The sequence below is a fragment of the Manihot esculenta genome, chromosome 6 (genome assembly GCF_001659605.2).
Source record: "Manihot esculenta cultivar AM560-2 chromosome 6, M.esculenta_v8, whole genome shotgun sequence".
Lineage (NCBI taxonomy): Eukaryota > Viridiplantae > Streptophyta > Magnoliopsida > Malpighiales > Euphorbiaceae > Manihot > Manihot esculenta.
The window spans coordinates 6,813,027-6,885,115 of NC_035166.2; the positions used below are offsets into that span (position 1 = coordinate 6,813,027).

The 72,089-nt window shown below is 34.2% G+C and overlaps 1 protein-coding gene across 1 annotated transcript; it reads right to left on the bottom strand.

The window, feature by feature from the left end:
- Positions 1–44,354: 44,354 nt before the first annotated feature.
- Positions 44,355–58,656, bottom strand: LOC110617991 (diacylglycerol kinase 3). The gene is made up of 12 exons (XM_021760983.2): positions 58,141–58,656; positions 57,543–57,665; positions 57,248–57,385; positions 57,076–57,161; positions 54,362–54,449; positions 53,846–53,921; positions 53,641–53,723; positions 52,965–53,035; positions 48,663–48,740; positions 48,265–48,352; positions 47,990–48,106; positions 44,355–44,822 (listed from the first exon to the last, which is right to left on the bottom strand). Exons 1-12 carry the CDS (start codon positions 58,483–58,485, stop codon positions 44,664–44,666), a joined length of 1,452 nt encoding a protein of 483 aa, XP_021616675.1. The 5' UTR covers positions 58,486–58,656; the 3' UTR covers positions 44,355–44,663.
- Between the last annotated feature and the right edge of the window lie 13,433 nt (positions 58,657–72,089).

Here is a 72,089-nt window from a genome sequence, read left to right on the forward strand (position 1 = left end):
AGATTGCAATTTCTCTCCATCTTCGGTTCATCCGTCCCTTTCCTTTTCCTTTAAATTTCTGTTTTAATTCAGCCATGAGTGGCTGAATTCCCCTATTCTAGTTGAGGATTGGTTGAAACTAAGGTTGTTTTATGGATTATGAGATCTGAACATAAACTAATTGTCTTTGATTAGTTCAATATTCATGCAATTGTGTGTTTGAATCTATGATTACTTTGTTGTTTTGATCAAATTGGCCACTTGATTCTTGATTGCAAGGTAATTGATTGTTAGTTGGGATAATTTTTAGTCCGTAATTGCTGAAATTATTCTAACATAAGAACACTTAGTGTAAAAACTAAGGAATTGTGTGATCTAGCAACATCTCATGCGTTTGAGTAGCTAGGATTGGATCTCTCTATTTCTTCATGCAATTGACAATTGTTTTGATGCCTAAGGCCCAAGGACGTTCCTTGGCAATTTATTAATTAGTAATTGATTAGAGGACGTTCCCTAATTGATTTATTCATAAGGAGAGGCATGGTGGTGAGAAGCGTTTTCCATCTCCATAACTAATCTATTGAATCAATCAAGAGAACATAAGTTTCAATGATCAATCCAAACAACCAAAGTGGATCCATCTCTTCAACTAGACCTTTCTCATATTAAATTTCTCTTCTATTTTATTATTACTTACTCATTTAATTATTGTCCGTAGTTTGTTAATCAAATCAATCTCAAACCCCCCCTTTTTACTTTTACTGCACTTTACTTTTGATCCGCTTTCAGTTACTTGCTTTCAGTTTCTCATTCAATTAATTCTCTTGGTCTTGTTGAGGAAAATAGATAAGTTTACAATTCTTTGTGGATTCGATCCTTTACCACTATCTGCAGTTGTAAAATTGTTGATAACCGGAAAGGTTATTTTTGACCGGCTTCGACAACCGCGAGTCATGGACCTTCACCCCGGGAACCTGCTGAAGAAGAGGCTGTCCCTCTCCCTCTGCGTCTACCACTGCTCTGCGTCGTGGCTGGAGCTACTGGCTGAGCCACACTGCCTGAAGCTGTCTGCTGGGACGGTGCCATAAAGGCTACTCTAGGACACTACCGTGCTATGTGTCCTTCCTGCCCACATCTGTAACATGCTGATGTCCCAAACCGACAGACTCCCTTGTGCGGTTTACCGCACCTGAAGCATTCGGAGCCATCCGAACCAGAACTCGAACCACCACCTAATCCTAGACCCGACTTCAACCGGTTCCAGAACTTATTCTTCTTCGGCTTTTTAGAGCCTCTGCCCCACTTTTTGCTACCCGAAGCTGCTGTACTCAAAGAAGAGAGGTCGAACTTCCCTGAACCTGGGGTCTTTGAACCCGAGAGCTGTGCCACTTGCTATTTCACTGTTCCTTGAATGATGGCACTAGCCTCCATCTTTCTGGCCGCATCCACTATGGTGTGGAAACTCTCTCTCTTTGCTGCTAGGATCAGGGAGGAATACCTAGGATGGAGCCTCATGGTATACCTCTTAGCTTTCTTTTGATCTGTATCATATGCCTGACCCACATACTGCAGCAACTCCAGAAATTTATCTGTGTATTCATCAATACTCATGTCCTCTGTTTGTCTCAGCTGCTCGAACTCTACAACCTTCAGCTCTCTTAAACTGTCTGGAAAAGTCCATCCGGCAAACTCATTGGCAAACTGCTCCCAGGATAAGCTATCCAGCCTTGGGTCCACATAGTTTTCAAACCACTCCCGTGCTTTCTTACATTTCAATGTGAACCCCGCCATTTGAATGGCTCTACTGTCACTGGCTCCTAGCTCATCCATTATCATTTTCACCGTTTTGAGATACTCAAACGGATCATCACCTGTCTTGAACTTGGGAGCATCCAGCTTCAGGTAATCTGTCATCTTTACTTTGCTCCCCATAGATGAGCTAGGTTTGGGTGTTTGGATATCAGAGACTATAGATTCTGCTGGTGGAGGAGGAGGTGTAGCATTCCCTGGGTTAGGGTTTGCTGGATTTGGATAGAAGGGTGAGGGTGGAAACATAGGGTATTGTGGATAAGGTGGGTAAAAGGGAGGATAGGGCATGAAGGTAGGATATGGATTATAACTGGAGTAATCTGATGTACCCCCCATCGGATACCCTGGGCCCTGTGGAAAGGGTTGGTACGGGGGTAGGTGAGCATAACCCGAGGCCAGAGCGCCTCCTTGTGATTCTCTCATACCCTCTTTTGACATACTCATGCCCAGACTACCATCTCTTCTCTGTTCGTCCTCCTCTACCTTCCTCACATCAGCTGACATTCTACCCAGATCTGTTCTCCTCCTGTTTACATCAAAAGACCTTCTAAGGTCCCTTGATATCCCTTCTCTGTTGGACCTACTAGACATTGCCCTTGGCAAAGCAGGGGGAAGGGCATCTATGCCCTCATTCTCAGGTGTGACTTCAGTCAATCGTGCAGATCGACGAGTGCCTCGCATTCTGTTTTCTGAAAAGCAACATATACACATAAACATTAGCATCATATGGTTCATGTGAAAACACATGAACCCGCATCACATACATCACATATCATTAATGCACATGCATATAATCATGGAATTTCACATCATCATCAAGACAGGACTCTACATCCTATCCTAGTGGACATGATTTTTCCTATTGTGCTTGCCCTTCTATGACATCTATGAGCCGGACACTCTCTAGGTCCGACCATATGAACCTAGGGCTCTGATACCACTCTGTAACGATCCAAAAATTGGACCGCTACCGGCGCTAGGATTCAGATCGACTTAAGGTCGCCGGAACCCGTAGCAAGCCTACTATGCATCCTGTGTACCTGATAAAATCCCATACATGATCATACATTTTCATAAAAACTTAAACTTTTTATATACCAAGCTTGACCTGTGCATGCATCATAACTGTAAACATAAAAACCCCATACTGGAGCCCTCATCAAATGCTCCAGTTGGGTCAACATCTCATACATCAAGCTTGGTTCAACATAACTTATCATTATAACATTTACGTAAAGATCATGTACAAAAGGGATTTACAACATAGACTAGGGCCAAGCACAATTCTAATCCATTGATATTACATGTCCACTACTAGCCTATTACATGACATAGCCATTACCCTTGCTGACTTCCTGCTATCTCTGACCCTGCAAACCTGGGGTTAGGGGAAAGGGGTGAGCTACAAAAGCCTAGTGAGCATAACAATAAAAATAATTTAATAAACATATGCTTTCATGGAATGCATCACAACACAAACAATTCACATCACGGATGGACTGACCAAAAAATCCCTCTACTCTGTGCCCGGCCCTCGGTGGAGCTCCTCAAGACTTCTATTACGTAACATAAGCTGTGTGCCAGGGGCATAGTGCAGGCCACACCTGGTCTTTCCTGTACTCTGTGCCAGGGGCGTAGAATGGCAGCCCTGGTCTTTCATTACATAACATAACATCTAGAGGGCTAATGGGTCGTCCTGTTATCCATCCACATCAACAACCAATTATGCAATGCGACATATTCGTGAGATCTAATGCAACCAACCTATTACATATACATGATGCATGAACATGCTTAAAACATTTGATTTCTCGAAATAAAAAATTAGTTTAGTTCTACTCAGCTCTGGCTGACTCTGAACTAACTCTGAACTAACTCTGAAGCAGCTATCTCACTGCTGATCACCTCAATTCCTCAGGTCCGATCCTACACAGGTGGACTCAAATGAGGGAACAAACATACTCTAACATGACTCTAAACAACTCCCCAAAAACCCCCCAAAACATCATAAAACATGCATAGAAAACAGGCAAAGGAAGGCTGGGCAGGGGACTTTCGGCGGTAGGTTCGGCAGCCGAAAGTCCCTACAGAGCCGAAGGTCAGGCACTTTCGGGGGCAGGGTTCGGCGGCTAAAAGTCCTCCACAGATCCGAAAGTCAAGCACTTTCGGGGGCAAGTTCGGCGGCCAAAACTCCCCTCCAGAGCCGAAAGTCCAAACTTTCGGGGGCGAGTTTAGGCGGCCAAAACTGTATCCCGAAGGGCAGAACCCGATTCCGCCTCATTCATCCAGCCACCCAAAACTTTCCAACATGCATCCAACTATTCTAAAACATGCATAATCACATTTTCAAGCATATAGGGGCATAAAACTAGCCTAAACCCCAACAAACATCAACATAGCATTACATTTATTATTAAACTAACATAAACCCTAACATTTTAGATATAACCAAAACATGCATCTATACCCCTTAACCCTTCATAAAACTTACTTAAAACATAAAAGAAGGTGAGGATCTACGCTTACCTCTTGAAGATCGAGAGGAGAGGTGATCCAAACTTAGAGATTGGGAGAAATTGAGCTCCGGGGATCTCCAAGCTTCAAAACTTTGACCTTAGCTTAAAATCTTCAAAACAAGGTAAAAACTTATGAAAAACCATGAGAGACTTGAAGGAAAAGCACAAGATCGATAAGGGGTGGCGGAGACTCACCTTACCCGGAAATGGAGAGAGAAAACTCACCCATTTTCGGACAGAGAGCCCTTTATAGGTGGTTGGCCAGACCACCTTCAGGGGCTAAAAGTGCCTTCGCATCCACCCCATGTTCGGCGGCAGAACATGAGGTTCGGCGGCCGAACCTGGGTTTTTCCCTCAAGCTCTTTTCTTTCAAAACTCAATTTCTTTCTTCATAAAACCATAAAAACATATAAAAATATTTTTGAAAACCTTTATTTTACCCTTCTAGAAGGCTCCGACATCCGAGAATTCCGAATTCCAATGGAGATTCCGCCGGAAGGTAGAAATTTCGATGCCGGGGTCTAGCTGGGTATTACAATTAAGTTTTGGTATCATCAAAATCAAGTTCTTTTAAGACTGATGGGATCAACAATAATTACCACATGGGTGCTTATGGGATAAAACACATGTATGATTGGTTTTAGTGCAAGTGGGAGATTCTTAGTAATGTGCCCTACAACTAATCAGTTATTTGTAGTTGGATATTATTTTTAATGTATTTTTAAGTATTTAATACATTTTAATAAAAGGTATTTATTTATCTTTAATATAAAGGTAAAGTCCATGAGACTACATTACTATAAAAAAAAATATAATATGGTTATAATTGTGAGATTCTTATTGTATTTCAGTAATATCTCTAAATGTTCCTGGTCAATATTCTTATCGCTATTGAATAATGATTAAAAATGTTGAGACTGGTACATATAATGTTCTTTTCTTTTAGAGGAAGCAATTGATCCCATTGGTTGAGATATGTGAGATATCTAGAACTAATATGTAGATACTTATTTTATAAATAAGTACACCGAATTGATCCGCCTAAGAAATCCATATGGAAAATTACCAATGTCTATAGATTACTCAAGTAATGGTTATGTAAATGATCGTTTGACTTGAAATCAGTAAATTATCTTATATAAGGACCTCTATGTTTTTATTCATCTTACATATTACTCAGTTCATGAGTAATAAATAGTGATGAATTAGATATAGTAGAAATTGTATGAAGGTGTTTATGTGATTGAGATGTGATTCATCACCTTAGGTTTCTTAGGGAATATCTCATTTGTTCTCTACTAGTATTAATCATGAAATCCTTACGTAAGGTGGACTGAAATTAACAAATAAAATTTAAAATTTCATTCAATAGGTCAATGACTAATAAATGAGAACTAATATGATTTAACAGAGCAGACAAGCTTTATGTATTAAATGTTAAATCAGAACATTTTTTATGATAGGATATTAATTATACCGAGAAACCATGCACTCAAAGGTTAAGTTAAACAACTTTTGGCATTCCAGATATTTGGGTAGTCTTGATTGTTAGACAATACTCTTGATATTCAAATTAATTATTTAATAATTAAATTTATTGCCAATATATTTACAACCTAATGAGTCACACATGTAAAAAATAGTATGAAAAAATAAAATGAGAAGTTAAATAAAGTAGGACTTGATTGCATATAAATTTTATGATATTATGATAAAATTATAATTTGAAAAGATTACAATTCTGACCTAATTAATTAAGTAGGGACTTAACTAAAATTATCTAAAATTTATATGGCTTGTTTATTAATGTTCTAAACTATAATTAGCTAAATAAATAAATAAATATTATTATATTGAAACCCTAGGTTTAAGTATAAAAGAGCCTTTTATGAGAGCCACTTGACACACTTTTGAGAGCTTTCAGAATTTATAGAAAGAGAGAGAGTTAGTACTTAAAATCTTTTCTCTTTATCAACCTTTAAAATTATTCTAAGGTTTTTCGATTGCTATTCTATGTAGATATCATTAGAGACTGTATAATTAGACGATTTGAGGTTTGTAACAATCCAACTGAAATAAATAATCTCATGTTTTAGTGAAAAAATTAAAAAATATTTATTTTCTCCACTTTTACTATTTTATTCATTTAGATGGAAACCATGTTGGTGAGAAAAATTTTATTTTTTCTATTCTTTTCGTTATGTCTTTATGGCATTTGTATTGGATAGTACTTTTACTCATTTTCTCAACTGCTGGAGGATGGATCTTCCACCAAATAATAAATGGACTATTTTTTTCAATTTAAATATGTTGAATTAAATGAAAATTTTAGTCATTTTGAAAAATATTGTTTACAAAGTATAATTCGTTTGTATGCTCTAGGACATACTGCTAATAAGATGCATGCTGCATTTTCAGTTTGAAACTTGGAAATTTTAACATGTTTTCTTGGTATTCATGCTCATCAAATTGATTTTGGATTATTGTTGTCACAAGACAAATATATTGAGGACATTTTGCAAAGCAATGCAGAAATCTAATTCTTGTTGCTAATTGCTACATATCCATCTCTTTCCAAACATTTTGTACCTTGTTAAAAAATGTGGATACTCATTAAAGCTTGGTTGGTGCTTTGCAGTATATTACAACCACCCAACTTGACATGATCTATTCCCATACTATAGATTATTGGCAAGCACTTGAATGACTATTGAGGCACCACAGATCGTCACTTTTCTTTACAGATTGTTCAACTATGATCTTTCAACATTTCACAAATTATGATTAGGGAGGTTGTCTTGATAACTGACATCCTGCAAGTGGTTATGGTTTTACTTGGTTCGCAATTTGATTTCCTTGAGCTTAAAAGAGTAGCTATCAATTATCTTTTTATCTACTGAGAGTGACTATAAAGTCATTACTAAAGGCACAGCTGAATTATTGTTACTTGAACTTAACTGGCTTTCCTAGCAAGGTCATCCTTTAATGTGATGTTGTGGGAGCCATCTATCTCATTCAACATTCAATTTTTCATGCTCACACTAAAGATTTGTTAGCGAGAAAGTTCAAAATGGTTCTTAGATATTCATTTTCTTTTCACTGTGGACTAGTTTGCGAAAATCTTCACTAAGCCATTACATGCTAATTGTTTCTGGGTTTTTTTTATCAAACTTGGCTTGTAATTCAACAATCATTGGCTTGCAAATAGGGGTATAAATGAACCAAATCATTCGTGAGCTACTCGAAATTCGATTTCAATAAAAGCTCGACCGAACGCGACTCGATTTTTAAACGAGTCAAGCTCGAACTTAATTTTTAAACTCGTTTGGTAAACGAGTCAAGCTTGAGCTCCATAGTATTTAGCTCGTTAAAACTCATGAACTCGACTCGTTTTTAAGTTCATAAGCAAGCTCGCGAATAGGCTCGTGAACAGTATCGTTAAGTAAGATGATATTATTATCATAAAAGAAATAAACTCAAATTCTGCATATATTTTTATAAGTCAAACCTAAATTTTCTAAAATTCAGCTTTATATAATTTAGTTACACTCTTAAACTTGCATGTATTCAGATCATTAAGATTTAAAAATTCATCTTTATAAGTTTACGATCTAATTTATAGATATACTTATTTAACTAAAATTATTTTAGTTTTAAACTAAAACTCATTATACATGTAAATAAATTGAACTATTTATGAACCATTCAAGACTAAACTCGATAAAAGCTTGACTCGTCTAAACTTGTTTGCTAAACGAGCCAAGTTTGAATTTCTTAATACTCGGCTTGAGTTTAAAATAAGTAAAGTTCGAAAGCTCGAGTGCGAAAAAATTTTAACGAATCAAGTTTGAGTCTTCAAAACTCGATTCGATTCGGTTCATTTATACCCCTACTTGCAAAGAGAGTTAAAAGGATTATCTTACAGATATAAAATTAGGATAAATGGTAGCTGCAGCTTTTTTTAAATGATTGTCTAACATTTTTCATTCTATTTATTGAAATGTATTTATTATATTAATTATTTTTTTTAAATTAATTATTAATTATTATACTTTTCAACCAATACGATAAAAAGTGTTAAATAATTATTTTTTAAAGTATCTGTTGCTAGTATTTCTCTAAAATTAAATAACTAATTTTATACTACCTTTGTACTTATCATTATATTTTCTTGATCCGATATAAAAAAGTCATTATATTTTCTTGTTAGTTTCCTGTATTTATCTATATCTATCGTTTGTGCTGTATATTTATACAACACGGGTCAAAGAATATAAAGAAGACATTCTATTCAATAAATATTTATGACAACCTTGATGAGGAATCCTTTTTCTGCTTGAATTTGATAGGAAATCCTTCTCTTGCCGAAAAAAGTTATTGAGGTAGGAATAAATTTAAATCTCTTATATAAATTTTAAAAATGCTTGTTTACTTTTAATAATATATGATGCTTACTATATATTATTCTATGCTTTCTCAATTATTAATTGACGATTTACAAAATTTATAATAATATATACTAAATTCACTACTTTAATAACCCTTCTCTTCTCTTTTATTTATATTCAAGAAATTTCTGATAAAAAAATTAATTATTATTTTTAAATTTTAAAGTGCAGAAAACGAAGATATTTCAAAATTCAATTTCTTTAATTAATTATTTAAAAATTTATTACTTTCAATTTAGAGTAAACTGCAATTTAGTCCATCTGGTTTAGTGAAATACAACCTTTCGTCCCTCTGCTTTAAAAAAACCTTCAATTTAATCTTTCACATTTAAAAAAACTGCAAAATAGTTCCTACCATCAAATTTTCAGTTAACCTTTCATTTATTTTAATAAAAATGACTAAACTATCATTTTCTCATCATCCTTCTCCTTCTTTTCCCGATCCTCCTCCTCCTCCTCCTCCTCCTCCTCCTCCTCCTCCTCCTTCTTCTTCTTCTTCTTTTTCTCCTTCTCCTTCTCCTTCTTTTCCCGATCCGTTCTCCTCCTTCTCCTTCTCCTCCTCCTCCTCCCGATCCTCTTCTGCCTTTTCTCCTCATCCTGCTCCTCGTCCTCCTCCTCGTCCTCCTCCTCCTCCTTCTTCTTCTTCTTCTTCTTCTCCTTATTTTCCCGATCCTTTCTCCTCCTCCTCCTCCTCCTTCTGTGTTGGGATGGAGTGAATACTGTTTGGTTGAGTTTTTTTACTTAAAGGGTAGTTTAGTCATTTTCATTAAAATAAACGGAAGGTTAACTGAAAATTTGACGATAAGGACTATTTTACAGTTTTTTTAAATGTGAAGGATTAAATTGAAGGTTTTTTAAAACAGAGAGATGAAAGGTTGTATTTCACTAAACCAAAGGGACTAAATTGCAGTTTACCCTTTAATTTATAATAAGAAATAGAGAGGTATCTTTTTACTTATACCCATAATTATTCTCTCATTCCATTAAACTTCTATTAAATGAAAATATATAATTCATGAAATACAATCTTAATTCAAAAGGCAAAGATAGGACAATAAAGACCATCTTGGACCTAGGTCATTGAGGCTTACTGTCTTAGATTTATTAGGGCCACAATAGTCAAAATGCAGAAAAAACAAATATTGAAATAAAAAAAAGGAAAGATATTTAAAGCATTGTTGATGGTATTTTTCATCAAATTAATAATGAAATAAAGATTTGGCTTTTAACCTGAAACACCTGAACCCATCAAGAGAGGAAAATATTATGATCTTGTGGTCCTTAAAAATGATAAATGAAAATCTCTCCATGTGCATTGCCCCTATATTGTGCGGCAAAGCTTTAAAGCATTTGGTCCTTTCTAGCTTCTCTATCACTTGCAGACAGTGAGGGAGCCAAAGGGCCATGGCTCCTTTGAAAAATTTTAAAATTTTCAAATTATGCAGGGGTATTTAGATAATTTTACATATAAATAAAAAAATTATTATTAAATTCCTGTATATTTAAAATGTTTATTTATTAATTTTTATTTCAAAATTACTCAATTAAATAATTTTATAATTTATAAAATTAAATTCTTTAATCTTTTTATCAAATAAATTTTTATCCATTTTAAATACTATTTAGTTCATTTAATTTTAATTATTTATTTTATTTTGTTTCTCTCATTCTCTATATTCTTTAATTCAAAAAATTTATTTTTTATTTTTAAAATATGAACTTTAATACGTAATTTTTTAAAAAATTATTCATTCATTGCATAATTTAATTTTAGATGCTATTTTTATTATTAAAAAATAACTATCTCACTTAATTAGTTTTTAATCTATTTGTATAATTAAAATTATACCTTAAACTATCTATATTTGAAAAAATAAATTTTAAATTTTGATAAATAAAAGTATTTTTTGAATAATGTTTTATTAATTAATAAGTTTTATGGATTATTTAAATTTAAAAATAATATAATTTTAAAAAATATAAATTTAATAGTAATAGGTTACATAATTTAAATTTAAAAATGCTCAAATATAAATCAAGTATTATTTTTATAAATAATAAGTTAGATTATTTAAATTTAGAAAAAATGAAATGGAAATATTTTTTCTTAGGTTAATGGGTTAGATAATTTAATTTAAAAAATAAATTTTATAATAAATATTATATTAAATTGGTATGTTATTTTAACAATATTATTTTTTTACAGTTTGCCTGTCATTGATAATAAAAAGAATTTTTTATAATAAATATTATTAAAAGTCTATTTTATAATAGAATAAGAGATGAGTTATTAATTGAATGATTGTTAACTTATATTAAAAGATATATTTATAAATATTAAAAATAAAGTTATTATTAATTTATTTTAATCAATAAAAAATAGATAAATTATAATTTAATTATAATATTTTATTAATTTTTTATAAATTCTTGAATATATATTTATTTTATGTGTTTTATTTTACGTATTTTATTTTTATTCACCATTCATTAAAATTGGCTTGAATAAAATTTCTGAATCCGCCACTGCTTATGGACCCTCGAAGGCTCAAGCATTAGGGCAAAGGAGAAGGCACCCTCAACATCTTCACCCTTCAATAAAAACTTCATTTTCCATTATATGATCTATTTTTTTTCGGTAAATTATAAAATAATCTTAAAATATATAAAACAAAATTAGAGATATCTAATTTTAATTTTAGTAGAGTTCGATTAAATTTTTGTAGAGTTAAATATCAAAAAGTCATAAATAGTTTGATTTATTTCCATTATATTAATATATTGTTTTACATTCAAATAATTATATAATATAAAATTAAAACTTAAATATGAAATTTGAATATATTTAATATTAGACTTAATTAATAAATTTAAATTTAAGACATATAATTGTTACAGGGTGAAAAGAAAATAAGTCTGTAAAAAAAATTATGTTAAATTTAGAATTACTCCACCTTTTAAACAAGTTAAGTTCAAGTTTAATGTTTAGATTCATTTAATAAACAAACTGAGCTCGACTTTCGTAGTATTCGGCTCATTTCTAAATTCATAAATGAACTTTCAAACTACAGCCTCATTGAGTAGACTCGTAAATACTCTTATTAAGTAGGCTAAATTTAATGTCTAGAAGAACTAAGCTCAAGCTCAAACCTACATAAATTTCCATGAATCAAGTCTGAATATTGCAAATTTTAACTCTGCTCAGTTTGATTAGGCTCTTAGAGCTTGTAGATATTTGGTCCATTAAAATTTAAAAGTTCATTTTATATCCAATAATAAATTTCTCAGCCAGTCTACTTCCTTACCTACTACACTAAGAGCTATGAACTCACAATCCATAGTAGAATGTGTTACACATGTCTGTTTCTTTGATGTCCAATAAACAACACCACCTCCTAAAATCAAACCTATCTCGAGGTAGATTTATTCTTATCAACACTAGTCATCCAACTAGTATCAGTATAACATGTTAAGACAACATGGAATTATAAAACAATTTGTAGTTCATAGTTTTCCTTAAGTAACCAAGTACTCTTGCAATTGCTTTCCAATATTCTATACTAGGATTATTAGTATACCTTGACAATTTACACACTGCAAAAATAATATCAGGTTTAGTACAATATATAACATACATTAAACTGCCTATAGCACTTGCATATTCAAATTGAACTATTGTCTTACCGATTTTTATAGTTACTTTACATGAAACATCATATGGAGTATTTGCTTTTTTTGTATTCAAGTGTTTGAATTTATTTAGTACTTTATCAATATAACGAGACTGACAAAGAGCAAAACCCCCACTATATTTCCGCACTTTGATATCTAACATCGTATCTACCTTATTTAGATCTTTCATCTTGAACTGTGAGGCAAGATACTTTTTTGTATCAATCACACCTAGCATGTTCGTTTCAATAATTAACATATCATTTACATAAAGACATATAATCACTCTAAAATCATCTATAAATTTAGAATAAATACATTTATCTACACTATTATATTGAAAACCATATTTTAAAATTATAGAATCAAATTTTTCATGTCATTGTTTAAGTACTTGTTTTAATCCATACAAAAATTTAACTAATTTCCAAACTTTATTTTCATTTTCTGGTAGAACAAAATCTTCAGGTTGTTTCATATAGACTTTCTCATCCAAGTCATCATTCAAGAATGCAGTTTTAACATTCATTTGATGGACATATAAGTTATATATCGATGCTAAAGCCAAAAAAAATGCTAATGGATGTGATTCTAACTGCTGATGCATAAGTATCAAAATAATATATTTCTTCCTTTTGTTTAAAACCTTTTGTTATTAGTCTTGCTTTGAAAGTTTGGATTGAACCATCTGTATTATATTTTCTTCTGAAAAATCCATTTGCAGCTAATTAGTTTGGAATAGGTGGTAAATTTGCTAGAAGCCAAATATTATTATACATTAGTGAATCCATTTCATCATTAATAGCCTCCTTCCAAAAAGAAGCATCCATTAACTGCATTGCTTCTTCAAATGTTTTAGGATCATCCTCTACATTTAATAAAATAGAAATTTTATTAAGTATATCAGTTTTATTGCATTCAACTAAAAAAATAATAGACTGTGAGGATATAAAATCCGAACGTTCTTTAGAATTCTAGCACGTTGACTTCTCCTAACTTCACTAGGAGGATCATTATTATTTTGAGTAGTGCTTGAATTTGATTCCAAAATAGTTATTGGTTCAATAATAGAATTATTTCATTTATAGATTCTTGATTGAAATCTGAATTATTATGGAATTTATTTTCAATAAATTTGACATTTTTTGATTCTATAATCACATTAGACCTAAATCCAATATTCTGTAAGTTTTAGAATTTTCTGCATATCTAACAAAAACTTCTTTCAAGACTCTAAGACCCACTTTCACTTTCTTTGAATTAGGAACTTTATAATATACTAAGCAACCCCAAATTCTAAGATAATTTAGGTTTGGTTTTCTATTCTTCCATTTCTCATATGGAGAAATTTTATATTTTCTTGAAGGAATTCTTATTAAAGATAAAGACTAACTATAACAGTTTTATCTATTTGTAACTTGAGTTATAGCTGTATACTTATCTTGTATTTAGTTAGTGATAAGGGTTAGAGTTGTGATAAGGTTTAGAGTCATGATAAGGTTAGAGTTGTGATAAGATTTAGAGTTATGATAAGGTTTATAGTTGGTTGAGATAATATTTGTTATTCATATAATCTGTATCAAACTCAACCACTGGTATATACTATATAAATGTATTCTATACAGAAATACAAATACATAGAATTCTCAATATCATAAATCTTCTATATGGTATCAGAGCCGCAATCTGCTCTCACGAGTTTTCTGATCCAATTTTCTTTTAATTAATGGCTTCGTCATCCAATACCGTCATTCAATTAAATGCTCCAACGCATTTTCCAATTAAACTTACTCCGGAGAATTTTCCTGTTTGGAGAAAACAGATCCAATCAACCTTAATTGGTCTTGATTTACTTGATTTTATTGATGGTTCACGGGTTGCACCATCACAATTTCTTTCTGAAAAAGACAAAACAGCCAACCCAGCTTTCGCCTTATGGTTTCGACAAGATCAAATTTTGATCAGTGCTCTTTTAGAAAGTTGTTCCGATACTATTCAACCCTTGATTTCTTCAGCCAATACTGCCAAAGAAGCATGGGATCGGCTTCACCAGAGTTTTGCTAATGTTTCTCGTTCTAGAATTCTGTCCTTAAAAACTAAATTAGCACAGAACTCTAAGGGAACCAAACCGATTGCTATTTTTCTCAATGAGATGAGGGCTATTGCAGATGAGCTTGCTCTTACCCAGAATCCGGTGAGTGATGATGACTTAATTGTTTATATTATCACGCGATTGGGAGATGATTATAGTCCCATAGTTGCTGCGTTAAAAGTTCGTGAAACCCCAATAACCTTTTCTGATCTCTTTGAAAAACTTACTGATCATGAACGATCCCTACAAGAAAAAGATTCCACAACTGTTTCAGCTACGTCACAAGTGATTGCTACTGTCAATTACACTCAACGTTCTGGAGGGCGTTCACACAATCAGAATGGCAATTATAATCGATCTCCACAAAACTCCAATTATTCTGGAAATCGACGTGGTGGTCGTGGTTCTTACTCTGGTGGTCGAGGTCGAGGTTCTTATCGACCTGATGTGGTATGTCAATTTTGTGAATATACTGGGCATACTACTGCTGAATGTCGCAAATTGGCTCGCTTTCTTAAGGAGAATAATATGTCTTTGAAGACTGATACCTCGCATTCTTCAGCACCGATACCTGCAGTTAATGTTACTTCTTCTATGGCTGCTTCTTCTCCACAACAATGGTTGTTTGATAGCGGAGCTTCTCATCATGTTGTGTCGAATCCAGCTTCTTTGCAAAGCTATTCTGACTATGGAGGTCCTGAGGAAGTACAACTTGGTGATGGTAAAACGCTTGCTGTATCACATACTGGTTTTGTGCAAATTCCTACTTACTCTAAGAATTTATCATTGCCTAATGTGTTATGCGTGCCTAATCTGCGCAAGAATTTGGTCTCAATTGCTAAGTTGTGTCGCACTAATCATGTTTCTGTGGAATTTTTTCCATCTTATTTTGTTGTGAAGGATCTGTACACGGGGGCGTCTCTACTACGGGGAGAGAACATTAATGATATCTACTGTGCAAGTTTTTCCAGAGTTAATTCTCAACGTTCTCAGCTGAATGTTACTACTCGGTGTCTGTCTTTGCTTTCTGAATGGCATCACAAGCTTGGTCATCCCAACAATAAAGTCCTTTTGTTAGTACTTCGAAATATTGGTCTTCAGTCTATGTCTAAATATGTTTCTAGTTTTCATTGTACTTCCTGCTCTATGAGCAAGAGTCATAAATTACCGTTTTCTGAGAATTCTCTTGTTAGTAATAAGCCTTTGCAACTTGTTTATTCCGATGTTTGGGGTCCTACACAAAAATCTATTGATGGCAATGCATATTACGTTACATTTATTGATCACTATTCTAAGTATGTTTGGCTATATCCCATGAAGTAGAAATCTGATACTCATGATTTGTTTATCCACTTTCAGAAATTGGTTGAAAATTATTTTCACACTAGAATTGTTTCTGTGTTCACTGATAATGGTGGGGAGTATCAAAAGCTTAAGAATCATTTTTTGTCTTGTGGTATTTCACATTATACAACACCTCCACATACGCCAGAGCATAATGGTACTGCTGAACGTCGTCATCGCTCAATAGTTGAAACAGGTCTTGCTATGTTACAATTTTTGTCTTTACCTTCTAATTATTGGTCTCATGCTTTTCAGGCTGCTGTTTATTTGCTCAATCGGTTGCCTTCGTCCGCTATTCATTTCAAACACCTTTCTCTAGATTGTTTGGTATGCCTCATAGTTTTAAGAGATTGAAATCTTTTGGTTGCCTTTGTTTTCCATGGCTAAGGCCATATAATAATTCTAAACTTCAGTGTCGTTCATTGCCTTGTATTTTTCTTGGATATTCTCCAACTCAATCTGCATACAAATGTTACGATCCAAAGGCTAATCGTTTGTATTTGTCTCGTCATGTTCAATTTGTTGAGCATATTTTTCCATCTGAAACTTGCACTAGTTCTCATCAATTTACAGATTATTTTCGAGATGCTTCTTGTACAGGTTCGGCACAACAACCAAATCCATCACCTGTTGCACCAACTGCAGTTGCTTCGGTTCCATTGGCAATTTCTATTCCAAGTGATTCTGATTTGTTGGTTTCAAGTACTGGTTCCGAATCTATTACAGCATTATCAGCAGAATCTGATCAATCTACCATGCCATTAATTAGTACTGAGACTCAACAAGTTGACCCTTTGATGACTGAATCTTCTACTACTGATTTAGATTTGCCACTACCTATTGTTTCACAAGACTCAGTTCCAGCTCCTATACAACGGCAGCAGCGACAAAGGAAGCCTAACTCAAAGTATTTTAATTCTTCTTTTGTTAATCTTACAACTAAATATCCTTTACCGGATACACTCGAGCCAAGAACAGTGAAACAAGCTCTGGCCAGTTCACTTTGGCGGCAGGCGATGGATTCAGAGTACAATGCTCTTTTGAAAAATAAAACCTGGGAGCTGGTTCCGAGAGACAAACATCATCTTATTAGTTGCAAATGGGTGTTTCGGATTAAGCGTAAATCGGATGGTACTATTGATAAGTACAAGGCACGTTTGGTTGCCAAAGGATTTCTTCAGGAACCTGGGCGTGATTATTTTGAGACATTTAGTCCGGTTACAAAACCGGTTACAATTCGGGTAGTTCTTACTCTTGCAATTTCTAAAGGATGGCAGTTAAGGCAATTGGATGTAAATAATGCCTTTTTATATGGCACACTTTATGAAGATGTCTACATGCAGCAACCTCCAGGATATGTGCAACCTGAGTTTCCTGATTATGTTTGCAAACTGAAGAAGTCTCTTTATGGTTTGAAACAGGCTCCACGAGCTTAGTATCTTGAACTTACTTCTTTTTTGCTCAAACTTGGTTTTCGCAAATCAAATGCTGATGCGTCCTTGTTTATTTTTTCCTCCAATGGGATTATTGCATATTTTCTAGTATATGTTGACGATATTGTACTTACAGGTAATAACAATCATTTTCTGCATACCTGTGTACAGAAGCTATCTGCTCAGTTCTCTGTCAAAGATTTGGGAATATTAAATCATTTTTTGGGGGTTGAAGTGATTTCTACAGCTGCAGGATTATTTCTTTCGCAACATCGACATATTGCTGATTTGTTAGACCGATTTGATATGACTGGAGCTAAAGAGGTGAATACTCTTATGTCTACAGGAGACAAACTCATCTTAAATGATGGTTCTAGTTCGACTGATTCCACCGTATATCGCCAAATTGTTGGATCTCTTCAATATTTGGCAATTACGCGTCCTGATGTTTCTTTTGCAGTGAATCGGCTGTCACAATTTATGCATGCACCGACGCAAACTCATCTTCAAGCACTGAAACGTGTTTTCCGATATCTTAAAGGAACCATACATTATGGCTTATTTCTCAATCGAAATTCCACTCATACTCTGTCTGCCTTCTCTGATTCTGATTGGGGTGGTGTCCTTGATAATGGGCGGTCTACAACAGCTTATGTTCTATATCTTGGTTCTAATATTATATCCTGAAAATCTAGTCGCCAAAAGACCGTCTCCCGATCTTCTACAGAGGTTGAGTACAAAGCCTTAGCCAATGCTGCAGCAGAGGTATTTTGGGTTCAAAGTTTATTACAAGATTTGGGAGTACCAATATCACAACCACCAGTCCTTCATTGTGATAATCTTGGTGCGACTTACTTCTGCGCCAATCCAATCTATCATACTAGGATGAAGCATCTTGCACTGGATTACCATTTTGTTCGCGAGAAAATTAATGCTGGACAATTAAGGGTTCTTCACATAAGTTCAAAAGATCAAGTTGCTGATGTGCTTACAAAGGCTTTGGGAAGAACTCAGTTTTGTTACTTTAGAACCAAGATTGGAGTCTCCGATGGCGCCTCAATCTTGCGGGGGCGTATTAAAGATAAAGACTAACTATAACAGTTTTATCTATTTGTAACTTGAGTTATAGCTGTATACTTATCTTGTATTTAGTTAGTGATAAGGGTTAGAGTTGTGATAAGGTTTAGAGTCATGATAAGGTTAGAGTTGTGATAAGATTTAGAGTTATGATAAGATTTATAGTTGGTTGAGATAATATTTGTTATTCATATAATCTGTATCAAACTCAACCACTGGTATATATTATATAAATGTATTCTATACAGAAATACAAATACATAGAATTCTCAATATCATAAATCTTCTATAATTCTATCATGGATATGACAAGCTATAAGCAAAGCCTCACCCCACATATTCCTTGGTAATTTAGAATTTACTAGCATAATATTAAGCATATCAACTAAAGTTCAATTTTTCCTTTCTGCCAATCCATTCTATTGAGGTGTATATGGAGCACCACTTTGAAGAATAATTCCATTTTCTTTACAAAAGTTAGAAAATTCTAAAGAAAAATATTCACCACCTTTATCATTTCTTAAAGTTTTAATTTTCTTTCCCTTTTGATTTTCAACTTCAAATTTATAATTCTTAAATATATGAAAAGCTTGATATTTATTTTTCATTAAATACACATAAGTATATCTTAATGCATCATCTATAAATGTGATAAAATATCGATTTTCTTTTCTGGTTAATATGCCATTTAACTCACAAATGTCATATTGCATTCTAAGATTTTTGTATTTCTTTCAATTTTCAGAAAATGTTTCTTTATCATTTTTGCTTGAATACAACTTCACATGTCCTTTTATCATCTTGTCTATAAGAAATTAATCCATATTTAGACATATATTTCAAAGATCTAAGCTAACATGTGCTAATTTATCATGCCATAATAATAAAGGTAACTCAATAATATAAACAAAGATTCAGTCTTATTATTCATAGTAGATAGTTTGAACATTCCATTACAGGCATATCCCTTGCCCACAAACAGTCCATTTTGGACAAAATTTTCTTATCAGACTCTAAGATAACCTTAAATGTTTCTTACTCAATGTAACGACCCGAAAATCGGACCGCTACCGGCGCTAGGATCCGGGTCGACTTAAGGCCGCCGGGACCCGTAGCAAGCCTGTCATATAACCTGTAAACCTGTATAATCCCATACATGATCAACAACATGCATAAAAATTTAAACTTTTCTTTCATTTCTCGTACACCAACTCAACCTGGACATACATGTACATAGTCATGATCATAATCATGATCCCTCTGTGGGATCTCATCAATGCCCCAACGGGTGATACCACATAAGATGAGTTGGTTTAAACATAAACATTATAAAACATTTCTATAGATCATGTATCAAGGGATTACAATACTCATAGGGTCAAGCACATCTATAACCTCAATATGCCTCATTACATAACATACTGTAATCTCTTACATTACATCATAGTACAATTGTCATGTCCACAATCTAACTATTACATCAGCATACTTCAATAAACTCTGGCTAACCTTCTGATCTACCCTGTACCTGCACATCTGGGGTTAGGGGAGAGGGGTGAGCTACAAAGCCCAGTGAGCAGAATAGTATAAAACATTATATTAAAATTTTATGCTTTCATGGAATGCAACACATCACAACAAATCACATCTCGGATGGTATTGTCACCTATAGTCCTCTACATAGGTCCAACTGTGCCGGGACGTAGAATGGGTCAACCGGTCTTTCCCTTATCATAACATATCATATGGACCAACTGTGCCAGGGACGTAGAATGGGTACAACCTGGACTTTCTCTTACATCGTGCCAGGGACGTAGAATGGGTACAACCTGGACTTCCATACCATAACATGCCGTAACATCAATCATATCATAGGAGGACTAAAGGATCATCCAATAACCAATCCACATCAACATTAACATCATAATGCAATGCAACATATTCGTGAATACTAATGCAAGCAACCTATTATATCTCATGGCATTCATGATGCATGGATCATGCTCAAAATTCATATTTTCATTTATTTAAAACTTAAGGTTTATTCCACTCACCTCTGGCTAGCTCTGACAAACTCTGTAGCAGCTGGCTCACTGCTGGGGTCCTCGGTTCCTCGGGTCCGAACCTACACAGGTGGACTCCAATGAGGGACCAAACATACATAATCATAACTCTAATATATTCCCCAAAAACCCCCTAAAACATCATGAAACAATCACATAACAACATGCAAGAAATGGCCGGGCAGGGCACTTTCGGCGGCAGGTTCGGCGGCCGAAAGTCCCTCCAGAGCCGAAAGTCAGGCAGGTTCGGCGGCACCTTCGGCGGCCGAAACTCCCAGACAGAGACGAAACTCATGCATGTTCGGCGGCACCTTCGGCGGCCGAAAGTCCCAGACAGAGACGAAAGTCTCCCTTCGGGGGCAACTTCGGCAGCCGAAAGGCCTGCCTCACCAGCCATGTTCGGCGGCCGAAAGTGCCTTCGGCTGCCGAACCTGGTTTCTGCCGAAGGGCAGAAACTTGGCTCCCAAATGCATTTTCGCCTCCAAACTCACCAATCATGCATATATCTCAGTTAAAACATGCATACAAGTTCCTAGGGGCCTCAAAACATCAAATACCCCAACTACAACACTTCAAACACACAAAAACAACATACATTGTCCAAGACATCAAGGTTAACCCATAACTCCACATATAACCTAACATGCATTTCTACCCATCGATCTAGCATAAAACTTATTGAAAACACATAAGGAGCTTAAGATCGGCTCTTACCTCTTGAAGATCGAGAGGGAGACGACCTAAACTTGGAGATCCAAGAAGATGAGCTCCTGAGTTCCCAAAGCTCCAAAACTTGTTTCAAAAGTTCAAAACCTTCAATGCAAGCTTAAAACTCAAGAAAAATGGTGGGGATTTGGAGGAAGAACACTAGGTTTGCAAAGGGAAAGTCGGAAGCTTGCTGTGGCCGAAAATGGGAGAAAGCTCGCCCATTTCGGCTAAGTGCCCCTTATATAGTGGCTGGCCAGGCCACGTTCGGGGGCCGAAAGTGCCTCCGCATCCATGCAAATGTTCGGCGGCCGAACTTGACTTTCGGCGGCCGAACCTGAACTTCCCTAACTCATGCTTTCGGGGGCCTAACGTGCCTCCAAAATGCATGCATGTTCGGCGGCCGTACTTGACTTTCGGCGGCCGAACCTGGGTTTTCCTCCAATGCTATTTTCATGCAAAAACTCATTTAGTTTCATACTTTAAAACATTAAAATACATGAAAACATTTTATAAAACATGCCTCTACCCTTCTAGAGGTCTCCGACATCCGAGATTCCACCGGACGGTAGGAATTCCGATACCGGAGTCTAGCCGGGTATTACATTCTCCCCCCCTTAAGAACATTCGTCCCCGAATGTTCCTCACTAGCACATGCATAGCAAACAACACAACATATATATATACACATAAACACATAGGGATCTAACCTTAAAAGAGATGAGGGTATTGCTGGAGCATAGACTCCCGTGTCTCCCAAGTGCATTCTTCCAAGTTGTGGTGGTTCCATAGGACTTTCACCATCGGGATTTCCTTGTATCTTAACTTTCTGATCTGGGTGTCTACGATCCGCACTGGCTGTTCAACATAGGTGAGATCCTCTTGGACCTCCACATCAGGCTCACTAAGAACCTTGCTCGGATCTGACACAAACTTCCTCAACATTGAAACATGGAAAACCGGATGGATTCTCGCCATTGAAGCAGGTAAATCCAGCTTGTACGACACATTCCCAATCTTTTGCAAGATTTCAAAGGGTCCGATGTATCGTGGGGCTAGTTTACCTTTCTTCCCGAAGCGAACCACTCCCTTCATTGGAGACACCTTGAGTAATACCAGATCCCCCTCCTGAAACTCTAACTGTCTTCTGCGGACGTCTGCATAGCTCTTCTGTCTGCTTGCAGCAGTCTTGATCCTTTCTCTAATTATGGGTACTACCCTGCTGGTAATCTCTACTAGCTCAGGCCCTGCCAAGGCCGTTTCTCCAACTTCCTCCCAGCAAACAGGTGACCTGCACTTCCTCCCATATAAAGCTTCATATGGAGCCATCCCGATGCTAGCATGATGGCTGTTATTGTAGGCAAACTCCACCAAAGGTAGATGCTGCCTCCAAGAACCGCCAAAGTCCAGCACACACATTCTGAGCATATCTTCTATGGTCTGGATGGTCCTTTCTGACTGTCCATCAGTCTGGGGGTGGAAGGCAGTACTGAAATCCAACCTAGTACCCATGGCATTCTGCAGACTCCGCCAAAACCTGGAGGTGAACTGGGGCCCTCTATCTGACACTATCGAAACAGGAACCCCATGCAACCTGACGATCTCATCCACATATACCTGCGCTAACTTGTCCACAGAGTAGCCACTCCTGACAGGGATGAAGTGAGCAGATTTGGTGAGTCTGTCCACAATCACCCATATGGAGTCCAATCTGTTGGACGTCGCCGGTAACCCCACTACGAAGTCCATAGCTATATTCTCCCATTTCCATTCTGGAATAGGTAGCGGGTTAAGCATTCCAGCCGGCTTTTGATGTTCCAGCTTCACCCTCTGACATACTTCGCAGGCGGACACAAACTGTGCCACTTCTTTCTTCATCGCTGGCCACCAATAAACTTTCTTCAAATCTTGATACATTTTGGTGGCTCCGGGGTGAATGCTGTATCTTGCATTATGAGCCTCTCTCATAATGTCTCCTTTTAGCCCAATGTCATCTGGTACACATAGTCTGCTCCCAAAGCGGAGGATCCCCTTACTGTCGAATCTGAACTCACTATCATTGCCTGACTGAACAGTCCTGGCAATCTTCACTAACTCCGGGTCCTCATGCTGTTTCTGAGCCACCTGCTCTAGAAACACGGGTGTTACTCTCATCTGGGCCACCAAGGCACCTGTACCAGATAACTCCATCTGTAGACCTTCCTCAATAAGCTTATAGAACTCCTTCACCACTGGCCTCCTCTCTGCCGATATGTGGGATAAACTACCGAGTGATTTCCGGCTTAAGGCGTCTGCCACAACATTCGCCTTACCCGGATGGTACTGAATCTTGCAATCATAGTCACTCAGCAGCTCCACCCATCTCCTCTGTCTCAAATTCAAATCCCTCTGACTCAAGATGTACTGCAGGCTCTTATGATCTGTAAAGATCTCACATTTCACCCCATAGAGGTAATGCCTCCACATCTTGAGTGCAAAGATTACTGCTGCCATCTCAAGGTCGTGTGTGGGGTAATTCAACTCATGCTTCTTCAGCTGCCTAGAAGCATAAGCAATCACCTTCTCATTCTGCATCAGTACACAACCCAGTCCCACACGGGACGCATCACAAAAGACTGTAAAGTCCTCTCCACTAGATGGCAGAGCTAACACTGGTGCTGAAGTCAACTTCTTCTTAAGCTCTTCGAAACTCTCCTCGCACTGGTCGGTCCACAGAAACTTCTGACTCTTCCTGGTTAGTCTGGTTAGAGGAGCTGCTATCTTTGAGAAGTCCTGAACGAACCTCCTGTAGTAACCTGCCAAACCCAAGAAACTTCTAACCTCTGTCACTGAAGTGGGTCTAGGCCAGTTAGCCACAGTTTCTGTCTTCTTGGGGTCTACCTCATTACCATTCTCTGACACTACATGCCCCAAGAACGAAATGCTCCTCAGCCAGAACTCACATTTAGAGAACTTGGCATACAAGCCATGTTCCCTCAAAGTCTGCAAGACCAACCGCAGATGATGGGCATGCTCCTCTGCATTCCTGGAATACTCTAAGATATCATCTATAAAGACAATAACAAAGTGATCCAGGTATTGACTGAATACTCTGTTCATGAGATCCATGAATGCTGCAGGGGCGTTGGTTAACCCGAACGGCATTACAAGGAACTCAAAATGCCCATATCTGGTCCTGAAGGCTGTCTTCGGCACATCCTCATCCCTTATCCTTAGCTGATGGTACCCCGATCTTAGATCTATTTTGGAGAAACAACCTGCTCCGGCTAGCTGGTCGAATAGATCATCGATCCTTGGCAATGGGTACCTATTCTTGGTTGTGACTTTGTTCAACTGCCTGTAGTCGATACAAAGTCTAAGGGATCCATCCTTCTTCCTTACAAACAAGACCGGAGCACCCCAAGGTGAGGTACTCTGTCGGATGAAACCCTTTTCTACCAGTTCTTGCAACTGCTCTTTCAACTCCTTCAACTCGGCTGGAGCCATCCTGTAGGGAGGGATAGAGATCGGTCTAGTTCCAGGCACCAACTCTATCTCGAACTCTATCTCCCTAGCAGGTGGTAAACCTGGAAGCTCATCAGGAAAGACATCCTGAAACTCTCTGACAACTGGCACCGAGGCCGGCTCCCTGACCTGACTGTCTAGCTCTCTCACATGAGCTAAGTACCCCTGACATCCCTTCCTAAGCAACCTACGAGCCTGAAGAGCTGATATCAGACCTCTAGGTGTGCCCCTCTTGTCTCCTCTGAAGATGACCTCTGACCCGTCCTGATCTCTAAACCTGACTACCTTGTCCCTGCAATCCAAGGTAGCACCATGGGTAGATAGCCAATCCATCCCTAGAATGACGTCAAAGTCTGTCAAATCTAGAACCACAAGGTCGGCGGAGAGGCATCTTCCCTCAACAAAAACTGGACTGTACTGGCAGACTGACACTGCCACTGACGGGTCACACTTGGGTCCACTGACCCATAGGGGACACTCTAACCCAGAGACTATCAGACCCAACCTCTCAACGGCTCTCGGAGCAATAAATGAATGAGATGCACCTGGGTCCATTAATGCATACACATCAGAACACCCAATGACGAGATTACCTGACACCACGGTGTTGGATGTGTTAGCCTCCTGCTGAGTCATGGTGAAGATCCTGGCTGGAGCTGATGGACCTTCACCTCGGGAACCAGAAGAAGAGGCTGCTCCTCTCCCTCTACCTCTGCCACTGCCCTGAGTTGTGGCTGGAACTGCTGGCTGTGCCACACTACCAGAAGTTGTCTGCTGGGGCTGGCCCATAAAAGGCGCTCTAGGACAATCCCGAGCCATGTGTCCCTCCTGTCCACATCTGAAACATGTGTTAGTCCCAGCTCGACACACTCCCCTGTGCGGTCTTCCACATCTCTGACATTCTGTACCATCTGAGCCTGAGCTCGAGCCACCGCCGAATCCCAAACCGGATTTCAACTTGTTCCAAAACTTATTCTTCTTCGACTTCCTGGTGGTGTTATCCCACCTCTTCTTGCCTGAACTCTGAGAAGAGAACCCTGGTCCTCCTCTGCCTGGGGTCTTAACCCCTGAAGACTGGGTCACTGACTGCTTCACTGACCCCTCAACTATAGCACTTGCCTCCATTCTTCGAGCCATATCCACCACAGTGTGGAAACTTTCCCTCTCAGCTGACTGAACCAACGAGGAGTACCTGGAATGCAGCTTCATAACATATTTCTTAGTTTTCTTCGTATCTGAATCTAGAGCTTGCCCTGAAAAAGGCAATAGCTCCAAGAATTTATCTGTGAACTCCTCTACACTCATGTGCTCTGACTGCCTCAGTTGCTCAAACTCAATCATTTTCAGTTCTCTAGAACTGTCTGGAAAAGCCCATCCAGCGAACTCATTCGCAAATTCTTCCCACGTCATACCGTCTAGTCTCGGGTCCACATAACACTTGAACCATTCCCGTGCCTTCTTGCACTTTAAAGTGAACCCTGCCATCTGAATGGCCCTACTGTCACTTGCCCCTAGCTCATCAGTTATCGTCTTCACCACTCTCAGATACTCAAAGGGGTCATCCCCTGACTTGTATTTGGGAGCATCTAACTTGAGGTAGTCTGTCATCTTTACCTTGCTACCATCAACTGAGCTAGGTCTAGGAGGTTGAGTAACTGGGGCTGCTGGTTCTGTAGGTGGTGGAGGTGGAGGTGCAGCATTCCCCGAGGTGGGGTTTGCCGGGTTTGGATAGAAGGGTGAGGGTGGATAAGCTGGGTACTGTGTGTAGGGTGGATAGAAAGGTGGATAAGGCATGTAGGTAGGGTAGGGGTGAAAGCTGGAGTAATCCGACGTGCCTCCCATCGGATACCCTGAACCCTGTGGGAAGGGTGGATAATGGGGTGGAAAACCATACCCCGAGGCCTGAACGCCTCCCTGTGACTCCCCTGTCCCTTCTTCCTGCATGCTCACATCCAGGTTCCCATCCCTCCTCTGATCCTCTTCCATAACCTCCCTCACATCTGAAGAACTTCCTCCTCTATCAGTCCCCCTTCTGCTAGCATCAAAAGACCTTCTAGGGTCCCTTGACACTCTTTCTCTGTTGGCTCTACAAGACATTGCCCTCGGCAATGTAGGAGGACGGGCGCTCGTGCCCTCATCCTCAGGTGGCACTCCAGTCAACCGTGCAGATCGACGAGTTCCTCTCATCCTGTCTTCTGAAAACAGTACACAACATACAAACATTAGCATCATATGGTTCATGTGAGCACACATGAACCCTCATCACATACATCACATAGTATATCATATCATTAATGCACATGCATAAAGTCATGGCATTTCACATCATCATGCAAGACAGGACTCAACATCCTATCCTAGTGGACATGACCTTCCTATTGTGCTTGACCTTCTATAACATCTATGAGCCCGACACTCTAGGTCCGACCATATGAACCTAGGGCTCTGATACCATTCTGTAACGACCCGAAAATCGGACCGCTACCGGCGCTAGGATCCGGGTCGACTTAAGGCCGCCGGGACCCGTAGCAAGCCTGTCATATAACCTGTAAACCTGTATAATCCCATACATGATCAACAACATGCATAAAAATTTAAACTTTTCTTTCATTTCTCGTACACCAACTCAACCTGGACATACATGTACATAGTCATGATCATAATCATGATCCCTCTGTGGGATCTCATCAATGCCCCAACGGGTGATACCACATAAGATGAGTTGGTTTAAACATAAACATTATAAAACATTTCTATAGATCATGTATCAAGGGATTACAATACTCATAGGGTCAAGCACATCTATAACCTCAATATGCCTCATTACATAACATACTGTAATCTCTTACATTACATCATAGTACAATTGTCATGTCCACAATCTAACTATTACATCAGCATACTTCAATAAACTCTGGCTAACCTTCTGATCTACCCTGTACCTGCACATCTGGGGTTAGGGGAGAGGGGTGAGCTACAAAGCCCAGTGAGCAGAATAGTATAAAACATTATATTAAAATTTTATGCTTTCATGGAATGCAACACATCACAACAAATCACATCTCGGATGGTATTGTCACCTATAGTCCTCTACATAGGTCCAACTGTGCCGGGACGTAGAATGGGTCAACCGGTCTTTCCCTTATCATAACATATCATATGGACCAACTGTGCCAGGGACGTAGAATGGGTACAACCTGGACTTTCTCTTACATCGTGCCAGGGACGTAGAATGGGTACAACCTGGACTTCCATACCATAACATGCCGTAACATCAATCATATCATAGGAGGACTAAAGGATCATCCAATAACCAATCCACATCAACATTAACATCATAATGCAATGCAACATATTCGTGAATACTAATGCAAGCAACCTATTATATCTCATGGCATTCATGATGCATGGATCATGCTCAAAATTCATATTTTCATTTATTTAAAACTTAAGGTTTATTCCACTCACCTCTGGCTAGCTCTGACAAACTCTGTAGCAGCTGGCTCACTGCTGGGGTCCTCGGTTCCTCGGGTCCGAACCTACACAGGTGGACTCCAATGAGGGACCAAACATACATAATCATAACTCTAATATATTCCCCAAAAACCCCCTAAAACATCATGAAACAATCACATAACAACATGCAAGAAATGGCCGGGCAGGGCACTTTCGGCGGCAGGTTCGGCGGCCGAAAGTCCCTCCAGAGCCGAAAGTCAGGCAGGTTCGGCGGCACCTTCGGCGGCCGAAACTCCCAGACAGAGACGAAACTCATGCATGTTCGGCGGCACCTTCGGCGGCCGAAAGTCCCAGACAGAGACGAAAGTCTCCCTTCGGGGGCAACTTCGGCAGCCGAAAGGCCTGCCTCACCAGCCATGTTCGGCGGCCGAAAGTGCCTTCGGCTGCCGAACCTGGTTTCTGCCGAAGGGCAGAAACTTGGCTCCCAAATGCATTTTCGCCTCCAAACTCACCAATCATGCATATATCTCAGTTAAAACATGCATACAAGTTCCTAGGGGCCTCAAAACATCAAATACCCCAACTACAACACTTCAAACACACAAAAACAACATACATTGTCCAAGACATCAAGGTTAACCCATAACTCCACATATAACCTAACATGCATTTCTACCCATCGATCTAGCATAAAACTTATTGAAAACACATAAGGAGCTTAAGATCGGCTCTTACCTCTTGAAGATCGAGAGGGAGACGACCTAAACTTGGAGATCCAAGAAGATGAGCTCCTGAGTTCCCAAAGCTCCAAAACTTGTTTCAAAAGTTCAAAACCTTCAATGCAAGCTTAAAACTCAAGAAAAATGGTGGGGATTTGGAGGAAGAACACTAGGTTTGCAAAGGGAAAGTCGGAAGCTTGCTGTGGCCGAAAATGGGAGAAAGCTCGCCCATTTCGGCTAAGTGCCCCTTATATAGTGGCTGGCCAGGCCACGTTCGGGGGCCGAAAGTGCCTCCGCATCCATGCAAATGTTCGGCGGCCGAACTTGACTTTCGGCGGCCGAACCTGAACTTCCCTAACTCATGCTTTCGGGGGCCTAACGTGCCTCCAAAACGCATGCATGTTCGGCGGCCGTACTTGACTTTCGGCGGCCGAACCTGGGTTTTCCTCCAATGCTATTTTCATGCAAAAACTCATTTAGTTTCATACTTTAAAACATTAAAATACATGAAAACATTTTATAAAACATGCCTCTACCCTTCTAGAGGTCTCCGACATCCGAGATTCCACCGGACGGTAGGAATTCCGATATCGGAGTCTAGCCGGGTATTACACTCAATATACTAGCAAAAATAAGATGTATTTCTCATTTTCAATACATGTAATATATTAAGCAACAACAATTTCTTTGCAAAAGTGAAATCCAACTCAATAGCTCCTTTGCTCATTACCTTTGAATTTCCCATAATAATTTCTTGTCCATTATCTACATTTGTATAAGTCTTGAACAATAATTTATTGTTGTATACATGAACAGTGGCATCATAACCAAATCAACTGTTGTTTGTACTCTTGGTGGAAGGCATATTAAGTTCTAGTTTTGTAACCATTCCAATGCGCAACTCAGATATCATTGCAATAAGATCTTCAGTCTTCAGTATCAGTACATTTGCTTTGTTAGAATTATCTTTCTTTTATTTCTTCAGAAGCCTGCACTGACGTTTGTAGTGCCCTTTCTTATCACAATGGTAACAAGTTTTTTCTTTTTTCAAACTTTGAAAATTTCTAGAATTGGAAGGACCTACAGTATCAGAAAATTTCCTCTTATTCTTGTTATTGTTATTATTATTTTGATTACCTTCAACAAAGTTAACCTTTGTTACTGATTCAGTAACAACACTTTTAACATGAATGCTTGTTTCTTCCTTTATTCGTAAGTGTTTTTGAATTTGTTCCAGAGAAAAATCTTCTGTTGTATGCATTAGTTTTTTTTTTCTGTAATCATTCCAACTAGAAGGAAGTTTTGCTATTATTCCTCCTGCTTCTAATGCTTCAGGAACAACAATTTTCAAATCTTTCAATTTAGACACAAGTACTTACAATTCATAAACTTGTTAAGAATGTGTCCTCTGCATAGCAATTCATCTTCTCCCCGTTTAGTACATTCTGCCTTAACTTGATTAGTATCTTGAGGTATTGGTGCAAGCAAATCAAGATCCATAATATATGAAATCTTCAGAGCAGTAAGTAAAAAGAACATCTTGTCTTTTCAACGAACGAAGTTTGTTCTATCAAATCGATCTAGTTTTACAAATTCTTGATTCATAATAGAAATAGTCTTTGATTCCATAACTAACTCCTGAATTTTTTTTTTTCAAGAGTTAATTTCCCCTACTGTGTTCGCTGCAGGGTTGTGGTAATATTTTTTCAGGATACAACAAAACCAAGAAAATCACAAACAGCAATCTTGTGATTTTCCGGAAGAAATTCAAATTGAAAATTTAAGGGAGAATATGAAAGAATATATAGAATTTGAAATAATTATTTGTGACGGTTGAAAGCACCTTTTTAAACAGATTTATTAATTTTGGATTTCCTCCAAAATATCATTTCAAAATACTTCATGTTTCAAATTTCCCATAATATAAATACTTGAAAAATCTTATAATTTTTCTATATGAAATTATTTATTTTTTATTTTCATAAATTATTTAAATAAGATATTTTTGTAATAGTCTATCGATATCTTAACAGAACAAAAAGAGTACAATATTGTTGAGAATTTTTATGAATGTTTTATACATAATTGTGTATTAAAAAATAAATTACATAATAAAAAATTTTCAATAATTTTTAATAATTGTGTTACTTCAAATTATTATTATTATTATTATTATTATTATTATTATTATTATTATTATTATTATTTTATAAACGTATATATTATAATACAAAAATTTAAGAATCCAAAAATATGTTATTTTCCAACTAAAAAAAATTATATTTTATATTAATTTAAATAATTAAGTGGTTAAAATCATTATAAAATTAGAAGAATGATACAATTGTAACAGCCAGTGTAACTATAAAGAAATAATATTGGATGTAGCTCGTCTGGCTGCAACATTGACTTGGTGAATTATTTTAATGTATAAAATAATTCAATTCACCTGTGTTAAGTTGATATTAAAAATGAATGAGTTAATGTATGAAATCACTCCCTGAGTTTAACAAATATATATTATATTTTATGTTAGGATATCTTCAAAAGTTTATTAAGGGAATGTTTGTTTTATATAGTCACTAGTTAATTGATATCTAAATAATTAAATTAAAATATATGCTATAAATTTTGATAATAATTAATAAAACGTTGTAAAAAAAATAAATTTTCATAATATAATCTCACAATCTTTAAATATTAATAATTTTACTAATTTAAAATACTAAGTAATATCTTTAAAATTGTTCTTTATCAAAGTCATAGGAAAGCACTTAATCATAAGTATGCCTTATAGTTTAGTTCATTTAAATAAATCTGAAAGATTTCAAGTTCTACTCCTCTAATCTCTATTTAAAAAAAAAAAAAAAGAAAAAACTTAGTGCTAAACAGGCCGGGTGGTAGTGAATTTCGATGGTAGTGCATTGTTGTCAGCAGGAAGGGCAAGTCGTACAGGTTGTTTTCGAAACAATGAAGGTAGATGGCTTTTGGGCTTTCAACGGTTTTTGGACAATTGTGGAGCAATGGAAGCTGAGCTATGGGAAATATATTATGCTTTAATATTAGCATGAAATTCAGGTGGAAGAAGATTGAAGTTGAAACGGATTCTCAACTCACATTAGATTTACTTGCAGGTAGAGGTGCAGGAGTTTTTAGAGTTGCTAATTTGGTAAAAAAGATCAATAGAAGCTGGGAAGTCAAGATGGTAAAAATTTACAGGGAAGCTGAGCTATGGGAAATATATTATGTTTTAGTATTAGCATGGAATTCAGGTGGAAGAAGATTGAAGTTGAAACGGATTCTCAACTCACATTAGATTTACTTGCAGGTAGAGGTGCAGGAATTTTTAGAGTTGCTAATTTGGTAAAAAAGATCAATAGAAGCTGGGAAGTCAAGATGGTAAAAATTTACAGGGAAGCTGAGCTATGGGAAATATATTATGTTTTAGTATTAGCATGGAATTCAGGTGGAAGAAGATTGAAGTTGAAACGGATTCTCAACTCACATTAGATTTACTTGCAGGTAGAGGTGCAGGAATTTTTAGAGTTGCTAATTTGGTAAAAAAGATCAATAGAAGCTGGGAAGTCAAGATAGTAAAAATTTACAGGGAAGTAAATGCGGTAGCGGATCGTTTGACTAGTTTAACCATTGGTGATGATTTTAATTTGAAAATTTATCAATAACCTCCTGTTACTATTAAATTTTTACTGAATGTTGATAGATTGAGACTTTTATGGCCTAGATTAATAAAATAAAGGCTATATCCCTCTATCTGAAAAATATATATATATAATACAGTATGAGCACTTATCCTGTCATAGTGGCACCCACTATTCAACAAAAATTCATAGATGAGCATCATTACGTGCCTACGTAATGGTATCTTGACAATGACATGGAAGAATGCTGTTCACATCCTAATCGAAAATGTCCTGTTCTTTCGTCACCAACCATCCTATGTTTAATTTATAATTTCAAAGGGACAAGGTTCTAATTGCCATAATCCATTTTTGTTAAGCAAATAATTTAATAGTTGATTTTATGTAACAATTAAAATTTCTCTATTAGTTATCTAAATTGATTTTATGGATTTAATTATGGTATCAAAATAGAAATTGAAAAAAAAAATTAAAAGTCTCTCTTAAAAATAAATATTAAAATACCTATATATTTTATTTTTAAAAAAGATTAATATTAATTTATCCAATAAAAAAATTTTTCTAATTAGTAATTACTTTGCATATTTTTATTAATAAACTTTATTTTATTTGTATTAGAGTTGTATTGAGCAATGAGATCTCGATCTCATTTTAAAACTTGAATGTTCCATTGAGCTTCTATACAAGATGCTCACTTTGGGATTATTTCCCTTTCAAAGAGGGCATGAGTTGCTCTTACATTCACATTTTATAGCATGGAAGTTTCAATTCGAAGGTTTCATATTCATTTGGTTTATTTTTTTTTTTTAAATATTTTCTATATTTTCTAAATATATTTAAGAAAATTATTTAATTAAAAATAGATTTTTAATTAAAGGTAAAAATAATCATTTTAAAGGAAAATATCCGGAAAGTTATTTTCTAAATTTTAAAAATCTTATTGATAATATTATCTATAAATTTATCAATATTATTTATTTTTAAATTATAAAAAATAAAAGAAATAAGTTAATCTCTCAAAAAATATTTTTTATAGAAAATATTTTTCATAGAAAATATTTTTCATATAAAATATTTTTTATAAACAAGCTATTTTCTATAAATAAATGGAAGTTTTAAAAAAATTCATATTTTCAATTAATATGATCAAATCTAATATAATTATGGGATAAATTATAAAAAGTTACCTTATTTTTTATTATTTTTAAATACGATCATATAATTTAATTTGTCGTGATTTCATTTTATTAGAAAATTGGATCAATTCTCTTTAACAATATTAATAAAGGTTTATATTATATTTAAAAATAAATTAAAAATATTTTATTGAGGTAAATTTGCAAAAAAACAATACTCAATATTTCATAAAACATATAATTAGTTTCATATATTTTTAAATTTAGTTATAATGTTTTTTTTATAATAAAATAGTTCGTTTAGTTATAATTCACATTTATATTCTTACAAATTGGACCTGAATATTATAATTACTTATAAATAAATACTTATATTTTTTATAAATTAATAAAATTAAATTAAATCAAGAATTTGATATAATATGCATATGAATTCAAGTTCAGATACTACTTTTCCATCTAACTTTTCCTTTCACAATTTTTTTTTAATTTAAGTAAGATAAAAAGAAAAGGATATATTTTTATTTAAACCTTATTTTATTTTTTAAAATATAAGATATTAAAATTTAATAAATAGAGAGATTAATTTATTTACTTACAATTTTAGGGATTAATTTATAAAAATAAAGGAATTAATTTTAGTTAGAAATATAAAGCTTAATTAAGAATTTATTAATGGAAATGCACTAAATTTATAAAATATAGAAACTAAAATATAATTTTATTAAATATTAAGGAATAAACTATAATTTACTAATAATATTTAACAACGTTAGAGAAAAAATTTTACTATGCTTATGATGAGTTAATTATAAATTAAAGTATAAGATCTTATTTAAAAATGTGATAAATTATAATATAGTTTTTATTTAATTATTTTTAAAATTATTTAAAAAGTTATTGTACTAAATACTTTATTTTTAAAAAATTTAAGAGTTAATGATATTTCTCTCCTTTTATTTTTTTTTTAAAAAAAAAAGTGAGAGTTATAAATAATTTATTCAATGTACTCCGAAACTTAGTCTGGTGGAAAGTGCATCCTAATAGATTTGAGAGGTCTAAAATTCTACTCTCCAATCCTTATTTCAAAAAAAAAAAATAGTTCGATTCAATGCGATTCGATTTTTTAGAGTTAAATTCTCTTTATAACATTTTCCAAATTTTGGATATATTTCCCAAATTGTACCGCTCACATCCTTCTGATATTTTCACATGAAGGATGTCAAAAGGTAATGATGTTCTTGATGAAGTTAAGGAGAAAATCATTAAGATCTTGAAAAATATTGTGGCTAGGAGGTCCATACAGAATTTAGTTGTACTTGAAACAAAATAATAATAATAATAATAATAATAATAATAATAATAATAATAATAATAATAATAAAGCATGTCACGAGATACATCAAATCAAACAAAATTGAGAGGACTATTACGAGATATTTGAAGTTTTTAAAAATTTATTAGTTTTTTTTTATTTTAAAATTGTTTAATTAAAATGATATTATATTTTATAAAATGAGTTTTTTGTTAAAAAAATTGTTAATTAATTTATTTTAACTTATTAAAAAAGAATTAAATTACATAAGTATGTATAAAATTATAGAAATTAAATAATACTTATAATTAAAATCATAGTTATTAAATAATATAAATATTTAAATGGATTAATTATTTTTTTAATATGATTAAAAAATTAAATTTTATAAAACATATACATACGTTAATTCAGTGATTTTTAAAAAAATCGTAGACTTTGATAGTGTTCATCCAATAAAATTTTATAGATCTATTTTGTTATTAATTCAATAATGGAGTGTTCTCAGGAGAGATTGTCCATTTCCTTCCATAATTTTCAGAAGGATTCAAATTGCCAACATTTACAAGAAATTCTCTTTTTCACCTATGCCTTCTAATAAATTTATTTGGCATTACTACTGCACCTATTGTTAATAAAAACACTTTCTTAATTGTTTCTATCTAATTATGAAAAAGTTAAATGTGGTTTTATTCACAGGTTTGCGAATGATGTCGCTCATGTTCTAGCAACATCGGTTCATTCTGAGTCAGGTCAAGGAGTTTGAGTTCATGTCTCTCCTTCTTATATAGTTTTTTTAATCGCTTTGTGTTAATGATATTTCTCTCCTTTTTAAAAAAAAAATACTTTCTTAAAAATATTATTTAAAATTATTTTGACATAATTTAATCATAAAAATTTTTTAAATATTTTTTTTTCAGTTTAATCTCAATGCCAAACATATGTGAAGAAAAACCTAAAAGCTGCATTAATGAGTCAGAAAGTAATTCAACTAGCATGCAAAAGGGCAGAAGCAAAGCTTAATTAAGCTGTAAAAGAAAAGCATAACACAATAAAGTTTGAGATATGAAGATTAAAGCTCAATGACAATTATTTATTTATTCTTTATTTTATTTTGATTCAAGGTTCCTGTTAGGCAAAACAAAAACTTGAACAGTTCTAATAGAAATCTTGCACCCACTTGAATATCAACTACAAGGAAAATGATTGATCTTTTTGACTGAAATTTGCTTAATCATTGATACAATATGCCTTGAGTATCTTAAACAATCCTTAGTGATCATAATGCTTTCATTTCAAAAGGGTAGACATCTATGACAGAAATATTAGTCCAATCAATCCTTGCTTCCTCATGTATTATGTTACTGTACATATTGTTAACAATTTCACACAATGTACTATAGGTTGAGATAAAGAAAGATGACCTAATTTGTCACTAATAATTTAATTATTGAGCAAATTTAATCATGGGATGTAAATCACCTTCACTGCAAAAATCAGAAGCAAAAAATTTTACAGTCAAATATATAAAATTTGCTACTATAAATTTTTTACAATAATATATATTTGTTGCATGTTACAGTTATAAAATTATAGTTATAAATATTTTATAATAAAATTATAATTGTTACTAAAAAAATTATTAATAATTATATATTAATTAATATCAGTATAAAATTTTTTAATATTAATTCTAATATTTGTGAAGGTGATCAAGCTACGGTTGAACTTGAAATAAATTTAATCCAATGAGAGTTCCTCTAGGGAATTGAGGGTGACTAGGTGGGGAAGTAATCATTCTTTGACAAGATACAAGGGATATGGAATAGCAAATTATCAATTAGCAAACAAAGCAGATAGAAACAAGCACTGCCATTTTTGTTTGGGTAAAGATATGATATGTGTGGAGGCTGAGTCAGTAATCAGTAACTAGTAGTGCATGGAAAAACAACAAATGGGTCATAGTTTATGCTCCCTCATTGGTAGACATATATTATAAATAGAATGCTAAAGGACCTCCCACTTCCTACCCCACAACATGGATCCTATCATTTCCAATAGGTCATTTCCTTTATATTCCCTCTGCCAGGCTATTGTTTTCAATCCAAAGAAAGTTGACCCACTTGACCTTTGTTTATGGAAGTGTCTTTTTCATCCTACTATTCAGTTTTCACTCTCCTATCTGACTGGCTAGTAAGAATACAAAATACAATAGTAAATACCATTTTCCATAGATGGGAAAATATGGAACGCATATCAACTTGGAATAAAGATAGGGCAAGAATAAAATAATTGGGTGTTGCTCTATTCCATGAATGCTACAACCAAATATTGCAATACCAAGCAAACTGCAGCATAATTCACCAATCACCATTTTGGATGTTGAGGTTTTGCTATATATATTGGGAAAGAAAAGAGTGGAAATTATCAAAATGTATATAGTTTCAAATGAATTATTTCTCTTTGATGGCCACCGGATCTCGTCTATTCTGGGTAAGGCCGGATCTAAGAAAACAGCGTTGACCCAAGGCTCATGAAACCTTTTTAGCTGATTTATCCAGCATCTCAAACCCTGGTCCAGACACATGGAGCAGGCCGGGTCGATCGCAAGCCCAAATCCAGTAGGAGGCAAACCAGCCCGGTAATGTGACATGAGGAAGAACAACAAGCTCAGTCACTTCGCAGCCATACCCGCATGCGCGACGGGAGGAATTAAATGGTCGTTTGGCTTGGAGAGGGGTCTGGCATGTCCTTATGTATGAACCTGAGTGACAGAAACAGGTGGCACTATAGCAGAGAAGCCGTTAAACGTCAGTAGCAGATAAAAGAAAAAGGGATAAAAGGGGAACATCTTTCTCTACATCTAAATTTACACTCATACTGTAAGTCTTATTCCCTATATTTCAGAACATCACCCTTAATGTATACCGATACTTATTGTTGACTATATTTCATTTCCTCCTTCCCTTATGATGGCTACTCTTAGTACTAGTTTAGCATCATTTTCAATAATATTACTACGCATGCTTCGATATTCAATGCCACAAACACAGATGGAAGTAGTTGCCACCCATGTAATAATACTATCAAGTTCCTAAAAAATGACAGTTGATAACTTGATTGCTCCCGGTAGAAGTCTACTATTTTCTTTTTTTTTTTTTTCTAATATTAGCATAATGGCATAAATAATTTTAATATATTAGATAAATCTAAATTCAAACTTATTTACTCAAAAGAGATTAAAAACTAGTAAAATTAATTTAAACAGAGGGAAGAAAAAAGAAACTAAAGTTTAAAAATGGGCTTTACTACCCATAGAAAATCCTACAACTATTGCAAGTCTTTTAATGCCCTAGCATCTTCATGCAAAAGACCTTAGAATCTGTTTTAGGCTTTCAGTTGGGCTTCATCCACTAATGAGTCCATCTTAGTCTCTTTTATATTTGTAAAGCTTTTGGGCTTCGGATTGAAATTGACTTTATTTAATGAAATTTAATTACTAAAAATAATTAATAATTAAAGTCCATATTAGCAAAAAATTAGTGCAAAAAATATAGAAAATAAAACAAAATAAATAAAGATAGTCATTTAAATAAATTAAAATTCAAAATAAATAAAATTTCTACATGTATGGGATTAATGCTCTTCCTGCAATAGGAGATGACTTTCTAAGCAAATCTTAATTTAACACCATATTTCAACTAAATAGGGTCCCCCAACTCATGCACAATTATGTATATATATAATGTTAGATATTAAAAAATAAAAGGAATTAAATACATTAGATGAATAATTTAGCCAAAATCTCTCAAATTTATTCAGATGTACTTATTATCAGACTAAACTTGGGGATTGGAGAAGTAGAATATAAGATCTATCATATTTATTCAGATGTACTTATTAAACTTGTGAATGTAATTATAATATATATATATATATATATATATATATATATTTGCATTATATAGTCTGTTTAAGAGGTCTTTCTTATTAGGTATAGGATACCTAATCCATTTTAATGCTGTGTTTAAAGGTTTATAATTTATAACTAATCTTGGTGTACCTCATATATATATATATATATATTAAATATGTCTTCTGTGTTTTTTGAAATTTTACCTTATTATAGCTAAGGTAACAAATTAAAATATAAAAGAAAGATTAAATTTGTTTTCGAGCATTATTAATAAAATCACAACAAACAGCAACTATCGGAGTTGTAATTAGCTTTGACTAATAAATTTGCAAAAATTACTACAATGATTTTTATAAATCTGAAAATACATGATTAATTTAGATATCTGGAACATCGCTTGAGTTTCAATCAGATTGAATGATGAAATAAAAAAATAAATTTTCTCCATCATGTTTAAAGGAAGAAAGCAATAATAATAATTAAAGAGAAAATAAATATCTCTTATTTTCGTTGCAGCAACACACTCATTCGTTTTGGTTGGGTTGTCACAAAACACAAACCGTCCAAGTGTCCACTTTTTAACGATATCCATACAGAATGACGATCGAAAAATCTTAGAACAGTTCTAAAAGATTAATAAGAGGAAATTTTCAATAGAGAAGAAACCATGGCCGAAGTAGAGTAATCACTTTGCATCGCTTATCCAGTGCTGAACGCGCCCTTGAAACTGTGAACAGGTATGATTCACATGCTACCTAAGTTCTATGGGCTGGAAAATGAAAACCCACTTTGCCATTTAAAAGAATTTTACGTTGTTTGTTCATATCACAGGGGATAACCAATGAACAGATCATGTTAGTAGCTTTTTCTTTTACTTTAGTTGAATCTGCTAAAGACTGACTTTATTATTTGCCTCTAGGATCAATTACCACCTGGGCATAATTAGATATTTATTTCTAGAAAGATTTCTTTTCAGCACCTAAAACTTCATCTATAAGGAAAGAAATTAGTGGAATCAAGCAAAGGAGGAGTGAAAAACTCCATGAATATTGAGAACGTTACAAAAAATAGATTACAAGCTGTCCCAGACATGAAATCACGCCAAGGCAACTCACCTTCACTTCTATAAGGGGTTGTTGCATTTAGAAAAGAAAATAATTGATATTGCTAGTGGAGGAGCTATTTAAGAGATGCAACCCGAAGATGGCAAAAATTTAATATGAAAATGGTTGCAAACTCTAGGCAATATGGCGAGAAAAAGACGTTCCTAGGAGTGCGAATGAGGTAAGTATAACATTTTTAGACTCTAAGATTTCACAAATAATCGCTGCAATTCAACAATTGATTGTAAGAAATATGAATCATGTAAGGATTTGTGGCATTTGTATAAAGCCCGACCACCCTACGGATATGTGCCTGACCCTTTAGAAAGATGAACGAAAAGTAAATGCAATTAGAGGATTTAATGGACAGAAAAGAAAGTATGATCCATTTTCTAATACATATAATCCCGGATGGAGATATCATCCCAACTTCAGCTATGAGAATAGACAACAAAATTTTCAGCCAAGATTAAATTATCAAGCTTCAAAGTCAGGTGCATCTTTAGAGGAAATTGTATAATCACTTGCTAACAGTACTCTCACTTTTCAACAGGAAGCAAAGTCAAGCATATAAAATTTGGAGAACCAAATGAACCAACTTGATATTTCAATGAGCAAGCTGGAATTCCAAGGAAAATTGATTTCTCAGACCGTGCCGAAACCAAAAAAGAATGCAAGTGCAATCACGTTGCGAAGTGGAAATGAGCTGAAAACTGACAGCTCGAGGAAGTTTGCCCAAGGCAATACACCAATTCTGATGTCAGAAATAGAATAGGAGTTAAAAATTTAGACAGAAAAATAATACCAAAATTCATAAATAAAATAGCCTATAATTCAAGTAACATGTCCCCCTTTTCCTGAAAAATTTGCTCAGTCAAAATGGAAAAGAGACGAATAAAAAATCTTGAAGAGTTTTTGCAAAGTTCAAGTAAATATATCTCTTCTTGAAACCATAAAGAAAATACCAAGGTATGTGAAATTCTTAAAAGATTTATGCACTAATAAAAGGAAATTATTTGCACATGAGAAAATAGAAGTGGGTGAAAATATGTCAATGGTACTTCAAAAAAAAATTTCACAAAAATGTAAAAATAAAGGTATGTTTATAATATCATGTAAAATTGAAAATTGTGGAATTAAAAAAGCAATGTGTGATCTAGGAGTTTCAATAATGTTATGCCTCTATTTATCTATTCGTCTTTAAATGCAGGTCCATTGAAGCAAACCGAAATTACACTCTAACTCGCCGATAAATCGATAGTCTACCTTAACAGCGTGTTGGAGGATGTCTTGGTACAAGTAGGAAAGTTAAATTTTCCAGCTGATTTTTTCATCTTGGAGATGGAAGATGACAATTCATCCAACTCCACTAATTTGTTGCTAGGAAAATCATTCCTCTGCACAGCATGAATGAAGATTGATGTGCATGAAGGCACGCTCAGAATGGAGTTTAATGGAGAAATGGTAAAATTTAATGTCTATGATGCGATAAAATATTTTGATGATAATTTTATTCTTGACAGCATAGAAGTTTGAGGGATTCTCGCCCAAGAAATATTTGAATTAAGTAAGGAGGACAAGTTGGAAATAGTTCTAACAGAGAGCTTGACAATGAATAGTATTGACAGTGACACATCCTAATCCAATGAAGAAATAATAAAAACATTCCGCTCATTAGATGTTTTGAACCACAAGGTAAATATCTTTAACTCGGTTCCAATACTTGATACTTACAATAAACTTTTTCTTTCTATTTTACAGGCATTAGAACTCGAGTTGAAAACACTTTTCAGTTCATTTGAAATATGTATTTTTGGAAGGTAATAACACATTTCGGGTCATAATTTCTAATAGTTGATCAAATTAGTATAAATTGTTTAGTAATTTTTTTTAGATATTTCATTTCATTTTTATTTTTATTTTATAAAATTATTGTACTCATAAATAAATATTATTTTATATTTTATATTTTAAACGCATTGTAATGCTTGATATTTTATTTATTATTATTAAAATTTTATTTTTTGTAATATTTATGAATAATTTTTTAAATATTTTATTGGCCACTTTATTTTTGAATTTATGATAAGAATAACTAAATAAATAAATTTATAAAGTAAATTTAAATATTATTTAATAAATTAAATTAAATTTTTTGATATTTTATTTTTTCTATAGATTTTTTGCAAATAATTTATTATAATAATAAAATATTAAATTTTAATATTTATCAAATTAATATAGTATAATATATTATATAAAATAATAAAATAAATATTTTCAATGAGTAATCGATGCAAAGTACTTTAACAAGTAAGATAAATTTTAAATAATTATTAAATTTATATAAATTTTAATATTTAAAAAAATAATTAAATTTATAATGTAATATTTATTTAAATTTTAAAATTATTAGACGAATATTTATATTTTTTATTTGTATATAAATAATAAAAAATAAAAAATTTAAAATAAGATTATTAATAAGTTTTAATTTTGATGATATATTAAATTATTAGATAATATTTTCAATTTAAAAGATATTTTTTATTAAAAATAAATTATAATATTATTTAATCTATAACAATTATAAAAGTGAGAAGATGGAAAATAATAAGATTTTATATATCGTTCTTAGTTAAATATGATAATAATAAATTAACTTTAAATTTGATTGCTATTAATTTAAATTAGTTGTACAATTTAGAGTTTACATCTTAATCATTAATTTGTATATTATAATTAAAAAAAAACTTTTATAATAACTATATCACAAGCATAAGAATTTTTATTAAAATCATTAATTCCTAATTTTTATTAATAAAATTAACAAAAAATTTATAAGATTTTGCTCTTTCAATTATTCTTCATAAAACTAATATAATATTATTAGAAATTTATTTTTTTTCTTTTAGTAATATTTAGAATTAATTTTCTTAATTATTATATTGAATATTAAATTTTAAATTATTGTTTTATTGGTAAATTTATAATTAATTTAATTTATTAACATTTTATTATTTTTATTAGTACTATAAGATAGTTATATGAAAATAATTAATAATAATTTATTATAATACAATATTAAATTGAATAAAATAAAATATAAAATATAAAAATAATATTAATAATTTATAGTAATTAGTTTTAAATTTAGAAGAATTAAGTTACTTATCATAATATAATAATAAGTTATTGAATTTGAATAAATTTGAATATTTAAAAATTTCAATTATAATAATATAATAAATGTATAAGTATATGACTGAACAAAAATTTTAAACTAGATAATAATTTTATTATTTAAATTAATTTTTTTTTTTTTTGAAAAATATTATTTAAATTAATTTAAAGTTAACAAAATTTTAGTTTTATATGTTTGAATTTATAAGTGGATAATGATTCTATAATTGAATTTAAAATTTAATCACTTGAATTTAGATTGGCTACTCCATTTATAATTGAATAACAACCGATTTAATATCTTTGGATTTACTAGTCCAATCAATTTAAATTTGTATCTAAGCAAATCACTTCTTTCTAAATTTTGTATTAAATTATTTTTATTAAAATCGAAAATTATTTTATTAATATAATTAAAATCTCAAAAATTAAATTATCTTTATTGATATAAACAATTAAATTATATTTATTTAAAAAATAAAAAACTAAGTTATGATTTTCACAAAATCTCATAAACAACATTATCTTACCAGTAATTCAATCCAATTAAAAAATAAGAATCACTTTGGAATTCAAGCATCGCCGAGTCAGTTCCCATTTCAAAACAGTGGCAACCCCATTTCATCATTCTCAAAAGAAAGCGGAAGGGGGGGTCCACCAAATTCATTCTCGAGTAACATGTTTACTAAAACCTAATTTTTATTTCAATTTCTCTACGATGAAAATAAATTTTAGCATCTAAATGTTATAAAATAAAATTTCTTTTATTCATATGTTTGTTACATTATATTCCAATAATGCTCTAAAGCAGTTTGGTAAGCCAGACTGTAATGAATGAATAAAAAGGAAAATTACCATTTAGTCTTTTTATTCTTAAAAACACACTAAATAGACTATATTTTTTCAAAATATTAGCTATTTAATCCTTTTTGTTAATTGCAGGAACTAAATAATCATTAATTACATTTTAATCATTTCACATAATAATGGCTTAAACTGATAAGACTAAACAGTAAACAGTTTTTGAAAAACGGAGACTAATGTGTTTTTTCAAAATAGTAGGACTAAATAGTTAATTTCAATAAACTGCAAGCACTAAGTATTAAATTTTGCATGAATAAATTATTCAATGCAACCGTAAATATTAACCATTGATTGTAATGAAATCTACACAAACCATTACATTATAAAATTTCTGGTAATGAATAACTTAAAAACCAATGACTAGTCAAAATATAAACTGTAAATGGATTAACTGCTACAAATATAAATTCAAGAAGACCAATTTTATCTTGTGAAAAGGTAAACCAAATATAATTGTTCGCAGCTAATAAAAAAAATAAAAAGGGAAATCAACATGAATAGCCTATTGTATGAATTTGGTACAACAAATGGCCAGCAGCTACTAACCTGGTTGAGAGATGAATGCAATTTACAAGCGCCTCTGGGGAGAAAACCATACTTTACACCGACTCAGTTGCTAGAGAAATAAATGTAGTAATCACGAACATGGATCAAGGATATCCTAGGAAAATTACTCTCCGTTGATCATAAGAGAATGATTAGGAACCCTCTTAATTTCCACAAATGATGAGTATTCCCTGCTTATCCGCTGTTTCCAGGGTTCGCCATCCATCTGCATGAATGCATCTTTCCATTCCCCACCCCTTATTTCCAATCGAATTGCTGCTGCCTGAAAGATCACCACATATCCGCTGTTAGTATTATTACGTTCATTATTGTTTTGATGTTAGAAATTTAAACTTACTGTTTTGAAAGTAACATAGAATATTATAATTTTATGCAAAAATCAAGATTTGTACTGAAATTGAAATTGAAACTGAAGTCTAAATTTAGAATCATATAGAAAGTACTTGAAATTGAACCGCAACTGAAACTGTACAGAAATTACTTCAAACTGAACCAAAACTGAAACTGAAATTTAGTTTCTAAGTCAAAAAACCAATGAATTGCTAATTACCATGACAGTATTTTACTCATATTAAAGTTGGTCTTTTAAAATTTTTTTTATGTTTTTTTGCAAGGTTAATAATTGTCTCTCTCAATAACATTTCACTGAAACTACATTATTGAAAACTACCAACATAAAACTTAGGTATTAAAATTTAAAATACTCCGCATAAAATTATAAGTATACAATTATGAGGTAATTTGTAAAAATTATTAAGTTAATAATATAATAGTTGAGCGCACGCTAAGCATTATTAGTGATTTAATTCAGTTTTTCAATTGATCGGTTCGGTATTGATTATATTTTTTAAAAAATTTTAATTTTTTGATTCGATTCGATTTTTTCAGAATATTATCATTTTATTTTTTATATAAATATAACATTATCTCCTTTACTCTAAATCTCCATTTCTCCACCTATATATTTTATTCATTGGTTAACCATTCAAATCATCTACCCGTCTCATAGCCATCAACTATTAAAATAAACTTTATATCATTAATATTAATTATGAAAATACAACGAAAACACTCACATTTCAACTGCAAATTTATTAAAATAACAAAAGAACAACAGAAAAATATAAACTAAAAATATCATAAAAATCAAATAAAATAATTAAATTTAGATAATACTTTTCAAATAATAAAAAAAAGTAAAAAAAATCTAATTAATTTTATAAATTAGATACTTTTAAATCTTGCACACTAAAAACAATTAATTTTAAAATAAAATTATAACTTTAATTTTATTTTTTAAAAAATTAAAAAAATTTCTGTATATTATTTTTTAAAAATATGACTAATTTAAATTTTATAAAAATTAAAAAAGAAAATATTTTTTTAAAATAATTCTTCTAATACTTTTAAATTTTGCACGAATTAAAAAAAAATAAAATAATTTCTACATATTAATTTAATTTTTTTCAGAAATATGATTAATTTTAATTTTTCAAAAATTAAAAATATAATAATTTATATACATTATTTTAACTTTTTTTTCAGAAATGTAACTAATCTAAATTTTGCAGAAATTAAAAAATTATTATATTTGAAATAATAGCAGAAAATAAAATAATGCATTTGTAAAATATATTGCATGTGAAAAAATATGACTAATTTTAATTTTTAAAAAATAAAAAATAAAAGTAAAAATAATTGTATTGAAATATTACCTTCCTAAAATAATAATAGAAATATATAAAAAAAAAAAAAGCTAATTAATATTATATTTAAATCAACACAAAAATCTAATAAAGAAAGGATAAAATTAAAATTAAAATATATAATTGAATATAAAATAATTATTATAAAAATTAAATAAAATATCTAAATCAATTCAATATAACCATTTAATCAAATCTATTGATTTGATTTGAATTAATTGAATTTAATAGATTGAACCATTCCATGAACGCCTTAAATATCATTATAAATCTATAACTAATGTTTTTTAATAAACTATACCACAAAATTTAATTCTAATATTCAATAAAATTAAAATTTTTAGTTGTCGTATTAAATTTATACTCTTATTTTAATTTAAAAAAAAATCATCTACATCAAAGTTATGAAATTGACAAAGAAAGAAAAATATTTAAGTAATTTAACCTACCCTATTTAATAAAATGGACAGCTGGCCTAATATATAGATATACTTTTACAAAGTATGTTAATCGAATGCTCACTTATTAATATAAAAGTCCGATTTGATAAAGAAGTTAACATTATATAAAACAGTAACGTAAACGTTCTGAAATTTGTCGTACACGTAGGATAAGTAATCAAATCCAATTATTAATTAATAGGATAGAATTTGAATTTAAGGAAATTATCAGATCTTTTCAAACAATAGTAAATGGTTAATTATTATTAGAATAAAGAATTATTAAATTCAACCATATATATTTTAATTCTTTATCCCCCTCACTTGATGACTATAAATACATCTTTTGAAAAATTTATATTGTTTACAATAATATTATAACAAAATCTTACTATTGATAACAACAGACAAAATTTCAATTGTGGTACAAATATGTCTCTCTCTGAAAAACTAACTCGTTGAAAAAAAGAATTGAATTCTACTAATAGAATTACAATTTAAAAAAATTCTTTTTGTTTAGAATATATTTTAAAATAATAAAATTCAATTGAATTCATTTATTTTAAACAAATTAATAAGAAATTTAAATTAATTTATTGTATCTATTATCCTTATTATTTCTAAATTAAATATAATTATTTATTTTATAAATAAAAATCGAAATTTTTTAACACCACTATCTATATTTTCATAATATTTAAAATCTAAACTTTAGTTGATATTTCACCATTAAAAATATAATTAAAATAGATATTTTAAAAAAAACAAAATAATATAATAAATTTTTAATATCAATTATAAATGCATTAAATATTAATACTTAATATTAAATTAAATTTTAAAAGAAGCGGTTATTAATTAAGAAAATACAAACAATTTTAAAGTTAAAATAAACAAAAAAATAAAAGATAAAAGGAAAGAAAAAAATGGAATTCTCAAGTAATTTTAATACAAATAAATGTAATCTTTCCTTTTGTATGAATGATTTTCTGAAAGAAAAGAATTCAAATAAATTATTGTAAAATTATATAAAATTTTATCTTATGAAAATATTTTAAGTTAAAAAGAATAAAATTCTTTTATTACAAAATAATAACAAGAAAAAAAAATTAATTGAACAAAACTTTTACGAAATTCTTTGATTTTTAAAACATTAACAATTCTCATGAATGGAAGGAATTGCTAAAACAACCATCATGCCCACGCCAAATTTGAACTCATACTCTCATAGCTAGCTAGTGTGCTTCCGAATTAAAAGATATAAATTTTCAGAACTGTAATACCTGGGCTATGTGTTTGGCGGAGATGAGTTCAACCATAACAAAAGACGCATGCCATCCTTGCTTCAACCCAAAAATTTCTAGGAGACCATCGTCAACATGGGCCTCAACAAAACCCCTCTGCCAAAATAAAACAGTGACACATTTAGTGCCTTGCAGTAAATCATAGTTTCTGCATGGCTTATTAATAGGCCATAACTGAAAGTACAAAAAGAAATTAAAATCATCCACAATCAAGAATTGTGTCAAAACTCATCCCATGTAATGATAACGGATACCTTTTCCAAATACTCAGGTCTCGGTTTGCCCCATGGATTTCTTCCACTTCCATAATTATGAAGGTTTAAAGCAACTATTGCCCTTACACTGAAAGAGACACGAGTACATAAGAACAGGAAAGATGTTAAAGAAACAACAACAAACAACAATGATAATCACCAGCAGTGGTGTTATATATTGATGGCAACTAAATTCAGTGATTTAATAACATTTTCTCAAACGATCAAGAGAAATATTATGACAAATGATATTTACATAATATAATTGACATGTATAATTCATTTTGGGACACAGAAAAGCAAACGGGTATTGCTGCTATCAAAAGTAATACTTGCATATATATCATTGCCCGGACCTTGATGCATCTCAAGTAAAAGTGGTATTAATCAAAATCTACCTTTTAGGAATTGGAATCTGCTCCCATTCTGAGCAATTAACTTTTTTAACATGCATCCTCAGGATATTTTTGAGGCCCCTACAAACATAAAATTTATATTAGCACACAGTAATACAGGTAAAAGAAAATTGTGGTAGTATTGTAGTGAAATTGCAAAAGGATTACAGAAAAGGGATTAATAAAATATGTATCAACTTATCCACACACGATAATATTGGATGAAAATACAATAAAACACAGGAAAGCAATTTGAAACATCAACTTTTTGCCAACATAACCACCATACACTGTTAGCAAATAATGCAAGTTAGTTTTTTGCAAGTTAGTTGTCCTATTTTCAGAGTGATGTAGTTAGTGGTTTAGCCATATTTTTAGTAGTTAAACCATGTTCTTAGTGATTAACCCATGATGTAAATAGTGCAAGTAGTTTTTGCTTTTACTTAGTGGCTAGTGGTAGGATTGGTAAAAGGATGATCCTCCATGTTGCTTAATAGTTCCTCTGTTTTCAGGAGATGGTTATATTTCCCTCTTGCATTTAAGTGCAATAATCCAATAAACGAAATATGAGAAAAATTGTCAAAATTTTTTAATATTTCAACTCAAGAGATTTTCAGATTCTCTCTCAGAAGTCTGTTCCATTGCAACCATAGGTTGCAAAAAGAAAATTTCATCCCCAGAAAATTTCAGCAATAGACCCATAACTCGATCCATTTCTAAGGACTCTAACATACACTATATTAAAACTCATCTTCCATCAAGTTTCCAAAATAAGCACTATAAGTTGACTAAAGATAATTAACATCAGAGTGTGTCAAAAGGAAACTGCACTTTGAACGACATGTCATACAACACAATATAGCCATAGAAGTAGGACCCACCTAACCCAGCATTAGTGAACTATTTAACCATATAGCAGAAGTAATATTTCAAACAACCACCAAACAAAGTGCAAAGTGTTATTAAGGCACCAAAAGCCGTTGGGCAAGGTGCCAGGCGAGGCGAGACCAGCGAAGCCTCTTGCAAGAGGCCTTGTTGTCTCTTGAAAATAACATGCATAGCTTTTTTTCCTTTTTTTTCTTTTTAAAGGCTAAACCTTAAACATATTTCCTTTTGATGCAGCTAATTGGAGAGCTAAATTTTTGTAATAATTACAAAACATATCCCCATAACTATGCTAATTAATTAGGGATTTATATCCTATAATCAAGCTAATTAATTAGAGATGTGTCTCCATTTTAATTATGCTAACTGATTGGGGCTATATTCCTAATTAGTTAGCCTAATTATACATACATATATATATATATATATACTTCCACTATTCAAATATATTCAAATATTGAAAAAGATGATATATTTATATATAAGTATGCCAGTAATTCAGCTAACTAATTAGGATTATATATCTTTATAATTTTGCTAACTAATTAAGGACTAAATACAATATCTACACATATGTATACATATATATCTATACATTATACATAGATATATATAAATATGGTGCCTCACTTCAAAAAAGTGCCGCCTTGCCTCTCGCCTAAGGCGATAAGGACCCTATCACCTTAGTGCCGCCTCTCGCCTTGATAATATTGAGGGCAATATACATCTTGGAAAGTGACTCTATAAGCTACACGTTTCATGGCAACGCTTTTAACGTTCGACGCAAGTTTCCCTCTGTGGTCCCTTTGTGGCTCGATACTCTCGGCTTTTCCTCTTTCTTAAACCTAACTTCTTCTTTCCCTTTCTCCATGGAAGACGATCTGCGTCAATTGACTATCAATGAAAAAGAAGATGTTGTTGTCCCTATTAAGAGCTCCAGAGATATTCCGATCGTCACTTATGATTTCTGTATGGTGGGGATGTTTTTCACATACAATCCAATCAATTTTCAGAATATGCATACCTCTTTGGCAGATTTATGGCGACAATTCTCGGACAGTTATTGCATTGAAGGATTTGATTTCTAGTTACAAGCCGGACATTTTATTTTTTATGGAAACAAAAACTCTTAGTTTTCATATGGAATTTTTTTGTAGTTTTTTACATTTTGATGGTTGCTTCTCAGTCAATAGACAATGATTGAGAGGAGGCCTTTCATTAATGTGGAAGAGTCATGGATTTGTTTCTGTGGTTAGCTTTTCTTCAAATTTTATTGATTCAATTGTTTCGGAAGGTAATGTCCAATGGAGGTTTACTAGTTATTATGGGTTTCCGGAATCGCAAGGACGAGGTAAGTCTTGGAACCTTATTCGAGTTTTATCTCGTAGAAGCTCTCTTCCGTGGTTTTGTTCGGGAGATTTTAATGATTTATGCTCGATAGATGAGAAAAGAGTATTTTTGCCAAATTATCTTATGCAGGAGTCTAGACAGGCACTTGAGGAACATTTTTGCCCAATTATCTTATGCAAGAGTTTGATTTTGAATGATTGTAAATCTTTGTTAGACTATAGAACTAATATTTCTGTTAGATGGGTTCGTCGTAATGCTACTCTAGTTGTTCATACTTTGGCTAGAGAATCTATCAGGCATAATGTCTCTCTGTTTAGGATGATATCCCTCTTTGTTTGATGGAATTTTATTAATACAATCAGTAGCTTTGCTTTCAAAAAAAAAAAAAGCTACACGTTTCATCTAGGGGAGAGTAGTTTTCAAGTTAAATTGAAAAATCAAATCAAATCGATCCGGTTTAACCGATTCAGTTTTTCAGTTTAACAAGTTGGTTCGGTTTTATGTTTTTAATAAGTTTGATTTTCAGTTTGGTTTCAATTTTTTCATCAAAAAAACGAATACACAAACCAAACAAACCCTTTACAACTATGTAGTTTTGAGCACCTATATATACTACCTTATTATAACCTAACCCGACCTAAATTCCTTTCTCAATTACACCACTCCTCTAACCTTATCGACGAGCCACCCACATTTGCATGTGAAGGAATTTGCTGACCATCAAGGAGGGGCTATCTTGCATTCGTCACATCTCTCGATGCTGATGAGCCACCTACACTTGTATGTGAAGGATGAGCATCGCACCATTGAAGGCATTCTCCATTGTTTATTGTTCCTATTCATTGATTGCTTCCTATCAATTTGCACCGAAAATGGAATTGTTGTTTATTGAATTTGTTGTTGTCGATTTATTCTTGTAAATTTGGGTATTGTTAATTTGGGGTAATTTTTTCTTTTTAATTTGTTTGGGCACAGATAATTTGAGATAATTTCTTTTTGTTTATCTGTTTGGATTGTATTGTTTCAATTGGGATTAATATTGATTAAATTTAGGATGACTGATTTGTTAAAACTGTCAAAATAATTCTCATGGACCATAGTGCTCAGAATTTGGGAATGGGAGGCAAAAGAATTCAAGAACGTAGATTTTGCGCATCTCTCTCAAATAAGCGGTTCGGTTTATTTGGTTTGCATTTTTTATTAAATTGGTTTTCCAATTAAGGTTCCGTTCGATTCGAAACCGAACTGACCGAATGGACACCTCTTGTTTCATCAGGTAACAATCTGTGCTTCAAGTAATATAATAATAGCTGACAGCAGGTAACAACAATCATAGAAAATTAATAATAGCTTGTTTCAGACACGCAGTTTCACCAAAAAATGTGATCTAAATAGAAGTTAATGCCTCATGTATAAGCCTGTAGCAAAACATTTAGCACTCATTAATCGACATTTCCAGATTATAGGTGGAAAAATTGAGGCTGTTGTGTGGCAAACTCACGGAAGCCTTCTTGATAGGGCTTGGGAAATCATGCGTTCAGCAGAAGCTTAAGTTAAAATTTCAAGCCTAAATAGCTTGCTTATAATAGTAAAACTTTAAATTCATTACACCAAAGTGAATCAAAATGTTAGAATTGATGTGATTCCATGCCCAAACTTACAGGGAAGTGTTATGAAAAGTTAATATTTATACTTCATATATTCCCATTTAGTTATAGTCCTATTTAGTTGTGTAGCAAAATTTTAAGATTAGTTAGTGATTCAGGGATGTTTGTATATATAAATAAGTAATCTTTTATTCTAATCAAAGATATAGAAGTAAAGAGAATAAAGATGCAGTCTTTCTAGTTCTTTAGCTTCTCTTCTCTTCCCTTCCCTTCCCTTCTTATTCTTCTATATCTAACATTCTTAACAAAAAACATAACCTAGTTATTCAGGAAAATACTGTCCAGTACAGGAAGCAGAAACAACTTCCTGACTTGAAAACTGACATTAAAATTACCCATAACAGTAATAAGTGTAAAGTGAATAACATAACTACTACTTTAATTTGAGATTAATATATCTAACCTCAAACTTGGGTCACTTATGCATGGTGTAAGGAACCAACCCTGACTGCAACTGTAACCAGAGTAGATTAACTGTGACAACAGATAGACCAATTAAAATCTCAAGTTAGTATCAATATACCACTGAATCCACATCAGAATTGTAGCAAATACTCTTAACAAAAACATAATCTCAACAAGAAACTTCACCCATCAAAATGACAATATGAAAATTAAAGCAAAATTTTCATGGTTTCCTCTATTTTCCTTCTTCTAAAAGCTAATGTTTGAACTTCCTGGAATGATTAGACCCATGAAATGCAAATTCCCATTGATTATTGCAAATGGAGGTCATGCAGCAGTATAATAAACAGATGAATAACAAAACCTCTCTACTGCTTCTCTAATTTCAAACAACTAAAACAAGAACACAAAATTTATAATGCTTCTAAATCATATATTAATGTACACCTAAATGTTTCATGTGTTCACCTGCATTTGGAGTTATAAGATTCACACAGAAGAAATCATTTAGCATCTCTCACAGTCAAAGGGTAGAATAATACTTGAAATTCAATGTAGATAAGAAAGATGAACAGTACAAAATTTTACAATAAAATGTTACTGCTCCTGCTATAACTCTTAAGGAAATTAACATATAAGCTCATATGTGAAGGGATAAAAGAATCCAAGTGAACCTTATTTGATATAGGGCCCTGGGCAAGATAAGGTTTTTCATTACGTAAATGGTGGAAGCCATAAGCTATTTGAGCATCCATTCCTGTGTGACCAAAAATGAAATTAAAACTTTGTATAATATGGACCATATGCATGTAAACCAATAGCCATATGCATGTAACAAGAACAGCTTACCCACCCTTTTTGGGAGTCAAATTAACATACCTAAACTAAAGTAATTATAAAAGACTCCTTCATAGCAATTTGCTTTCTCAGGCAACATCCCCTCAACTTCCAAACCCTGCAATTGCAAGAAGGTTAGGCCATAACATCAACAATATAAACTCAACACCCTCAACTGAATTACAACCAACTTGCTGCATCAAATCTATTGCGGATTGTAAGTACATTAACTTTTGTTTATATTACCATAAATAATATATATATATATTTATAGAAACTGAAGGAGGGATTTGGAGAGATGGGTAGGCAGAGGTAAAAGAAGGAGAGATGGTGCATTTTCAGAGAAAACTAATATCTTGACCTATAGTGCAGAGAAATATTACGTCCCTAGGTTCCTCAATCCTCACAGAAGGAGCAAAAAAACAAATTAAATAGAAATAATTTGAACTTACAAAAATCCTAATATTTATGTAGTTGAGCAGCCAAACCAAAAAAAAAAAGCATGCAATTGCAGTTGAGTGACAATGTGTAAAATTTTGAAGTAGCAGGATGCACAACCTGATCCAGAGAACATTCTTCTGTATGCTTCAGAGAATGGGGTGTATCCACAACTTCTCCACTTGGCATCGACACTAGAAGATGCCAACTGCATCATCAAAGGGTAACATCTGACATAAGTGCAACTTACATTGAAATGATAAAACCAACTACACTATCACCACAAACAAGGGTATTTTCACGAATAAAAATTGAACTAATCAGACAGACTCGATGATGCAAAGCAAGTGGGGGAAAGATATGGTGCAAAAAGGTAATCCAAAACCATAACGAGAGATTTCTTTGCCTAGCATGCACATAAAACCGAAGAGCTCAGAGTTCATGTATTGTAAAAATAATGATCTCAATAGAATGGAAATGCCTTAAGTCATATGATTTTAGTTAATTGTAATTAGTCATATTGGATTTATAAATGTTAAATTTGCGCCAGGCCTAACTCACCCCAAAAGCTAGCTCAAGGGGGAGGAGTGCCTATGCCCTATATAAGGGACACATTACCCATTTCCAAAACCGATGTGGGATTCAACACACCCCCTCATGCCCAGAATTTTATTAGTGCGTGACATATTCATGGGAGGCCCAACATCGAATGGGGAGGCTCTGATACCATGTTAAATTTGGACAAGGCCTAACTCACTCCAAAAGTTAGCTCATAAGAGAGGAGTGCCTATGGCCCATATAAGGGGCACATTAACATTACCCCTTTCTACAACCGAGATGGGATTCAACAACAAATTAATGATAATAACATGTAAATGTAACCAATCAATAATATCACTTATTTTCAATATTTTAAACAAGTTAATAGTTAATATACTGTACAAACTATATGATAGAGTAAGGATTTGACGGAAGGATTAACTGGAAAAAAGGAGAATGAATAGAAGAACCAGAGAAACTTAGGGTCTGTATTAAGAATTCTCAAATTAATACAACCAAATAGAAGGTAACCAGGAGAACAGGCTCTCCCCGAGCAAAAAATTCTGCTTTGATTCTAAAATGATCAGAAAAGAAAAATACTCATGTCCACTATTCCTTGCCTTATTCTATTTATAGCAATGGCACATGCCAAACATTCCCAGCTCACGCTGTACACACATCACATGATTCTCTATAACTAACTCTATCCCTTTTGGCTCTTCCTTTAGGCTCCTTTGCCCCCGTGGTTATATCATTGCCACCCACCATAGAAATAGCCTTGTCCTCAAGACTGAATTCAGGAAATCATTAACATCTATCGAAGTAGCATCATCCTCGGATTGGCCTTGCCATTTGATAAGAGATTGGGAAGTTGGAACACTATCCAAGGTAATTGTCCGTCAGCGATGTATGTGATTAGGATAGATCGGCAATGGTTCATCTACTGCAAGATGGAGTGGAAGTTGGTATTAATTTGAGAAAGACCATATCCCCAGTATTTATACTCTACCTCTACCTCCCTACGTTTGCGATTAGCTTGTTGAATCATGGAAGTCTAGGCCTGTTGAAGATTGAACTTTAATTGACCTAACATTTCATCTCGATGTAGTAAGGCATTTGCAACTTCTGCCACTTTTGTTTCACCTGGCAGATAATGATGTAGGGAAGGAGGTGGCTTACCATACACCGCTTGAAATGGTGAACCTTTGATTGAAGTATGGAAACTAGTGTTATAAGTATTCAGCTCAGTGTGTTAGGGTCCTAGAATCTCAGGGACCAAAACTGTAATTTTTCAACAATAGAGTTTTTGGGAAATAATAAGTAAGCTAAGGGTCGTGTCAGATATCTGTAGTTCCTTTAAGAGTATTTATTTAGGAGGGTGTGTCATCTGAGACATATTGATGTCTCCTCTTGCCACAAGCTACTTTGTCCCTGAGGCTCTTTAGGGGGAGTGACCAATTGGCCACCAGCGAGGGTTGAGACCAATTGGCCACCAGCGAGGGTTGAGACCAATTGGCCACCAGCGAGGGTTGAGACCAATTGGCCACCAGCGAGGGTTGAGACCAATTGGCCACCAGCGAGGGTTGAGACCAATTGGCTAACGTAGACCTACAGAGTTGTGCCTTCACTCCTTGTAGAGCACCCCTTGTCTACAAGGAAGGTGAGAATTATTGTAATGATTGTATCAATGATAATATATAATTACTATTTTGCCCTCTGGAATAAGTTAAGTAACTTGTTCATGAATTCTCATGTTCAGTTCTTATATAACATTGACTAATTAAATTGTTCTTGTTCACAGAATATCGGGTGATTCTTAAGGTTGACTTGGCTTAAAGGTGTTCAAATCAAATGTCGCACGGTCCCAAATGAGTGTCAAAATACGAGCCCGTGACACAGTGCAATCTATGGTTTTAAATACGGGTTTTAGGGGCCTGTTACCCCGCTATACAAAGGCCCCCCTGAAATGTAGGTGCAATCATAGTGCTATAAGCAAGGTATTCAATATTGATGATTGGTACCAAGAGATGTGTCAAATTTTCAAAACTACGGATAACAGCTATTTGCAGTGGAAATTAATTATACATATGCTAGAATATACAAATATGAATTATTTCATTACAAAACACTATAACAAAATAGACAAGTAACAGCTATGACTAAATAAATTATTAAAAAGAAAGTCACATGAACTTAAAATAAGAATCTAATTAACATTTGAGAAGAAAGAAAAAAATTAGTAACTTTAATTTTGAAACAGAATAATAGCTGTTACATAATAAGGAAAATCTTACCTATCTAGACGGCAAACTGGACCAGTAATAGCCTTCTGAAGAGATCTTTTGACAGCTGATTTCCAAGCAAAAGGAAATGAGCCTCCCTAAAGAAAATATTTGCAGCCATAGTTTGAGAAAAGCAAGACAGAAGCGGCCTGCCAAAATACAATACAAGGAAATGCCTGCTTACCCAACCAAAACTCCTAGCCAGATCATTGCCTGTACCCAGAGGAATGATTCCTACAGGAGGAACTGGCTCCCTCCCCTGTCTGTTGAGTTCTGAAAGACACCCCAGTACCCAACCAACTGTACCATCACCTCCTGCAACCTGCCCAGTCATCGAAGAACTTTAAAATTTGAAGTACAAGTATTCTGAAGCATCGTTTGACATTAACTGCCCATATACTAAAGCATCACATCCTCATAGAAATCTATAAATAGATCCAGAAAAATGTGCACATGATCATTTGTCATAGTGTACATACCATTATTCTCATTCTTTCCCTAGTATCTCTGGCACAAATATCACCAAGGGCAGCCAACTTCTCTAGGCAGACTAACCCATATTCAACAAATTCATGAGGCTTCACAGCTGAGAGATCAAAAACCTGCATTACAAAGCATTTCCAATTTAAAACACCAACTTTATCAGACCAACTCCATACAACATATGGAAATTAACCAAAAACACAAATTAAAAACAGACCACCCAGAGATTTAAATTCCAAACAAAGTGACACTAAAAATACAGTTGATTACCTCAGTGCGATCAATTAGATAATCACTGACAAGAATACAGTGTCCACCAATAAAAAAAAAATTTTTAAAAAATCTTTTTTTCTAGTATCGATCTAAAATCGACACCCAATGAATCATATCCACCATATAAATCCACGAGTCTCATAGAAGCCAAACTGACTCCTTTGAGCTTGATAGCTGAAGTACTAGGAGTGCAGTGTTAAACAAATTCAGAATTTTTTACTTCATTCAAACAGAATTTTGCTGAAAGAGCAAAAATCATTAATGTATACTTGAAAACAAATTTTAGATAAGTTAAAAATAAAAATAAAAAAAAGGTATTACCTGTTCTTCACCCATTAACTGCTGAAGCCGTTGCTTGAGTTCAGGTCCGTGACGGCCGCCACTCCTAGAATTGATGAAAACGACCATAGGGCCCTCAGGAGCCTCCTCACGGGCTTTAAGTTCACCGTTATTTAAGTAACGCTCAACTACGCCGGCGGGGTCCTTGGACATGATGGACTCCCGAATAGCGTGGCGTAGATAATGCGGAATAAGCAGCTTCCTCTTCAAGCTCTCTTTATCTATACGGACCCCTGACAACCCGCACCCACGGATCGACTCAATCATGGATGATCGTGCCGGCACGATCCGAGCCGACGATGCCCCGGTTGACGTCGGCGAGTCCATTTCCAATACTACCCCTCAGTCTCTGCAAAGCCAAGTTGTGTAGGCTGTAATGGCTGTGGTTGTGATTGAGTTGGAACTGAAGAATTTAATTTTTGTAGAGAGAGAATAAATGAAATAAAGTTGGAACTCAGCAGACAAGATGGGTTGGAGTGATTGGTCGTTTTTCATTTCTCTGCTTTATGGAGCCCTTCTTAAGATTTTAAAATAACCAAAAGTTCAAATCTGTCCCTAGGTTTTTCTTTAAAAGTTCAATTAAGCTCAATCCCACCCTATTAGATAAGATAAAATTTTAAATTTTTGCATTTAAAATTAAATAAGTTTAATTTAATAAAATATTTTTTTAATAATAAAAATTTTTATATTAAAAATAAATTTTGTTAAATCAGCTTTTCTTTGAATGTACATGTAAAAGAGAAATTAAATTAGATTTATTTGAACTTTAATGAAAATTTTAAGGGACTGATTTAGTTATTGTCCACTTTAAGAAAGAAGAGTGGGGACAGTTATATAAGTGCCCTTCTATCTTCATTAAATTACTAAAAATACCAACTGGAGTTTACTAGGTGATTTTCATTTTTGAAGGTGGCTGACTACAGGGTCGTATATTGACGAAGTCAGCCAGTTGGATTATGGGTCTGTGTTACGTGGCATGAATATAAATTTATTTTTTACTTTTATAAAATTTCAAAAATATAATTAAATAATATTTCTCCCTCACATAAATATAACCTATAATTATTTTTTACACGTATTAAAAAATTAATTGACATAGTTAATATAAAAAATTTGATGTATTATTGTTTTATTACTAAATTATTTATAGAATTAATAAAATTTATTTTGTATACATATATTATTGTTTTATGTTGTTTGGAGTATGGCCCTTCCTCTAAATCAAAATATATATATATATAATATATATTAATAAATTCATTAGTAAATTATCATCTAAAAAATTTTTAAAAAAATTATAATTTGTGACAAATAAAAAAAAAAGAAAAACAGCTCTACTTTTACAATCTACGTATAGTAATTTTTTTTTAATCTTTTCATAATATTATCAACTAATATTCTAATTAAATAATTCATATATCCTCTCTGTATAATTAAATATATTTCTTTTTTATTTCTTCAATTATAACCCACTTTCTTTATTTAAATAATAAGTTATTTATTAGTTTACTTATATACATCTATTTATTTGGTATTATTTAATTTTAATTTAAAAAATAAAATATAATAATTTATATATGAAAATTTTAATAAATCATAAAAATATGAAAAATATTTTTTTTTTAAAAATCATATTTTAAAATAATTTATTTTTTTATTAAAAAAATATTTTTCATGTAGCTTTAATTTATTAAATTGAAAAGGAACCCACGTGTACGTGCTCAAAATCAGATTTTTTTTAATTCCAAATTTTTATTAAATCAAGTTTAATAAATCCAATATAAGTTTAATATAAGATCCAAAATTTTATATATAAAAAAAATCTAAAATAACCTTAAACTATAAAATAGCCAAAAGAAAGTGCATATTTTCAGAATACAAAAAGAATAGTATATAAAATATTCACCTTTCCTAATGAATGAGCAGCTAAAAACCAGAGACTTTTTGGACCCCAGATGTATGGACCCCTAACCGGAATTAAACAAGGCAGTTGTCAGTTGAGATCATTTTATGGTTGGCAGACGAAGCTTCATTAATGTCAATAAATTTATTTTTCCTATCATTAATGATTTTAATAATTTAAACTTAAAATTATGATACTATTTTTTTAATGTGAAAATTAATACTTCATTCTAGAAAAATCAGTGTCTTGAACTTTCTAATTAATGAAAATTTTTAGGCTAAAAATATATATATATTTTCATCTTCGCGTGTATCGAATAAAGAGATTACTCGAATACTCGCAGATTTACATCGATAGTAAGTAGGAGTGAGCATTTGATCGGTTCGATTCAAAATTAAACCAAATCGAATAAACTGAAAATTGAAATTTTAGTGTTTAGAAAAATCGAACCGAACCGATTTTGATCAGAAATCGAATCGAATCGAACCGGTCTGATTCAGTTCGATTCGGTTCGGTTTGATCGGTTTTGATTTTTAATAATTTTTTTATATTTTACCCTTTATTTTTAATATTTTAAAATTTAATTAAAATATTTTAATCTTGATTTAATTTTTCTATATTATTGAAAAAATATATTATTATCACTAATCGGTTCGGTTCGATTTTTTTGGTTTTTTCTGATCAAAACCGAACCGAACCGAAATAACCAAAATTTTTGAAATTAAAAACCGAACCAAACCGAAATGTATAAAAAATTGAACCAAATTTTCAATTCGGTTCGGTTCGGTCGATTTTTTCGATTTGAACCGAATACTGCTCACCCCTAATAGTAAGTATATCTGAATAAATCTGAAAAGTCTCGATTTTACTGTCCAATCCTTAATTTTCATTTTCAAAAGAAAAAAAGACTAATCATAGGTATCATTATATGATTTGGTATGATTAGCAAATATATATTACACGACTCATAAATTTATATTCAAATTCCATATGCTGAATATATATATTACTCGAAATATTCTCACGTTTTAGTTTATAACAGTCTCGACTCAATTATAAATTTTAATATTTCAATTTATTTTCTAATTTTATATTTAAATAACAATTAATTTTTTTATCTAGAATTTAAGATTTAAAAATTCAAAAAAAAATTTACACTCAATATAATATATTGCACAAATCCATCTTAATAAATTTAATCAAATTAAATATTAAAAATTCTTATAAATTGTAGTTCCTATTTTAATGTGATGACAAGTTAATAATATCTCTATGTTATTTATTTAAATTATTAAAATAAATAAAAGGTTTATTATTTTTCATCTATGTATTTATTGAGAATATACGGTCAATATAGTATACTTTTTTTTATTCAAATTAAATCACAAATTTCAAGTAAAGGTCAATTTAGCTCTGTTTCTGTAATGAATAATGATTTATATATGAAAAATATTTTAAAATTTTATTTTCTTAAAAAATTATATTTTTTATTTATTTAATTGTAATGGTAACGACATTTATACTGAAAAAGTTCATTTGTGCTAATAAAATTTTCAAAATCTAAAGAATAATTTATTGTTTTGAAAAAATAAGCCTATTTTTATTAATCCTTCAATTGATATCATTCATTTTGTAATAAATAATTTAAATAAATTTTTATAAATTATAATTTTGTTAAAATAAAAAATTTTTAAATTAAAAAAATTGAATTTTTCCATTACAAATAAAATAATTGTGAAAAAAAAATATTAAATTTTTTTAATTTTTTTAATTTCAAACGGATGATAAAATTCAATAAACGTAACATATTTTCTCCTATCAATTTGTAGAATGCTCAATTTTTTTAAATTAAAAATTTTCAGTTTACTCTTTTTTTTGAAGTGAAAATCAAAAATTATAAGTGTAGAATTTGAAATCTCTAAATATTCAGATATATTTATTATTAAACTAAATTTGTGAGTGTATTTTTTAATTTATTCTAAAATTAAAAAAATTAATTTCTTAAGTTTTTTATCTTTAATTTAAACTAAGTTTAAATTAAATTATTAGATTAATTTAATAAAAAATATACTAATAGATTAAATTCAATACCTTCGTTATTGAATTAGTTAATAAATAAAACATAATAGCACGGCGTTTTGTTAGTTTGACCGAAAGACAAGGGATGAAAATTAAACCCACTTGAAGAGAAAATTCAAAAAATACGCGTTTTCCAGGACCATTGATTCGGTTGAAGGGCCCGTTGAAATTGCTCCTGATAGTTCAAACTTTGAATGCTTTTTTTATTTTTCTTCTAGAAAATAAAAATCAACTTATATGTTAGAAGAAGCTTCGAATTGCCTTTGCGTGCGTTTATAAATTTATAATAGTCAAGAAAGAATTTCTGTATTCCATGTTAAAAAAAAAAAAAAAAAAAAGAGAACGAATTTCTTTATTCTGAATAACAAAAAAGGAAAAACTCAAGAAATTACGGCGTCGTTTGAATTGATGAATTTTTGTGGTTTAGAATCATTCTTCCCCAAATCCAAAATTCTCCTTTTATTCCATATCTATTTAAGGTGGATTTCTATTATATGCTGCCTCCTCTAACTGCATTGTTTTTGAAAATATATATAATGCATATATTTGTGTAGCAGGTGGCCGTGCATGTCAGTTGTGGACCGAAATAATTTTATAATTATTGTAATTAATAAATTTATAAAGTATACTTTTATCGCATGATTAATGTTTTTTTTTATAAATCATATAGATATAGGTGACAATATATAACTGACCTGTTGAATTATTGACCAATAAATATAATCAAAAAAATTTTTTACAAAATATAAAACTATTAATATGGGGTGAAACTTAAACACACCACTCAATACTACATAAAAAAATATAAATCTTAAGGGTTATATAAGAAAAGTTGAAAACAAAAGCCTAAAACCTATAAACACAAATACAACCCTAACTTGCTAAGGGAAAGCTTGGTGCACTACTGACCGAGGAAAACCGGTGGAGGAGTCTACATATAGTAGTTAGAAAGAGTAAAACCAAAGAAGCACAAAAAAGCAACCAAACTCTGGAAACACCAAAATATCTTGGACCTTAGAAGCCATCACACAAAGAAACCAGCTAAGGATCTCACTTGAGCCAATGAAGGGGATACTGAGTAGAGCTCTTCGATGATCTGTAACCACCTTAGGATCAACCGTCCGACATTCAAAGGAAGCAGTAAAAGAACCTTGAGATTCTCAGCATCAAATAGGTAAAAGAACTGTAATACCCGGCTAGAGTCCGGCATCGGAATTCTACTTTCCGATGGAGTTTCGGATGCCAGAAGACTCTAGAAGGGAGAGATGTATGTTTTTCTCAAATGTTTTGATATGTTCATAGTTTTAAAGCATAAGGAAATGAGTTTTTGAGTGAAATGAACCAAGGCAGAAAAGCCAGGTTCGGCCGCCGAAGTTGAGGTTCAGCCGCCGAACATGCATGGCTTTCGGTTTCACGTGTGGCCGCCGAAGGTGGTCTGGCCAGCCACCTATAAATGGCCCTCAGTCGGTTGAAAGGATAACCATCACCGTTTTCTTTCACTTTCTGAGGTGAGACCCTGTCCTTTGTGAGTATTTCTTCATGTTTTCATTAAATTAGGCAAAGATTTGATTGAGTTTTATGTTATTTGAAGGTTTTAAGCTAAAAACTCAAAGTTGTGAAGTTTGGAGAGTTTGAAGGAGAGTTGCTCCAAAACTCCACGTTAGGATCGTTCATCTTCTTGGTTTCAAGAGGTAAGTGAAGATCCTGAGCTTGTTTTTATGTTTTCTGAAGGTTTTATGTGGTTTTGGGGGAGAGTTGCATAAATAGGGTTTTTTGTGAGGTTTTGATGATTTTGTAAGTAAAGCTTGTTACTGTGTTGTTTTTGTTGTGTCTTTGGGGTTGTAAGGTAGTTTCTGACCCCTTTGAGCATATACTTGGGTATATGCAAGTTGAGGAATTGAGGTGGTTGAGATTGAGAGGGTTTTGGTGCTTTTGGCGAGAGGCAGAGCAAGTTTCTGCCTTGCGGATGAACTCAGGTTCGGCCGCCGAAGGTACATTCGGCCGCCGAACCCATGAGGAGGTGGCTTCGGCTGCCCAAGCTTGCCCCCGAGCTTTTGGACTTTCGGCTCTGGAGGGGAGTTCGGCCGCCGAAGGTGCCGCCGAAGGTTAGAGACTTTCATCTCTGGAGTGCCTTTCAGCCCCCGAAACTTGCCCCCGAAAGGGTTCGGTTGCCGAAAGTAGAGATTCGGCCGCCGAAGGTGCTTGAGTTTCGTCTCTGGAGAGGACTTTCGGCCGCCGAACCTGCCGCCGAAAGTGTTCTGTCCAGCTTTTCTTTTGTATGCTTTGCATGAGTTTTAGAGTAAGGTTAAGGGGATTCTTGGGGAGTTTAATAGAGTGCTTCTGAAGCTAGTTTGGTCCCTCATTTGAGTCTATCTGTATAGGTACAGACCAGAAGAACCAGAGAGAGCAGCAGTGAGTACTACTCCAGAGTTTTCAAGAGCCTGCAGAGTCAGTCCAGTTAGCCAGAGGTGAGTGGAACTAAACTTAATGCTTTTAATTGAGAAATAAACTGTTTTCAGCATAGTTCATGCATCATGAGTATATAGTAGGTTGTTTGCATTAGAGTTCACGAATATGCTGCATTGCATAGTTATTTGTTAATGTGGGTGAATGCTGAATGATCCAATAGTCTCTGAGAGAAGTCCAGGAGCCTTTGACTACGCCCTGGCAATGGTAAGTACAGAGGTGTTATATACACATATATCTATATAACAGGAAGACCAGGTGCTCGATTCTACGCCCTGGCACAGAGTTGTCGGGACTATGTGGTGACAGGTTTACCCTTGATATGGATTATCTGTGGTTTGATGCATTCCATAAGAGCATGTGTTAATGACTATTTTACTGTTCTACTCACTGAGCTATAGAGCTCATCCCACTCCCTTAACCCCAGTTTTGCATGTTCAGTGTACAGTATACAGAGGAGATCCACAGAGTACAGGAAGAGTAAAGAGATGTGTAAGAGCTTAGAGTGGACATGTAATATTAAAGAGATGTAATAGTTGTGTATAAAGTTAGAAATGTGCTTGATATAGTGATGTATGTTTTGTACATGATCTGTATATGTATATATGTTTTACTGTATGTGAAAAACCAGGCTTAACAGGTATGAGTTATCCATCTAGAGCAAGCTCTAGTCAGGGATACAGAGTACAGAGTACAGAGTACAGAGTACAGAGATAGTGCATGCACAGGTTAAGCCTTGGTTCAGTAAAGAGTTTTTATTTGCACAGCAAATGTATGATCATGTATGAGTTTTTCAGGTACACAGAGAGTATAGCAGGCTTGCTACGGGTTCTGGCGGCCTTAAGCCGACCTGAATCCTAGCGCCGGTGACGGTCCATTTTGGGGTCGTTACAGATTGGTATCAGAGCACTAGGTTCACATGGTCGGACCTATAGAGAGAGTGTCGAGCTCATAGAGGCTAGAGGTGGTCAAGCACAATAGGAAATCATGTCCACTAGGATAGAGTATTGCGTCCTATATGTTTAATGCCATGAGTTATGCAAGTGCCTTCGTGATGTTTATGTGCTAAAGTGCTATCGTATATGCTTTGTTTTCCAGAGTAAAGATGAGAGGAACTCGTCGATCAGTTCGATTGACTGGAGTCCCACCAGAGAGTGAGAGACCAACTGCTCGTCCTCCTGCATTGCCAAGGGCAAGGTCTTAGAGAGCTAGCAGGGAAGGTACGTCCATAGACCCTAGAAGGTCTGTAGACGAGAGCAGAAGAGGTACAGCGGGAGGAGAAAGATCAGAGGAAAGGAGGGAGGCTATGGAGATTGACCAGTCTAGAGATGACAGCATGGGTATAGGCAGATTTGAGGAAGGTATGGGAGAGTCGCAGGGAGGCGCTCATACCTCAGGTTTTGGCTATCCAGCCTTCCTGCAGGACCCAAAGTATCCGATGGGAGGTATGTCGGAGTACTCTAGTTTTGTCCCATATCCTCCTTCCATGCCATATATGCCTTATCCTCCTTATTACCCACCATATCCTATGTATCCACCCTCCCCTACCCATTCAAGTGCAGCACACCCAGAGCTCAATGACCCAGTACCACCACCACCAGAACTAGTAGCCCCTGTTGTTGACAGACATCAACCTAGCTCATCTGGAGGTAAAGTGCAAATGACGGAGTACTTGAAATTGGATGCTCCTAAATATAACACGGGAGATGATCCATTTGAATACCTCAGATCAATTAGGATGATAACCAGTGAATTAGGAGTTGATGATAGTAGAGCCATTGAGATGGCAGGGTTTACACTTAAATGTAAGAAGGCCAGAGAATGGTTCAAGAATTATATGGAGCCTAGGATGAACAATATGTCATGGGGAGAGTTCGCCAATGAATTTGCAGGGTGGGCTTTTCCTGACAGTTCTAGGGAAATGAAAGTAATAGAGTTCGAACAGTTGAGACAGACAGATGAGATGAGTGTTGATGAATTCACAGATAAGTTCCTGGATTTGCTTCAGTATGTGGGTCAAGCCTATGATACTGATCAGAAGAAGGCAAGGAGATATACTATGAGACTGCATCCCAGGTATTCTTCCTTGATTCTTCCAGCAGAAAAGGAAAGTTTCCACACTATAGTGGACGCAGCCAGGAAAATGGAAGCTAGTGCCAATATTCAGAAACAGTCAAAGGCACAGGCTTCGGGTTCTAAGGCCCCCAGTTCAGCACCTTCAGGCAGCAAGAGATGGGATAGAGCAAAAGGAACAAAGAGTAAGTTCTGGAATAAAGTCAAGTCAGGTCTGGGAATAGGTAGTGGCTCAAGCTCTGACACAGCTCCAGTATGCAGAAGATGTGGAAGACCACATGGAGGAGCTTATCGGTTGGGATCTACAGCTTGTTTTCGGTGTGGACAGGAAGGGCATATTGCTCGGGATTGTCCTCAGGTGACTTTTGCACCATCCCAGCAGATGAGTTCAGGCAGTGTGGTACAGCTAGTTGTACAGCCAGCAGCTCCAGTCATGCCTCAGAGTAGTGGCAGAGGTAGAAGGAGAGGGGTAGCCTCTACTTCCGCAGCAGGTTCCCAAGGTGGAAATCCGGTAGCCCCAGCACGGATTTTCACTGTGACACAGGAGGAGGCTAACACATCGAACACAGTGGTGTCAGGTAATCTCATCATTGGGTGTTCAGATGTGTATGCTTTGATGGACCCCGGTGTTTCTCATTCCTTTATTGCGTCGAGAGCCATAGAGAGGTTGGGTTTGATCAGTTCTGAGTTAGAGTATCCTCTCTGGGTCAGTGGACCCAAGTGTGACCCATCAGTGGCAGTGTTAGTCTGTCGTTTCAGTCCAGTGTTCATAGAGGGTAGATGCCTTCCAGCTGACCTTGTGGTTCTAGACTTGAGAGATTTTGATGTCATTCTAGGGATGGATTGGCTATCTGCATATAGTGCTACTTTGGACTGTAGAGAGAAGATAGTTAGCCTCAGAGACCAGGATGGGTCAGAGTGTGTCTTCAGAGGAGACAGGAGAGGTACACCCAGAGGTTTGATTTCAGCCCTTCAGGCTCATCGTTTGCTTAGGAGGGGTTGTCAGGGGTTTCTAGCTCATGTGAGAGAGCTAGACAGTCAGGTGAGGGAACCAGCTGCAGTACCAGTAGTCCGAGAGTTTTCAGATGTGTTCCCAGACGAACTTCCAGGACTACCACCTGGTAGGGAGATAGAGTTTGAAATTGAATTGCTGCCTGATACCAGACCTATCTCTATTCCTCCCTACAGGATGGCACCAGCAGAGTTAAAAGAGTTGAAAGAACAGTTACAGGATTTGGTAGATAAGGGTTTCATCCGCCCTAGTACCTCACCTTGGGGTGCTCCAGTGCTCTTTGTCAGAAAGAAGGATGGATCCCTCAGACTTTGTATCGACTACAGACAGTTGAACAAGGTCACTACCAAGAATAGGTATCCTCTACCTAGGATTGACGATTTATTTAACCAGCTAGCTGGAGCGGGTTGTTTCTATAAAATAGATCTGAGATTCGGATATCATCAGTTGAGAGTCAGAGAGGCAGATGTGCCAAAGACAGCGTTCAGGACCAGATATGGGCATTATGAGTTCTTAGTGATGCCGTTCGGGTTAACTAACGCCCCTGCAGCATTCATGGATCTCATGAACAGAGTTTTCAGTGAGTTTCTGGATCACTTTGTCATTTTTTTCATCGATGATATTTTAGTGTATTCCAGAGATGCAGAGGAGCATGCCCAGCATCTGAGGATAGTTCTGCAGACACTGAGAGAGCATGGTTTGTATGCCAAGTTCTCGAATTGTGAGTTTTGGTTGAGGAGCATTTCCTTCTTGGGACATGTGGTATCTGCAGAGGGTATTGAGGTAGACCCCAAGAAGATAGAGGCTGTAGCTAATTGGCCCAGACCCACTACAGTGACTGAGATTAAAAGCTTTCTAGGATTGGCGGGTTACTACAGGAGGTTCGTTCAGAACTTCTCAAAGAAAGCAGCTCCTATGACCAAACTGACTCAGAAGAACCAGAAGTTTGTCTGGTCAGACCCGTGTGAAGAGAGCTTTGAGGAGCTCAAGAGGAGATTGACAACAGCACCAGTGCTAGCTCTGCCTGTCAGTAATGCGGATTTCACAGTGTTCTGTGATGCATCTCGAGTGGGATTGGGCTGTGTTTTGATGCAGAGTGATAGGGTGATAGCTTATGCTTCGAGACAGTTGAAGAAGCACGAGTTGAATTACCCTACCCATGTCCTAGAGATGGCAGCAGTTATTTTTGCACTCAAGATGTGGCGGCATTACCTCTATGGGGTTAAATGCGAGATCTTCATTGATCATAAGAGTTTACAGTACATCTTGAGTCAGAGAGAGCTAAATTTGAGGCAGAGAAGATGGGTAGAATTGCTCAGTGATTATGATTGTAAGATCCAGTATCATCCGGGTAAGGCGAATGTTGTGGCAGACGCCCTAAGCCGGAAGTCACTAGGCAGTTTATCTCATATAGCAGCAGAGCGGAGACCAGTCGTGATGGAGCTTTACACGCTCTTAGAAGAGGGGTTACAGCTAGAGTTGTCTGGTACAGGTGCGTTGATCGCACAGATGAAAGTGACACCTGTATTTCTGGAGCAGATAGCTCAGAAACAGCACGAGGACCCAGAGTTGATAAAAAGTGCCAGGACTATTCAGTCAGGCAACAGTGTAGAGTTCCAATTTGATAGCAAAGGGATCCTCCGTTATGGGAGTCGACTTTGTGTACCAGATAGAAGCAGTGTGAAGGAAGACATTATGAGAGAAGCTCATAATGCGAGATATAGTGTTCACCCAGGAGCCACCAAGATGTACTAGGATCTAAAGAGGGTATATTGGTGGCCAGCCATGAAGAAAGAAGTGGCGCAGTTTGTGACAGCCTGTGAGGTTTGCCAGAGGGTAAAACTAGAGCATCAGAAACCAGCTGGAATGCTTAACCCACTGCCGATTCTAGAGTGGAAATGGGAGAATATCGCTATGGATTTTGTCGTGGGTTTACCGGCAACGTCCAACAGGATAGACTCGATATGGGTGATTGTGGACAGACTCACGAAATCTGCTCATTTTCTTCCAGTTCGAAGTAACTATTCTGTGGATAAGTTGGCTCAGGTCTATTTGGATGAGATAGTGAGATTACATGGAGTTCCAGTATCTATAGTCTCAGACAGAGGACCTCAGTTTACCTCCAGATTTTGGCGGAGTCTGCAGAGTGCGATGGGCACGAGATTGGATTTTAGCACTGCTTTCCACCCACAGACTGATGGACAGTCAGAGAGGACCATCCAGACCATAGAAGATATGCTTCGACTGTGTGTGTTAGACTTTGGCGGTTCTTGGAGGCAGCATCTACCTTTGGTGGAGTTTGCCTACAATAACAGCCATCATGCTAGCATAGGGATGGCTCCGTATGAAGCGTTGTATGGGAGGAAGTGCAGATCACCTATTTGCTGGGAAGAGATAGGAGAGAAGGCTCTTGCAGGGCCAGAATTAGTAGAGATTACCAATAGAGTGGTGCCCATGATCAGAGAGAGAATCAGAACAGTTCAGAGTCGACAGAAAAGTTATGCAGACGTTCGCAGAAAGCAGTTAGAGTTCTAGGAAGGTAATTGGGTATTGCTCAAAGTGTCTCCAATGAAAGGAGTGGTTCGTTTTGGAAAGAAAGGTAAGTTAGCCCCACGATACATTGGACCCTTTGAGATCTTGCAGAAGATCGGAAATGTGTCGTATAAGCTAGATTTACCTGCTTCTATGGAGAGAATTCACCCGGTATTTCATGTTTCTATGCTCCGACAGTTTGTGTCAGATCCGAATCAGGTTCTGAGTGAGCCTGAGGTGGAGATTCTTACAGATCTCACCTATATAGAGCAGCCAGTACGGATTCTGGACACACAGATCAGACAACTAAGGAACAAAGAGATCCCGATGGTGAAAGTTCTGTGGAACCACCATAATCTAGAAGAATGCACCTGGGAGACACGGGAATCTATGCTTCAGCAGTATCCATATTTGTTTTGAGGTTAGTTTCCTCCTTTTTATGTGTTATTGTTTGTTTTAGGAACATTCGAGGACGAATGTTCTTAAGGGGGGAGAATGTAATACCCGGCTAGAGTCCGGCATCGAAATTCTACTTTCCGATGGAGTTTCGGATGCCAGAAGACTCTAGAAGGGAGAGATGTATGTTTTTCTCAAATGTTTTGATATGTTCATAGTTTTAAAGCATAAGGAAATGAGTTTTTGAGTGAAATAAACCAAGGCAGAAAAGCCAGGTTTGGCCGCCGAAGTTGAGGTTCGGCCGCCGAAGTTGAGGTTCGGCCGCCGAACATGCATGGCTTTCGGTTTCACGTGTGGCCGCCGAAGGTAGTCTGGCCAGCCACCTATAAATGGCCCTCAGTCGGTTGAAAGGATAACCATCACCGTTTTCTTTCACTTTCTGAGGTGAGACCCTGTCCTTTGTGAGTATTTCTTCATGTTTTCATTAAATCAGGCAAAGATTTGATTGAGTTTTATGTTATTTGAAGGTTTTAAGCTAAAAAGAGTTTTTCAGGTACACAGAGAGTATAGCAGGCTTGCTACGGGTTCTGGTGGCCTTAAGCCGACCTGAATCCTAGCGCCGGTGACGATCCATTTTGGGGTCGTTACAAGAACCCTCCAAGCAGCCAATGAAGATTAAGAACTCACTAGCACACACGCAAGCGAAGATGGTGTAAATACCCAAGAGGAAGAAAAACCATTATAGAGAAGACCCTCTGAGCCTCTGGATGCAAGCAAGCCAAAATTGAGAACCTAGATCTAAACTGATGAAGCTCAAAACCTGCATACAAACCAACTAAAACACATACAAAAGAAAGAAATAACTATGGGTATCACAGATGTATCAATCCCTCACTATTTCACATAGGATCTGTGAGTCCTAAAAATAAAAGGAAACACAAACTAAGAAAATAAAAACAAAACCACTCGGAGATGGGGAAGGAACCCATTCTCTAAGCAGTAGGAAGGGAGGTCCCTCCTCCCTGGACAGGGTAGGAGGAATCGACGAGTGGCAAATGAAAGAGAGACTAAACTCTCAAAGAAAGAAGAAGTAAAGAGAAATTTCTTGAGAGACAGCTAAAGGAGAATCAATTAATGCTGTAGATCTCATTAGCTTGTGACATCCAAACTGGTCATTTAATATCCTTCACTAAATTTGGCTCGCCAATATGGTTCTCCTGAATTAATATTGTATTGCCCATGCTTTGTATGATGCCAAATGACTCGGTCTTCAGTTCTGAAAAGAACTATTAAAATTGCACGGATTCTTTGAACATCTTCCTCTATGAAATTGGCTCGAAGCACAGAAAAGTTCCATGCTGGACTAGTATCTTGGAGTAGATGCGAGACCCAGTGGATAGCTGGGTCATGATCTGGCTTTAAATTGGGCAGCTCTACGCATGAGCTAGGAATCCAGGCTTCTAATTTACA

Bases quoted from the DNA above. Each gene is read 5' to 3' on its own strand.
- LOC110617991 (XM_021760983.2), bottom strand. From the start codon at position 58,485: ATGGACTCGCCGACGTCAACCGGGGCATCGTCGGCTCGGATCGTGCCG. The intron at 53,036-53,640 runs GTTCACTTGGAT...CTGTTGTCACAG, and splicing joins AGGGCCCTATATCAAATAAG to TTAATCTACTCTGGTTACAG. The intron at 44,823-47,989 runs GTATTACAGTTC...GTGATCTTTCAG, and splicing joins CCGCCAAACACATAGCCCAG to GCAGCAGCAATTCGATTGGA.